The sequence below is a fragment of the Triticum aestivum genome, chromosome 7D, assembly GCF_018294505.1.
Source record: "Triticum aestivum cultivar Chinese Spring chromosome 7D, IWGSC CS RefSeq v2.1, whole genome shotgun sequence".
NCBI lineage: Eukaryota > Viridiplantae > Streptophyta > Magnoliopsida > Poales > Poaceae > Triticum > Triticum aestivum.
The window spans coordinates 610,411,636-610,483,541 of NC_057814.1; the positions used below are offsets into that span (position 1 = coordinate 610,411,636).

Here is a 71,906-nt window from a genome sequence, read left to right on the forward strand (position 1 = left end):
GAGCTTCATGATGAACTATAATATGCAAGGGATTTATAAGACAATTCCTGAGCTCTTCGCAATGCTAACGGCTGCGGAGGTAGAAATCAAGAAGGAGCATCAAGTGTTGATGGTCAACAAGACCACCAGCTTCAAGAAAAAGGGTAAAGGGAAGAAGGGGAACTTCAAGAAGAACAATAAGCAAGTTGCTGCTCAAGTGAAGAAGCCCAAGTCTGGACCTAAGCCTGAGACTGAGTGCTTCTACTGCAAAGGGACTGGTCACTGGAAGCGGAACTGCCCCAAGTATTTGGCGGAGAAGAAGGATGGCAAAGTGAAAGGTATATTTGATATACATGTTATTGATGTGTACCTTACTAATGCTCGCAGTAGTGCCTGGGTATTTGATACTGGTTCTGTTGCCAATATGTGCAACTCAAAATAGGGGCTACGGATTAAGCGAAGGTTGGCTAAGGACGAGGTGATGATGCGCGTGGAAAATGGTTCCAAAGTCGATCTGATCGCTGTCGGCACGCTACCTCTACATCTACCTTCGGGATTAGTTTTAGACCTAAATAACTGTTATTTGGTGCCAGCGTTGAGCATGAACATTATATCTGGATCTTGTTTGATGCGAGACAGTTACTCATTTAAATCAGAGAATAATGGTTGTTCTATTTATATGAGTAATATCTTTTATGGTCACGCACCCTTGATGAGTGGTCTATTTTTATGAAATCTTGATAGTAGTGATACACATGTTCATAGTATTGAAACCAAAAGATATAAATTTAATAATGATAGTGCAACTTAATTGTGGCACTGCCATTTAGGTCATATTGGTGTAAAGCGCATGAAGAAACTCCATGCCGATGGGCTTTTGGAATCACTTGATTATGAATCACTTGATGCTTGCGAACCATGCCTCATGGGCAAGATGACTAAGACTCCGTTCTCTGGAACAATGGAGCGAGCAACAGACTTGTTGGAAATAATACATACTGATGTATGCGGTCCAATGAATGTTGATGCTCGCGGCGGGTATCGTTATTTTCTTACCTTCACAGATGATTTGAGCAGATATGGGTATATCTACTTGATGAAACATAAGTTTGAAATATTTGAAAAGTTCAAAGAATTTCAGAGTGAAGTGGAAAATCATCGTAACAAGAAAATAGAGTTTCTACGATCTGATCGTGGAGGAGAATATTTGAGTTACGAGTTTGGTCTTCATTTGAAACAATGCGGAATAGTTTCGCAACTCACACCACCTGGAACACCACAGCGTAATGGTGTGTCCGAATGTCGTAATCGTACTTTACTAGATATGGTGCGATCTATGATGTCTCTCACTGATTTACCGCTATCGTTTTGGGGTTATGCTTTAGAGACAGCTGCATTCACGTTAAATAAAGCACCATCTAAATCCGTTGAGACGACACCTTATGAACTGTGGTTTGGCAAGAAACCCAAGTTGTCGTTTCTTAAAGTTTGGGGCTGCAATGCTTATGTGAAAAAGCTTCAACCTGATAAGCTTGAACCCAAATCGGAAAAATGTGTCTTCATAGGATACCCAAAGGAGACTGTTGGGTACACCTTCTATCACAGATCCGAAGGCAAGATATTCGTTGCTAAGAATGGATCCTTTCTAGAGAAGGAGTTTCTCTCGAAAGAAGTGAGTGGGAGGAAAGTAGAACTTGATGAGGTAACAGTACCTGCTCCCTTATTGGAAAGTAGTTCATCACAGAAATCAGTTCCAGTGATTCCTACACCAATAAGTGAGGAAGCTAATGATGATGATCATGAAACTTCTGATCAAGTTACTACTGAACCTCGTAGGTCAACCAGAGTAAGATCCAAACCAGAGTGGTACGGTAATCCTGTTCTGGAAGTCATGTTACTTGACCATGACGAACCTACGAACTATGAGGAAGCGATGATGAGCCCAGATTCCACAAAATGGCTTGAGGCAATGAAATCTTAGATGGGATCCATGTATGAGAACAAAGTATGGACTTTGGTTGACCTGCCCGATGATCTGCAAGCCATAGACAATAAATGGATCTTCAAGAAGAAGACTGACGCAGACGGTAATGTTACTGTCTACAAAGCTCGACTTGTTGCGAAAGGTTTTCGACAAGTTCAAGGAGTTGACTATGATGAGACCTTCTCACCCGTAGAGATGCTTAAGTCCGTCCGAATCATGTTAGCAATTGCCGCATTTTATGATTATGTAATTTGGCAAATGGATGTCAAAACTGCATTCCTTAATGCATATCTTAAAGAAGAGTTGTATATGATCCAACCAGAAGATTTTGTCGATCCAAAAGGTGCTAACAAAGTGTGCAAGCTCCAGCGATCCATTTATGGACTGGTGGAAGCCTCTCGGAGTTGGAATATACGCTTTGATAGTGTGATCAAAGCATATGGATTTATACAGACTTTTGGAGAAGCCTGTATTTACAAGAAAGTGAGTGGGAGCTCTGTAGCATTTCTGATATTATATGTGGATGACATATTGTTGATCGGAAATGATACTGAATTTCTGAATAGCATAAAAGGATACTTGAATAAGAATTTTTCAATGAAAGACCTCGGTGAAGCTGCTTATATATTGGGCATCAAGATCTATAGAGATAGATCAAGGCGCTAAATTGGACTTTCACAAAGCACATACCTTGACAAAGTTTTGAAGAAGTTCAAAATGGATCAAGCAAAGAAAGGGTTCTTGCCTGTGTTACAAGGTGTGAAGTTGATTTAGACTCAATGCCCGACCACTGCAGAAGATAGAGAGAAAATGAAAGTCATTCCCTAAGCTTCAGCCATAGGTTCTATCATGTATGCAATGTTGTGTACCAGACCTGATGTGTGCCTTGCTATTAGTTTAGCAGGAAGGTACCAAAGTAATCCAGGAGTGGATCACTGGACAGCGGTCAAGAATATCCTGAAATACCTGAAAAGGACTAAGGATATGTTTCTCGTTTATGGAGGTGACAAAGAGCTCGTCGTAAATGGTTACGTTGATGCAAGCTTTGAGACTGATCCGGATGACTCTAAGTCACAAACCGGATACGTATTTTTATTGAATGGTGGGGCTGTCAATTGGTGCAGTTCCAAGCAGAGCGTCGTGGCGGGATCTACGTGTGAAGCGGAGTACATAGCTGCTTCGGAAGCAGCGAATGAAGGAGTCTGGATGAAGGAGTTCATATCCGATCTAGGTGTCATACCTAGTGCATCGGATCCAATGAATCCAGATTTCACAAGAGAACCAAGCACATCAAGAGACGCTTCAATTCCATCCGCGATCAAGTCAAGGAGGGAGACATAGAGATTTGCAAGATACATACGGATCTGAATGTTGCAGACCCGTTGACTAAGCCTCTCTCACGAGCAAAACATGATCAGCACCAAGACTCCATGGGTGTTAGAATCATTACAATGTAATCTAGATTATTGACACTAGTGCAAGTGGTAGACTGAAGGAAATATGCCCTAGAGGCAATAATAAAGTTGTTATTTATATTTCCTTATATCATGATAAATGTTTATTATTCATGCTAGAATTGTATTAACCGGAAACTTAGTACATGTGTGAATACATAGACAAACAGAGTGCCACTAGTATGCCTCTACTTGACTAGCTTGTTAATCAAAGATGGTTAAGTTTCCTAGCCATGGACAAAGAGTTGTCATTTGATAAACGAGATCACATCATTAGAGAATGATGTGATTGACTTGACCCATCCGTTAGCTTAGCACGATGATCGTTTAGTTTGTTGCTATTGCTTTCTTCATAACTTATACATGTTACTATGACTATGAGATTATGCAACTCCCGAATACCGGAGGAACACTTAGTGTGCTATCAAACGTCACAACGTAACTGGGTGATTATAAAGATGCTCTACAGGTGTCTCCGATGGTGTTTGTTGAGTTGGCATAGATCAAGATTAGGATTTGTCACTCCAGGTATCGGAGAGGTATCTCTGGGCCCTCTCGGTAATGCACATCACTATAAGCCTTGCAAGCATTGTGACTAATGAGTTAGTTGCGGAATGATGCATTATGGAACGAGTAAAGAGACTTGCCAGTAATGAGATTGAACTAGGTATTGAGATACCGACGATCGAATCTCGGGCAAGTAACATACCGATGACAAAGGGAACAATGTATGTTGTTATGCGGTTTGACCGATAAAGATTTTCGTAGAATATGTAGGAACCAATATGAGCATCCAGGTTCCACTATTGGTTATTGATCGGAGATGAGTCTCGGTCATGTCTACATAGTTCTCGAACCCGTAGGGTCCGCACGCTTAACGTTCGGTGACGATCGGTATTATGAGTTTATGTGTTTTGATGTACCGAAGGTAGTTCGGAGTCCCGGATATGATCACGGACATGACGAGGAGTCTCAAAATGGTCGAGACATAAAGATCGATATATTGGAGGACTATGTTTGGACATCGGAATGGTTCCGGGTGAGTTCGGGCATTTACCGGAGTACCGGGGGGTTACCGGAACCCCCCGGGGAGTGTATGGGCCTTATTGGGCCTTAGTGGGAGAGAGGAGGAGGCGGCCTAGGAGGGGGGCGCGCCCCCCCAAGCCCAATTCGAATTGGGAGGGGGGGCAGCCCCCCTTTCCTTCCTCCCTCTCTCCTCCTTCCTTCCTCTCCAACTCCTACTTGGAAGGGGGGAATCCTACTCCCGGTGGGAGTAGGACTCCCCTAGGGCGCTCCATAGAGAGGGCCGGCCCTTCCCCTCCTCCACTCCTATATTTACGGGGGAGGGGGCACCCCAAAGACACACAAGTTGATCATTGTCTTAACCGTGTGCGGTGCCCCCCTCCACCATAATCCACCTCGGTCATATCGTCGTAGTGCTTAGGCGAAGCCCTGCGCCGGTAGCTTCATCATCACCGTCATCACGCCATCGTGCTGACGAAGCTCTCCCTCGACACTCAGCTGGATCGAGAGTTCGTGGGACGTCACCGAGCCGAACGTGTGCAGATCGCGGAGGTGCCGTACTTTCGGTACTAGGATCGGTTGGATCGTGAAGACGTTCGACTACATCAACCGCGTTGTCATAACGCTTCCGCTTACGGTCTACGAGGGTACGTGGACTACACTCTCCCCTCTCGTTGCTATGCATCACCATGATAGATCTTGCGTGTGCATAGGAAAATTTTGACTTTACTGTGTTCCCCAATAATAAGACCAAAACTATATTCCTTAGCAAGGAAAAGGAAAGAAAAATCCCATAACGATCAATAAACTACAGCAACAACCATATCTGTACCAATTATCTATTGACACCACCAGGACAACGGGAAAAGTTTTTGAATGACAATGGCTTCAGGAATGGAGTGATGCTCAAGCATCACCGTCACCGGATCCAACAACCAAAGGCCCGGTTCTAGGTTTTTGCCCCGAAGAACAAGTCCGAGCATATCCAAGCAATGCCTTCAACAAGGTAATGACGCAAAAACATCACCATTGCCAGGTCTAACAAACTCGGGTCATACCTAGGGTTTTCACCCCGGAGCTCGAGATCGGGCACTCGAGAAGCACCAAATCGAATTCAATCATGTGTTGTCGCTACCAATTTTCCGTGATCCCAACAACTACATGCGCTAGGCTAGAACTCCCACCGCCCTACTACAGAACCTTACCCTCTGCGTCAAGCCGCTGCCCATAGACTGCATCTCACAATCAAAGGAAAACTAGCTAGAGCGAGAGCCGTCAAAACCAACAGTGGAGCCTTTGGCTCCCTCCCACATATGTGCCGCCAGTAGTAGCCACTGGATGTGAAGAGATGACCCCAGCGAAGACTTCGATGTCCACCGCAATCCGCAGCTCGAGTGGCCTACCGTTGTCGCCAAGGTCAGATCTGAAGGAGAAATCCTTCCAAATCAAACGGTGACAAAACCGTTCACTGATTTGATCGGACGTGACCACAAGCCAGAAAGGAAGCGACCAACCCCAATCCTAACAAGTAGTTGCCACTAAGAGAGCCGCATGTGCCCGACGTGGTGGTCTGGAGGGAGCAGCAGAGGACCGGTGGCGGCGAGAAAAGGAAGGGCTGACGGGAGGTGGTGGCAGCGGCTTAGGGTTGCTCCTCGAGCCGCCAAGGGAGACGATGCGGTGACTGTTTTGCATGGCCTGCTTCGCTTGTTCTCTAGCTAGGAACACCCAAAAAAAGGTACTAGTAGTAATTGGCTTGGATTCCTGATTAATTGAATACATGGTAACCTTTACGAACTGAGCCGAGTTCTAATGCATCAAATGTATCCATTGCTTTGTAGCACTACTTTAGGGCCAGTTCTTTTGCTGGCTTCTAGAATAAGCTGCCCCCTACCCAGCTTATTCTAGAAGCCCAACCAAATTTATTTTTTGAGAAGCCTACTATTTAAGACTTAACTATTAGGCTTCTAAAAAATATTTTTTGTTGGGCTTCTAGAATAAGCTGGGTAGGGGCAGCTTATTCTAGAAGCTCAAAAAAGCCACTAAAAGAATTGGCCCTTAACAAGCTTACCGTACATATTATTTTGCCATGCCAATTTTTTGTTGTAATTTGTGTTAATTGAGCTGTGTTTTATTTTTGTCTTTTGAAACTTGAATGTGCACGGGTGAAGTTTGGCTTGAGAAAGTTGGGGGAGGTATTTCATGGTGTGAAGATACGTGGAATTGTGCCTTACCATTACTATGTTTCCCTAAAAAAAACTGCGATCATGCCACACTTGCAGTAAAAATTCCCCAAAAATCACAACCAATTCTAGAACATGGCCGTCCATCTTTGTCTGCAAAAAAAGCAGACTAGCTTGTCTTGCGCTGATTCACGTCACATGGGTTGCGCTAGCAAGAGTCCTTGGGATACAAAATACAACCATAATAATTGGATGGACATTTTAAGCTAAAGGCCTAGCCATGAGTATTTGCCCTTGTTTGCAAAAAAAAAAAAAGGTGAAAGTGATGGGTCTAATGCCTTACGTTGAAGTTTCCTAGTAACCATTTTAAGCGAAGGGTACAACGAATGAGTTCGCATCCATTTGCACAAATTAGGGGCCTCTTTAATACGTACGATAAGTGGAGGAAGAATGCATGAATAGAAAAGTTTACAATGGTTGCATTGCTTATAATTCAAAAGAATGTACCATAGGGAAAATGCAGAGATTTTTCTTTGGTTTTAAGAAAAACAAAGGAATTTTACGATCCACCCTAACCTCTCTTTTACAAGCGTAATATGCACAAAGACCAAGGCAAATGCCATAACTAACATAGTGTATTAAGTTAATCTGAATTTTTCATATGTTTTAACCTTAATTTGACTATGCCTTTTAGGATTCACGTGTTTTCCTATTCTTGCAAATCAAACACGGAATTCTGCAAATTCATGTGTTTTCACCGTCCTCTGTTTTGCACATGCAATCCTATCTCATTCTTATGTTTTCTTATTCTTGTATTTTTGCAATCTTGTGAATCGAAGAGGCATAGTGAAATGGACATGTTCGACTGGTCCATCATCACGCCTGAACTACACACGATGTTCCTGCTTCCTGATAATATATACCCACATCACCCGAAGCTCTGGTCATTTGTGTTCACTCTCATGCTTATTTCGCACTTTGGATGTTTTAATATGACTGTCATTTGGCTGGATATAACTACTAACAACATTATCCAGTATATGTGGTTGTTTGGTAAAAGTTTCCCAATTTAAAGGTAGGCTCTCGCGAATCGGCTCATCGATGCAAATAATGTGGTTCATGGCTCTAGTTTGAGGTTGCAATTCAAAACGTTTCTTAGAAAGGAAAAAGACAGATAATAGCGGACAAGTGCAATCTACAAAAAGACTTTCAACTTATAGTCCCATAGTACTCGTCATCTCCAATGTACATATTCCTTCAAATTTGGAAAATCGAATATATATATTCGCCGTTGGGAACATATAGCATGCCTAACTACTAAGAATTGCTTTGTGATTGTTAGAGTAGTCATTATGGTATACGACTTCTAGTCCAAGTCAGTTTTGTATCCCTACCCCAAGTCGGTTTGTACCCTTTTATATACTCTTGTATGCCGCACCAAATCATCAATAAGCAACAGTTTATTCAGCTTTCATGGTATCAGATACCGGTCCCAGGGTTTAGGGTATGGCTCTGCCAACGCCAACGCCGCCGCTGCCGCCCGGCTACTTCGAGCGCCGGGCCGCACTCATCGCCAAGGCTGCCAACGCCGCGGCCGCTTCTCTCTCGGCCCTCACCATAGCTCCACAAAACTACCCTGCACCCATCCTCGCCGCACCAATATCTCTTGCTGACACAATCTCCGACGTCAGCCCCTACATCCCCATAGTTCTTGATCTCGCCGCCCACAACTACTACCATTGGAGACATCTCTTCGATCTCCACCTCGGCCGCTGCAACCTGCGCTCGCATGTCGCCGCCAACTGTCTTCCCCGCCCCGACGATCCGCAATGGTTGAAAGACGATCTCGCGATCGTCCAGTGATTCTACACCCGCATCACCACCGAGATCTTCAACATGCTCGATCACGACGGCGCCACCGCTGCCAACATCTGGCACTCCCTCCGTCAGCTCTTCCAAAGCAACACCGACGCTCGGAAAAACTCTCTCCACACCGAGCTTCGCAATATGGTGCAAGGAGACGCCCCGGTGAACCTGTTCTGCCAGCGCGTTAAGACCATTGGTGATGAGCTCCGCGAACTCGGCGATACAGTTAGCGACTCACAGCTAATCAATATCGTCGTCGTCGGCCTCAGCGAAGACTTTGACAAGCAAGCCTCGTTCATACCGATGATACGGCCCCCTCCTACCTTCGCTGAAGTTCGTTCCTTGCTACAACTCGCCGCGGAAACACAAGCTCGCAAGGACTCTCGCCCCAAGGTCTTTCATGCTGCGGCTCGTCCTCCTCTGTCGTCTACACCAGCGCCGCCTTCCATGCCGGCTCCTGCCGCCGGGCCGTCCGCATCGTCATCTGTTCAACCGCCCCCAGGCTGGCGTCCTAGTCCGAACTACCGCGGCAAAAACCCTATCTACAGGCCGCCGTCGACTCGTTCGGTTCCGCCTACGACATCACCAGCACCGAGTCCTGCACCACCCACCAGTGCTCCATCTGCGGTTGCATGGCGGCCTCCTCATGATCCTTGGATGGGGCTTGTTCAAGCATGGCCATGCCCTGGTCCACTCCATCCACCCTCGGTGCTCCGCCGGCATACTCAGGTGCCTGGCAACCCGGCCTTCAGCCGCCTACTGGTGCTCCCGGGGTTCTCAACCCCCGACAGCCGGCCAATGCCTATCACGCCGCCCCGACGTATGCTCCTTATGGTCATTACACCACCGACGGCGGCGCCTACTACACACCTCAGCCGGCCCTGCTCCCGACGCCACCCCCACTACAGCCGGCCAATGCCTACTACACTCCCCAGCCGGCCCTACTGCCTTCACCATCGTATCCGCCGGCACTGCTTCCGATGCCACCCTCACCTGCGACGCCGAGCTGGGATCAAGCTGCCTTTCTCCAGGCCATGAATAACTTTGCTGCACAAGGAAACTCAGGTACGGATTGGATCTTTGATTCAGGGGCCTCTAGTCATATGTCTGCATCTAGTAATTGGTTATCTTCTTGCACTAAATCTCCTTTCCCTTCCATTATCCTTGGAGATGGATCATCTATTCCTATATATTGTGTTGGTCAGGCTCAACTTCCCTCTTCCACCAAACCTCTTTTACTTCGCGATGTTCTAGTTGCACCCGCCCTCATTAAAAATCTTATCTCTGTTCGCCAATTTACTTGCGACAATCTAGTTTCAGCTGAATTTGACCCTTTTGGTTTATCTGTGAAGGATTACCTGACCAAGGCCGAGATCGCTCGCTTCAATAGCTCCGGTGATCTTTATTCTCTTAATGGAGTTCCTGCCGCCACCCCTCCAACATCCATGCTGGCCTCCGTCGATCTCTGGCATCGTCGCCTGGGCCATCCCAACCCCGCCGTCTTAGCTTCTATGCTTAGTGAATTTACCATACCATGTAATAGGGACTCTCATAATTCTGTGTTTTGCGAGTCTTGTCAATTAGGCAAACATGTGCATCTTCCCTTTAGTTCCTCTAGTTCTTGTAGCACTTATCCCTTTGAATTAATACATTGTGATTTATGGACCTCTCCCATTGCAAGTGTTTCGGGTTTTAAATACTACCTTGTTATCCTAGATGATTTCACCCACTTTGTCTGGACTTTTCCTCTACGCAACAAATCCGAGGTCCATTCTCTTTTCCTTAATTTTCAACGCTATGTGTCTGTTCACTTCTTCCTCCCAATTCGCTTTATCCAATGTGACAATGGTCGCGAGTTTGATAACATTAAAAATCGTACTTACTTCTTACAACATGGCATCCTGCTTAGGTTCTCATGTCCCGACACCTCCCCTCAAAATGGTAAAGCAGAACGCTCTCTTCGCACCCTCAATGATATAGTTCGCACTCTCCTCATTCAATCATCTATGCCTCCCAAGTTTTGGGCTGAAGCCCTACACATGGCCACCTTCCTTCTAAATATTCGACCTTCTAAAACTAAACCCAACACTACTCCCTATTATTCCCTCTTTCTTTCCCACCCCGACTACTCCGCGGTTCGTGTTTTCGGCTGTCTTTGTTTTCCCAATGCCTACGCCACTTCTGCAAATAAATTGTCACCACGCTCTATCCCATGTGCTTTTCTCGGCTTCTCTGACAAGCACAAAGGCTATCGTTGTCTCGACCTTCACACCGGACACGTTCATGTCTCTCGTCATGTCACGTTTGCTGAGCACATTTTTCCTTTCTCACAACGCACTACTACACCATCCAACACCCCTAGCTCCGCAAACACCCCCTCTCCCCGTCCTTTCCAACTATATACTCCCCTACCTGCCGAACACAACTTATCACCACCACCATTAACACCCACCATAGCCAATCCCAACCATACACTCACCCCACCCGAGACGTCCCCAACACCCCTGACCCCTGCTCCCTCCCCAACACCCCTGGCCCCTACTCCCACTCCACCACCCAGCCCTACTCCTTCGTCCGACTCTTTCGCTGCGCCGGACTCACCAGTATCCACCTTACCCCCTCGTGCTATTCCTACAGCAGCCCCGATTAATGATCATCGCATGCGTACTAGGGCCAAATCAGGATTTCATCAACCCCAAGACCGCCTAAACCTTCATACCTCCGTATCTCTCACTTCTCTTCCAAAGAATTACAAAACTGCTCTACTTGATCCCAATTGGGCCGCTGCCATGCAAGAAGAATATAATGCTTTACTTCAAAACAACACCTGGCAACTTGTTCCTCGTCCTCCCAATACCAATATTGTTTCTGGCAAATGGATTTTTCGCCAAAAGTTCCACTCCGATGGGAGCCTCTCACGATATAAAGCCAGGTGGGTTTGTCGTGGCTTTTCTCAGCGACAAGGAATTGATTACGAAGAAACCTTCTCTCCTGTTGTTAAACCTAGCACCATTCGCACCGTTCTTAGTGTTGATGTCTCCTCTTCATGGCCCATTCACCAACTTGATGTTAAAAATGCTTTCCTCCATGGTTCCCTTCAAGAAACTATCTACTGCCAGCAACCTCTGGGTTTTGAAAATCCATCCTTTCCAACTCATGTATGTCTTCTTCAGAAATCTCTCTACGGTCTTAAACAGGCCCCACGAGCTTGGTTTCAACGCTTCTCCTCCTTCATTCAAACAATAGGCTTCACTCCATCTCTCTCCGACACCTCTCTTTTTGTGTATCATCAAACTTCTGACACTGCCTATTTACTTCTCTATGTAGATGATATCATTCTTACCGCCTCCTCTCAAAAGTTCTTAGATCATATTGTCTCTCTTCTTAGATCTGAATTTTCTATGACTGACCTAGGACTCCTTCATCATTTCTTAGGCAATGCTGTTGTTCGAGATTCCACCAGCCTTTTTCTTTCCCAACGCCAGTATATTCTTGATCTTCTTAATCGTGCTGGTATGCTTGACTGTCAATCATCTCGCACTCCTGTCGATACTAGTTTTAAACTTTCGGCTACCGGTGAACCCTTTTCCGATCCTACTCTCTATCGTAGCCTAACAGGTGCTCTCCAATATCTCACCATTACTCGTCCTAAAATCTCTTTTGCTGTTCAACAAGCATGTCTCTATATGCATGATCCCCGGGTTCCTCACTATAATCATGTTAAACGCATTCTTCGGTATTTAAAAGGAACTCTCAATCATGGTCTCCACCTCAATAATTCTTCTCCAAACTCGCTTACCGCATACTCTGATGCAGACTGGGCTGGTTGTCCTGACACTCGAAGGTCCACTTCCGGTTTTTGTGTTTTTCTTGGTAACAATTTGATTTCTTGGTCTTCGAAAAGACAGGTTACAGTCTCACGTTCGTCGGCCGAGGCTGAGTATCGCGCTGTGGCACATGCCATTGCAGATACAATCTGGATTCGGCAGTTACTCTCTGAGCTACATAGGCCTATTGAGCAGGCCACTATTGTCTACTGTGACAACATATCAGCAGTCTACATGACCAGCAATCCAGTTCAACACCGACGCACAAAGCATATTGAGATTGATATTCATTTTGTTCGTGAAAAGGTTGCTCTTGGTCAGGTTCGGGTGCTTCATGTTCCCTCTACGGCTCAGTTTGCTGACATTTTCACCAAGGCACTGCCTACTAAGCCGTTTCAAGATATCTGTTTCAGTCTCAACGTCGTCGAGCCTGCCGTTGATACTGCGGGGAGGTGTTAGAGTAGTCATTATGGTATACGACTTCTAGTCCAAGTCAGTTTTGTACCCCTACCCCAAGTCGGTTTGTACCCTCTTATATACTCTTGTATGCCGCACCAAATCATCAATAAGCAACAGTTTTATTCAACTTTCAGTGATCATGTCGTGTGATTCATATCTGCACCCATCTTTCTACTTCGTGCGGAAGCCTGACAAATGCTATGTTTTGTAACAGTTCTGCACTCTTGCAGTAAATCCTCTAGCTGCCCCGGCCGAAAGTTGAAACGTATTCTGGTAGACTGCCGCCCATTTTTGGCTGCAAATCAGTGGGCACGACTAAGCTAGTCCTGCGCTACTTCACATCACATGGGTTAGGTTCCTCGGGATAGCAAATAGAAACATAAGTAGATGGACATACAAATTTTAAGCTAAAGGCCCAGCTACGAGTCTGTGGTCTTTGTTCGGGTAAAGCGACCATTTTAAGCCAAAGGCACAGCCATGAGCCTGCACTACTCGTTTGCACAAACTAGGGAAAAAGGACGGTCCATCATCACTACACGCCTGGCCTGACCGGCGCAGTTGGTGGTGGAGAGTATAAGCAGCACCGATATGCCATGGCTGTGAGCCTGTGACCGGCCTGTACCCGCATCAATGGCGCGTAGCTAGAGTAGTGCTAGAATTGAACAGTGGACTGCGCCATGCCGGTTCACATTTGGGGAGGAGGAAACTTCGTGGAAGTTGCAACCTCAAGCTCACATCGATCGCATCATGTCATTTATCCATGCAGGTAATCAGGCTGCTAGAAAGAACGTTTAGTTTCCGTCAATTGTAGTAGCTCAAGCTTAGTTTGAGCTTACTGTGAGTTAATCGGGGGGTGGGCAGCTTCCCGGAAGTTTTTATTTAGAACGAAGACGCTAGAAGTGTCCGACTTTAAATTAATAAAGCCCACAACTTAAGCAACGTAACAAACAGAGTCTTAGAACATCGAACACGAGCACGGAGGCTCAGGCCACGCCGACGCGGAGTCTCGAGAGTTTAAAACAGGCCAAAAGAAGCACGCAGCGAGGCAAATACAAGGCCCGAAGCCAGAGCATAGAGCACGCAGGCTCGCTCGCGTGACAAAAGGGCCACTTCACGGCATAGAAGTGACAAACGGCTCCCTAGCCAAAACGTAGACCTGGCGAAGACGATCTTGAGCTTGCTTTAGTTTCTCAGCATCCTTGCGCCTCGCCAACGGACTCCACTGCTGCAGGAAAAGGTTGCATTTGTAGATTATGTTAGCAGGGTGTGATGGGAAGATTCCTTCGATCACTAGTTTGTTCCTAGTGAGCCAGATAGCCCAGGCCAAGGCTCCTATGCAACTCCAAAGCACACGTTTGTTGCCTCCCTGAACGGAGTCTATTATGGCCGCGAGGTCGGAGGCCGACCGAGGGTCCCAGGAAGTATTGGCCGCTGCACGAACGGCACTCCAAGCAAAACGTGCCAGCGGACAGCGGAAGAATACGTGGTTCACATCCTCCGTGACGTTAGATATCGCACACAGGCCGGTCGACCGGCCATTGCTTTTGGCGATGTTAGCCGAAATGGGCAGTCTATTGCGAAACAGTTGCTAGAAAAACACCTTAATCTTAAGTGGGAGGCGCGAGTTCCACAAGCCCTTCGGCACCTGAAAGGACGGGCCCTGACACAGCTTACGGTAAAGTGACTTGACCGAAAACTTGCCGGACGGGGTGAGGGCCCAGGTCACTGTGTCCGCGGACGAAGACAACGACACCGACTCGGTGAGAGCAAGCAACTTTGTTAGGTGTGCTTGTTCCGTCCCCGTTAACTCTCGACGGAAGTGGATCGCCGGGGGGAAGAGGCAAGTGCCGTGGCAACAGTTTGCTCCGGGTTGACAGCCAGAGCGTAAAGGTCCTGGAAATCTGACCAAAGGGGTTAGGATCCCACCCAATGGTCTAGCCAGAAACGGGCCGAACGGCCGTTGCCAATGGAGAACTTGGCTCCCAGTGCAAAGGCCGGTCGGACCGCTTGAAGATCGTTCCAGAAAGGAGATCCCCTCGCCACACCCTCAAAAAAATTCCGTTCGGGAAGTACTTGGCACGCAACAGGTCAACCCACATACCCGTCACCCCCGCGAAAGCTTCCATATCCATTTGCACATAAGTTCAATGTTTAAGATTCTGGTATTTGTGATCCCGAGACCTCCCAGGTCTTTGGGACGGCACACCGCAGCCCATTTAACCATGTGGTACTTGCGTTTGGGTCCCGATCCTTCCCAAAAGAAACGAGACCGAGGTGTGTCCATATTGGCATGAACCCCTTCTGCCAGGAGGAACAGCCCCATAGCAAATTGCGGCAGCAAGGAGAGGCTCAAGTTCGTGAGAACCAGCCTAGCTACAGAGGATAGGAACTTCTCCCTCCACGGACATACCCGCCCTCCCACCTTGGTCCAGAGCGGAGCCCACCCGTCGATCGTGATGTGTTTGGCGTCCAACGGGAGACCCAGGTAGGTAAACGGTAGTTTGCCTAGTTTGCAATTGAGAAGGTCCGCGATACGCCTACCTTCTTGCGCCTCCATGCCCATAGGCATCCCTTCACACTTGTGGAAGTTAATTTTAAGCCCCGACATGAGTTCGAAGCTAATTAACAAGGCTTTGACCGTAGCCACACTATGGAGATCTGGTTGGAACAACAATAGCGTATCATCCGCGTATTGCAAGTGTGATATCCCCCCGGGATGAGGTGTCCCAACACCCCTTTTATGTGCCCTGCCTCCGTGGCTTTCCGCAGCATAGCCGCCAACGCGTCGGCGACAAAATTGAACAAGAGCGGTGACATGGGATCGCATTGGCGCAAGCCTCGCTTGTTCCTGAAGAAGTGCCCTACTTCTCCATTCACCGAGACCGCAGTTTGGCCCCCCGAGACCAATTGCATGACTCGATGCACCCACACCAGCGAGAAGCCTCGACTGGTGAGAATCTGACGGAGGAAATCCCAATTGACGCGGTCGTAAGCCTTCTCGAAATCTAATTTGAGGAGAATCGCAGGCTCGTCCGTGCGCTTAAGCTCGTGAATGGTCTCTTGCAAAGCTAACGGCCCCTCCAAAATGTTTCTACCACGTATGAATGCACATTGGGAACGACTTATGGTGCGATGTGCGATCGGCGTGAGCCTTGTGGCGCAGCCTTTGGCACCGATTTTAAACGGTACGTTAATGAGCGCGATGGGTCTGTACTGGCGAATGTTGTCCGCCCCAGACACTTTCGGGATTAACGAGAGCACGCCGTAGTTTAGCCTCGCGATGTCCACGAAACCACGCATGAAGCCATTACACACATCCTATATGGGATCGCGCAGCATAGGCCAAAAGTGTTTAAACATCGCCACCGGCCACCCATCCGGCCCCGGAGCTGTGTCTGATTTCATGCTAAGGAGTGCATCGTCTATCTCCTTAGGGAGAAACGCGAGCCCCAACTCTTCGTTCTCGCTATCTAGGACCTTTTGAGACAGGAGCCAGATGTCCGCTCGCAGACGCGCGCGTTGAGCCTCGTCGGTCCCCATCAGACTAATATAAAAGTCGTAGATATGTTGGGTAATCTCCGATTGCTGTAGAAGTAGCCCCTGCTCCGTCTGCAACCTAAGAATTGAGCATTTCCTACGCCGGCCAATCGCGTACGCGTGGAAATACTTAGTGTTTGCATCGCCTTTGAGCGTCCACTTGAGGCCTCCCCTACGCCTCCAATATTCCTCCTCAAATTGCAACAGTGCTTCGACTTGCCCTTCTAAGGCATATCGATGCTTCCCGGAAGTTGCTAGCTTGGCAATGCGTATAAAAAGGCCACCGCCCGGCCGGCCACTCTCTCACGCCGTAGCTAGCATCCAGAACAGGTCGAGGAACGAGGTCCGTCGCGGCGCGCGTGTCTCCAAGCAGAGGCCGCCGGCCGGCTCTGCTCCGGTCGTCTCCAACTACGATCTTGGACGGACGGCGGCATACTAGTCCGACATCCGTCACGGGGACACAGCCGCCGGCACGGCGCACTGGAGGCCCTGCGCGCGCGCGGTTGGACACAGGTACGTTATTCATCCGGCCTGCGCGCGCGCGGTTGAACACAGGTACTAGCTGTAGATCAGAGAGGAACTTCTTCATTTACCTTTTGTACTAGTTGATCTGAATCTGATTGCTAGCTAGCTGGATAGGATTTTATGTAAGCTTAATTAGCTTGGCAGTTAATTTGGTGCATGCATACATGCACGCAGTGGCGGAGCGTGATGAGCAACTAAGAGGAGTCAATCTCTTTTCAATCCAAAATCAAAATATGCATGAAAATATGTGCGACTAAGATCTAATGCTCCATGGCAGTAGCATACACCCGAATGAGGGCCTGTTTGGTTTCAAATAAGTCACCAACTTATACGTCGAAAAGTGAAAAAAGTGACTTATTTTGTCAAACAGACCCAACTTATAAGTCACCCCAACTTATAAGTCATAAGTTGTTCCACCCCAACTTAAAACTTATAAGTCACCCCCTTTTGCGTGGATCTCACCACCTTTACATTAAAAAACAAGGTGAGAAGGTGTAGTCAGGTGACTTATAAGTCAGATGATAACCAAACAGGCGTGACTTATAAGTCAGGTGACTTATTGGAACCAAACAGGCCCTGAGAAAAGTGGAATAGTAGAATAGTTTGCATGCTGTCAAAAAAGTAGAATAGTTTGCATTGCAGCTACCATCCTGCTGCTAGGTGACATGATTGACTCTGCAGTGCATACACATGCATCTATTATTATTTTTGGTCGGTCATATAAAATAGAACAAATAGGTATAAACAATTAAATATACACATGAAAGGGCTGTTTGGTTGCCGGCCGCACCTTGCCACGCCAAAGGTGCGGCGCGCCACAGCTCCCTAGGCTGCTGTTTGGTTTCCTACGAAGGTTAGGCTCACCACAATCTACAGTGTATTTTGCGGCAGACTTCTTCACCAAATGTGTGGTGCTTGTTTTGTACGCCACACTCTGCAGCGCGCCACACAACTGTGGCTCAATAAGTTTGGCAATTTAAGTAACCAACCAAACAGGCCTGAAGTATATATATCTGGATTTATCGTGCATGCATGTACAATATATATTACTTGATGAAACATGTGTTTTTTTCATCAATCCATTTACAGTACGTGGTATTAAATGAACACATTAACTCTAGCCATTATTTCAGTTTCCTATATTGGACAAGTGAAGTGTGGTAGCTGCTCACTGACACAATGGAACAACTTGACATTTGGGCGTCCATCTTGGCCGATCCTCTTCCAAGCCAACGGGTACTCACTTTGTTGATCAGATCACATATCTATGTTAGAGACGATGACTAGTTGGATGAATAGTTGGATGCTTGGGTTTATTTCAATATAAAAGTGGAGCCAGCCTATATGTCTAAACTAAAAAATCTTAAGTTATTTGAAAGAAGAGTATAAGCACAACCAAAATGGTCAATAAAAAGTATTGAAGCATACTCCATGGTTTATGCAAGCTTTATTTTAACTGGATGTAATATATGTCAACAAGCATAGTTCATATACGATCCCCACTCTTTAGATCTTATCAAAATTGACTTGGATATAGAGTTCGGAGTAAATTGCAAAAAACCACCACATTCGTGGACCCTAAATCAGAAAACTGCCACGTTTCATTTTTTTTTTTTTGCAAAAACACACCGCCATTGTACTGACAAATTGCAAAAAACGTTGATCAGTCAATAAGCAGCGATGGGTCCCACTTGGCAGGCTGACATGGCACCAAGTTTTCACACCGTTTTACTAGCCCATTAAAAGGTTCCCAGGGCCCACCCGTCAGCTTCTTGGCTTCTTTCTCTTCTCCAGAGCCTCTTATCCACGGATGATGGCCTCGCCGGCGCCGCTCCCCCGCGCCTCACCTGCTGGCCAAGCCTTCCCTCCCTCCCCTTCCATTGCCGGCAACCACGGCAGTTCCCGTGCTTCCCGACGGAGGCAGGGCCGGACGGAGGCTCGGTGGTCACGGGCTCACGGCGGCTGGAGGTAGCGGCGGTGCTGTCGTAGGTCGGGTCGAGCTCCCCCACGCCGAGCTCGCCGGTGACCTGAGGCCAACACGAAGAGCTCCCCGACCTCCAGTGCTCCTTATTTCCCAACCCCGCGACCCGCCCCATACTCGATTATCCCCGTCGCTGTTGCAAACCTCGGCCCCGCCATCGACGAAGTTCATGGTTGTCGCGGCCAACGACCACCGCAAATCACTGAAACTTGCCGAATAGACTCGTCGTCGTCTGAATACTCTCTTCCCCAGAGGAATCGGCGTGAGGAGCCAGGAACGGAGGAACCGTCGGCGTCGCTTTCATCTTCTCTGCCTCCGGTGGAGCTCCGCGGCGCGCTGATCTCCTCTACAACTAACCCATGTGATCTCCCTCAACTACATCTACTTCGCAAGGACGTGCAGAAGGCACTGATGCCTCTTCCTCGAGCTCTCTGCATCCAAGGCCGCCCCCGCCCTTCACCTCTGCTATGTCATCCGCCGCCGACGTTGCGGCTAACTGCCATGCTCCGCTGCTGTCCCCGTGTCCTGGACCCACCTAGGCGTGCTAATCCATTGATTTCTGCCTGCACATTGGCAGCTCACAACCCCACAGTAAACACACCGCGCGGCGAAGCTTCAGATTTGCTCTAGATCCAGCTCGTCGCCGCCCTCGCAGTTCATGTCGATGGCCACCTCCGGCGCCCGTTGCTCCTTCCCATCGCGTGCATGGCCACCGCCACGGCGTCGGGCGGCTCGACGAGGAGCAGGTGGTGGCGGCGCGTCCAAAAGAAGAAGGTTGCGGTAGCCCAGCAGCAAGGGGCGGCGGCGCCGACGAGCGTGCGGGCGCGGGCGCGCTGTGGCCTCCGGGGCGCGACTGGTTCGATTTTGACTGGTCAAACCTGACCAGTTAGCGCCGTTATTCCCTGCGTGACGGGCGCCGTCTCCCCCTCCGCCAGGTGGCATCTGACAGTGGGACCTAGCGGTCAGTTTTGCATCAAACGACTCTAATCAACCTAGCAGCGTTTTTTGCAAACTGTCAGTACAATGGTGGTGGGTTTTTGCAAAAAAAGAAACGTGATGGTTTTTGCAATTTACTCTACACTTCGCAACAGGGCTCGTCGAAATCCCGACACAATAACAACATATATTTCATTGTTCTTGATGACAGCCGGAGATTAAAGTTAACTCAACATATGTGGATTACGGCACCATGGACTTTCAAGCACTCTTGGAAGGACCCCATGATTTGGACAGATGGCTGAAAGGTAAGATGTTTAATTCTTGTGGTCTATTCCAAACTTTGTTACACAAGCAAGCAATTTATCAATGGTTCAACTTTCAAACCAAATAATGTATGATTCCTTGCAGGTGCATTCATTCCTACTTATATAAAGGAGGCGAATTTAACTCATGAGGCAAGATTTTCGCACATCCAAAAGTACAAACTTGCAAAACAAATGAACGTGGCAAATGGCATTGAAAAACTGTTTCATCATTGTAGAATGAATGCAAATTTTATTCACCAACTAGGGACCATGGCATGACAATACAAACACCTATGGCTGAGAAAGAGGAGGCCACTGCCACCACGACTCTCAATGGCGGAGGAGGAGATGAGAGAGGGAGGAGGGGCCATGTACCCGCTGCCTTGTCACCGGAGAAGCAGAAGGCTTGCGGCCACCGCCACACCACCGGAGGAGGGGACCTGCGATCTACTAGGTGTGAATTATGAAGGCTACATTTGTTGCAATGTACCATTTGTCATTGTCTCAAGTAGTTAAACACATATGCTATGTGCTTCAGATTACATAGCAAAAAGTGGTTGGAGGCATGGAAGTCGTGTGAGAAGTGCACGTGAGAGAGGAACATGGTCGATAAACATAGAACCATGCTCCCGAGACTTGCGTTCTACAAGTGAAGGCCAAAAACATGGGAGCAGAAGAAACAATGACCATTGGACATCTGAAGAGGTGAAAGAACTAGTGGATGGCGTATCTGTATATGGGGTTGGACCATGGACTAAGTTGAAGAATGAAAGGTTTCCAATATCAATTCGAACAGCGGTGCATCTTAAGGTATAGTCAATTGGTGATTAATTGCACTAAAGCACAAGCATTACATGCTCTCTCTGCTCAGTGGTTTTTTGTATTTCACACTTTCTCTGTTCATCTTTTATTTATCTATATATATTTTATTGTAAAAGATGCTAATTTTTATGTTTTGTTTAATCTTTCAGGATAAGTGGAGAAACCTAGTGAAAGCCTTCACGGTCAGGCCCACATCTAAAAATAAGATTTTATATCATAACTTTATCAAACTCATCATGGAGCAGCACTGATTTTTTCATCTCTTGCATTTCTTGAATTCCAGGGAAATGTGAAAAGAAGGATCTCGCCTCGTCTAGATAAGGATTGCGTCGAAAAGATCAAGAGGCTAGCAGCTGATTACCCTCGAAAATGAAGTAGCACTCGTGAATGCTACGCGAAACATCATACAGTACTTTCGGTGTAGCAGTGACCCTGCAACAAGAGTTCTGTTATTTTTCCAGAACTGTGAAGCATAGGCTGTCATATTAAGTGTGTCGAGAGTAGAGAGTAGACTGAACCATCTGAATGGAACAGCCTCTATCTCCTGCCTGACTGCCCTGTGAAGTACTATTTTACTATATTAATGAAATGGGAATAGCGCTCGCTCCTCCGATCTGTTTGCCTTGCCGGTTTTGCTACAGTGCTGTAATTAGCTTGACCTTTGGTTTTGCTACAGACCTGTGAAGTACTCCCTCTGTAAACTAATATAAGAGCGTTTAGATCACTAAAGTAGTAATCTAAACGCTCTTATATTAGTTTACGGAATGGCACATTTTGCTGGAAGCTTATGGACCTGTGAAGCTTAAATGATATCGTCTAGCACTGCTTCAAGCACCAGGTTTCTTCACTACTCTGCTTGTACCTTGAGCGACCATCAGGTGCCGGAATGGCTGCTTGTACCTTGAGGCCAGCCAGCTAGGGTAGTGTCTTTCTTGCTGCTGTATGGTATGGTTTGTTGTGCATCCTGTCACTCACTCAGCCGGTCTGGTTGTTTGCACCGATAGTCTCTTGGGTTTCATCCATTCTGCAAAAACTGGAGCCTGGATACGTCCCTCTTGATCTTCTCTACAAAGGAATTCAGTATGTACCCTTGAAGATTTTAATAGACGTTCAGGTTGTTTTCGAGCTTAATTAGAAATGGATACCATAAAAGGTTTATAGTTCAGCACTTACTTTAAATTTTATTTATGGTGAAGAAACAACACAATTGTTCAGGTGTAAACCTTTTGCTCAATGCCTGAACCTGAAGAAATGCTACTATTGTTCATCAGAGTCAGAGACCATGCATTTTTGTTCAATTGCCTAATGTGTGTTTGAGTTACATTTCCACCACCTGATCAAACCGTAACAGCTATATATATACACGCGTAAAAAAAAGCACAGCTATATTATATATACACCATGGCTGGCTATACAAAGAAAGTCTGGATGTGATACTCAGCTATGGCTTTTGCCTGGAGAACATGATGAATGACCTCTGCACCTTGCTGCTGTAGTTGACCAGGCCACAGGATCTGCACAGGTCTTCCAGCTCTCCTTCAATGAAGAAGTTGTAGCTGCTGTTCACTGGCCCAACAATCTGCAGCGCATAGCAGAGAAGGTGCATCAGACTAGGTGCCATGCAGAAAAGAAGTAGTAGTGCTAGATGTTCGACGACTTCTTTTACCTGTCTCAGTGGCTTTAGTGCATCGATAGAGAATAGGCCGCTGTTCGTGGGGGTGGATAAGAAGGTTGTCGCTACGAATACACCGCCGGGCTTCAGCACACGGCTGATTTCAGCTATCTGGTTTTCAAACAGCAGTGGGAAATGTCATGGTGATGAATAAGTTCATATGACAAAAAGATAGGTACACAGGTCAGATGCCCTGTTCCTGCGCAAAGCTGTTCAAAGCAAACTAACTAAGCACTAAACTATCGTGGTTGACTTTATACACGCATTCAGCGGTCAATAATTAACAGAAATACAGAATATTATTTCTCATGTAATCCCGAAGTGGTTTAAGCTTTCTAGATTGGCTAATTGTTCAATGGACTCTGGTGAATAAAATAGCAATTCCGAAGACACCAGTTTTAATATGTTAAGTTATGAATCACGTACAATATTGAATCAAAAGTGCAAACGAGACAGGTACTATACCGCATTTGAAGGGGATGGCCAACAGTGGATAGCGGCTCCAGCATGAATGGCATCAATTGAACATGAAGCAAAAGGGAGCCTCGAAATATCAGCCCTTACAAGTGCGAGGTTCCTGCAGAACCAAAAGAAGAAAACAGAAAGTATTTGCTGTACTGTACTTAGAACAAAAAGAACATTCTGAGGTAGTAACAGATTGAAGTAAGGGAGCAGATTATCACATATCATTCAATTACATACTGAACACATAGATCCAAGTCTTTTTTGTTATTAAACTAAAATAATCACTAGTTTCCACACAAAAATTTGTGATGGCCCAAGTTGTCTACTTGATGGTTTGTTGGAGTTGGATGTTGCAAGACATATTTTCATGCCTCACAGGAAACGCTCAAAATAAGCACGAAGGAAAGCTCACGCGTTCATAGGGGTTTCTTCTTGTTTGATGTAGTCATAGCATTGGCGGAGCATATTCTCAGAAAAGTCCAAAGCAATCACAGATGAGTAGGCCCCAGAGCTTGCAAACTTCCTTGAAAACAAGCCACTGCCGCAGCTGACATCAACGAGTATACCACCAGCAACTGATTGGAACTGATAAAGCAAACGGTACATCAGAATTATACGCATAAAAACATGACTATTATGTAGACATGAAAGAGTGGTGATCATGTTTTGTTGCAACACCAAAACATGAAGCACCAAATCTTACCTGCGACGGATGTATGAATTTACAGGCCAGGTGTGTAAGAACTTAGTGAGCAGCAACAACTTAAGGTTATGCAATAGAAGAGTGAGGCGTCCTAGAAATCTACCTCTTCGTCGCGGCCAGGGAAGCCACTCCGATTGAAGTTCTGACGCCACCCCCTCTCGTAAAGAAACGAGACAAGTGGACTCCTGAATAGCTCAGTTCTAGCAGGCTTGAGTTCACTGTATTCTTTTATTCCTGAGGTGACAGTGAGATCCAAGAAGACATCTTTGCTGGTGAATGACTTGTTGCATTTTGAACACTTGAATCCGGACCTATAAATCGCTGGCCTGGGACACACGTAGAAGGGAAAACAAGATAAATCTTAATCCAGCCAACAGATATGCATGAGAGATGAAAGAACGTAACTCATGAACTTTAGACGTACAGGTTCATGCCTGGCGGCCCTTTTCTTATCAGCGGTTCATAGCAAACAGGGCATGCGAACACCTCGGTTTTTGAGGCATCATTCAGCTCGGTTTTGATCTCCTGAAACTGTAAGCATAGTGAGCGTCAGTTTCACACGGTATGAATAAAGTCCAACCTTGGCATAACATCAAGCGCTTACACTTAACACGACTGTAAACTATGCTAGGAGTATTAAGCAGGCTGCTTCTTTTCCGAAGCATACACGAACGATTGCTAGCAAGATTAGCTCTTGAGAGTTAAATAGTGGAAGCTAGATTCCAGTCATCCTATGCATGTAAGGCAACACAAATACAGATATCAGCAGCCATATAAATATAACCATTTAGCTCAGTCACTAATCCACCATGCGAGGTTCAATCTTTGCATCTGGTGGCCAAATATCAGCAGTGCAGGCCATGACTGAAAATATCTGCTAAACTTACGCGTAGCTCTCAACTGATTACTCTTCGAGCAAATATAAAGCCCGGTTCCTGCCAAAAGCCCCGACTAGGCATAACACCAAACATTTGGTGTGCGACAATCGTTCCCCCCTTTTTCTAGCACACACACAACGTGTTCCCTTGCCTTCCCTTAGACGAGAATCAGCAAGAGGCGTAGGTACGTACCGGGTCGAGGGCGATGGCCGCCGCGGCGGCGACGGCCACCCGGCGAGCCGGCAGCGGCAGGCCTGGGCTGCGACAAAGGCGGCAGGGTACGCGCGGGGATGGAGGGACGGGGAGGAGGAGGAAGCCGCCGCGGCTCTCACTGCGAGCTCCATGGGAGCTGCAAAGCAATTGCAGCCTGGAGTGTGGAGACGCGCCGGGGAAGAGAAGGAAAGAAATGCTGTTGGGCAAGCTCGGGCAGAGGAGAGGAGCAGGGGTGTGGTGGTGGTGGTGGGCTCAGGCGTGGCGCCAGCTGCGTCCGTTCGGGCCTTCGGCCGGCCGTTGCATCCCGATATTAGGGGCAGCACTCTTGCGCCGGTCGATCGGCTGGATTCCAGATCGGTCACCTCCTGAGCCCTTGGATTCGCACAACTAGAGTCGTTGGATCAAGTTAACCCCTTCACACGCACGACTCGTGCTCTCTGCTGCACGCGCACTCCACACTGGGAAAAGAAAAGGGGGACGCCGGCCCGCATCCCAACCGAGTGTTGGTCTTCGACCTCAGCAACGCCGGCTGCCACGGGAGGCGGCACGCAGAACCCGCTCGCCGCTCGCATCACCACTAGATCCTCCTCGCAGCACTCGTTGTCGCCCCTTGTAGCACCCGTTGTCCCCGCTTCCGGCGATCGAGCACGAGGTCGTCGCCATTGCAATGCAGCCCACCGCAGCATTCCTTCTCCGATGGTCGTAGCATCTGTCGTGGCCAGTCCCAACATCCTCGATCGACACCGGGACGATGAGCGTGTACTCATTCGACTGCACTTGACGTAGTTGTCAACAAGCGGGTAGCTTCAGACTTCATGGGAGTATCAGAAGTACAACTCAGCAAAAAAAAAAAAAAACGTTCCCTAGTAGCCACCAAATTGCAAAACCCGGAATTTCTTTCCAGTTTGCACTGCCCCCCTCCACCCACCCTTGCAACCGCGCAGCGGACGCACTGCCAACCACGCTACCAAACAAACATTCAAAGAGAAAAAGGGGAGGAGATGTAAATTTCCTTCACAGTTCATCTAGCAGAAGACAACCCCATTGTTCAAATGCTTCTTCTTCTTGTACATTTACTTCAGTTACAATGGCGAACAACCGGGACATTGACTTGTAAACTGACAAAAAAAATCATTTACGCACGTATGGTAGCTGCTACTGGTAGGATGGTACCTCCTGAATTGCTTACAAAATCAGAGAGACAGAACCTACACAAGTAAAAAACGACGGTTGCTAGCTACTATGATTCAGTTCAGGCGATGGCGACCGTGGTGAGACGCCGGGCAGCCGGTGTCGGCAAGGGCGGAAGTCGCGAGTTGAAGTTCCTGTACCGGAAGGCGTCGTCGTCGCTGCCGCCCTCGTCGAAGTTGAGCGCATAGCTGAGCGGGTCGTACCTGAACTCCCCCATGGCTGCCACGCATCGCCTCCTCCTGGCCCTGCCGCCACCGGTGTGCGGCCTCCCCGCGCCGGTGACCGGTGAAGAAGGCGAGCCGAAGCAGCCGCATACGGTGGTCCGCAGCTTGTGGCGCAGCTCGGGAGGCGAGTAGGGCGACGAGGACTCCACCGCGTCCATGGGGACTCCCTGCTCTTGTACTTGTGGAGTTGGAGATGATGTGGTTGGTCGAGTTGTGAGGTGTGTGATTCACATTTGACAGTGTGCTCTGCTGCTGGTGTAGCAGAGCACACTGTCAAATGTCAATCAGAGACTAAACCAGCGAATACCAAGCCTTGTCTCATTTTCATGAGTCACGCTGGCAGGAGGTGAGAACAGAAGAAAAGTAGAAACAGCCAGGGAAAAAGAAGAAGAAAATGGAAACCTTTCACTGTCATTGCGAACAAAGCTTCTTAAACTGTAAGTAGCCATGCTGGCACCCTGATCTCGCAAATGCTGACCACACAGGGTAAGCCTGGACAGAAGGGAAGTCATAAGTAAAAATTATGTATGTGTATCGATATAGCAATCATTCACTCAAAAATTAAAGTTAAACAACATGGTACAATTTCAGGACATTTTTGGGACGTCAGATAAACCCGTTCCCATTAATTTATCAATAAGAGTAGCCTCCAGCAACATTCTAAAGTCATGCAAAAGGAGAAAGCTCAAAAGCCTGCTCCCTCTCTCCACTATTCTGCAATTGGGAACAAAAACAAGTCCGTAGCCAAAAAGTAGGGAACACGAAAACTGATTAGGAAGATAAAAGATTCCTTTTCAAAACAAGCAGTGTTTCTTATTTCCAAAATTGACCACCATATTAGGTTGCCGCCATAAAAAAAAATAGGTGATCAACTTTCTCCTTCGTAGTACAAAAACAACACCTTGTATGCGCAACTTGTGTATATAGATACCACATAACGAATTCACACCAATATAAATTTCTGGGAGAATCTCATGTGGCCATCCCGTAAAATAAACACCCCCTTGAGCAGTACTAAGCATAGCTTATGCCAAGAATCATTCAAGTTGACCAAACATACTTGACTATGACTGAATCCAAGACTTTAAATTCTAATTATGTACTTCTAATGAGAAGTCCAAGAAATCTGCTTCGACAATACCAGGCACAGACAATTACATTATAACTGGAAATTATACTAAATAATGAAAAGCACAAAGACTCATCTTCCATCCAGGGGTCAACAAACTATATAATCTAAGCAATTGTGCACCGTAAAAACATGAATGGTAAAACAAGGAAGGATAAGGTCTGGCAGTACACTTGAAGTAATTACCTGTCCAGAGGCCATCGGAAATTATCAGTTGAAGCATTTCCGAAGTAAGAAATGGGAGTACCAGCCTCCAAGATCTGCCGAAATAAATTGACCACAACCAGTATGAACATCACCTGCACAAAATTTCGGATTGAGATGATATCAGGATAATGTAATTGTTTGGTGTAAGAAGGAACTGTCCATGAACGGGAAAGACATATAGGGGAACCTAGCCGAGCACCATACTAATGGATGTTGTGTTGCCGGAGTGGAAAGAATTAGTGAAGAGTGGTAGGGGCATAAATACACGTACCTGTAACGAGTCAACGTAAGGATGGGCACATCACCTGCCATGAATGCCTGCAGAGAAACTGAAGGATGGTGGATTCTTCAAATCCCAGCGGGGCAGTTGTGCTCAGCCAAACAGCCATGGTGTCGGCCTACATCTCCCGCGCAGGCTCTCCTTGCCCTAAACCGTGGGACCGATCGATACATCACCTCCTCTCTCTAGCAGAGACCGTCCGCGTCAGCTCGCTCCCCACCCCCGTCTCTCTCTCTCTCTCCCTCTCCCTCCTCCTCTCCCTCCCTCCCTCCTTTCTCCCTCTCTCTCTCTCTCTCTCTCTCTCTCAGCCTAGTTACCATAGGGCTTCAATTTTTCCTCTGGAAAAGCAGCCCTCTAGGACTTTTTGGCCCAGGAATCAGAATGTATGGTGAAAGCCGGAGTAGACAACAGACTAACGTTCAAGGTTGCCCAAGTGACGAAAATGGATGTCCAGAAACGCGCAGGGCGTTAGACGGTTGGAAAGCTGCTCAGTTTTACTGTCCTAAAATGTGGCTAAATTTCCATATATCAGAAACATAGCTCGTCACGACATAGTTCATTGACCGCGAACGAAGGCCTAGATTTTGTTTGTTATTGTGTGAATCACTGAATCGAAAATGACCTGAGCGGGTTGTGATAACTCGGGTTGCCAATTTCGCTGCTTGTTTAACAGAAGAAAATCGCATCTTCTAACATTTTCCTAGAGTGTTTACAAAAGCAACTGTTGAAAAAGCACAGTTCAACAACCACAAACCAGAGAATTTCTTGAACGGACTAAGCAAATCTATACCAATATAAGAAAACATGAGTTAGGATGAGGTTCGTTTGATCTAAGCTCACCAAAAAATATATTTAAATTTTATAACCATCAATCCCATGGTTGTGGGCAAATATTATACATTTGTTTGGCTAAGCTCTGTTAGGATGGTTGTCACCAAGAAAACACCAATATGCATGGCTTTAAAGTATATGTTTGGCTAAGAAGAACTGGCGAGTATACAACTGCATCTGACCATCGGAGTGCTACACTGATAAATAGAAAGGCTAACTTCTGTCCCAATGCTCTTTTTTGCGACGAAAATCTCATAGCAGCGCTTTTTAAACTATATGATTTCATCGGCATGGACAGGATGAACCCGCATCAGAAAATCCCGGTGCATCTTTTTCATCCTCGTTCACCTCTTTGGTTCTCCCTTCACCACCGTTTCCTTCTATTCTCTTGAGCTCATCTCCCACCTACATGCTAAGAGTCACCACCACGATGTAGGCTTCTAGGATCTCCTTCCTACTCCTAATAGTCGCCACCAGGATGTAGCGTCAGAATTCAAGTGCATGGATCCCTAACTCCGGCAAAGGAACATTCATATAAAAGTTTGAATCATCATTTTTGTCAAGGGATGTAATATATTTTTGTGTTGTTATTATTTTGCTAGACACAACCTCAGCCTAAGGTTGACAAAGGGATAGAAATAGAAATATGTTCTCTCCAAAGGACAATATAGGGATCTCACAATTTCAATAGATGTTCCAACATCTTCTGCGCGCCAGAATTCTCCGCATCCTTTACCCTTGACATCTTATCACTTAAAGTCACCCAAATACCACCTTGGGTTTCTACCTGAACGGAGTAAACAAATGTCCTATCATGCGCCAGGCCTTCTTCCTTCTCTAACCTGAAAAAAAGAAAACAATGAAGCAACTGTGTAGGGCTGATCTAGGCAAAATGTCAAGTTAGATAATGCAACGAGTGGTAAGCATTCAAATCCCCAATGTGTCACTAAACTTTGCTGGTCATCTCAACTAAAACCATCAGTTAAATTAAAATAATTCTCAATCCACCACCCAAACATAATGGCATTACAATCCAAAGCTATACTTTTACTTCCATGTTGCACCTAGTGGTTTCTGATGAATTGAATTCTCACGATGAAAGATTGACTGAACCAATATTCATACCTTCTCTCCAGGGACATAAAGATCATCAAACCATGATATGCATCAAAAGACAAAATATGTTTGGATAGAAGTAGTACATGGATGATGACCACTGGTGTGACAGGGGCTGCAACTCAGCCCAGATCTTAGTGAACATGCAAGAAACCGGCGCGCCAGATGCACCCTATGGGCCATAGGACGAGGCTGCAGACCGACCCTCCTGGTCAGATCTAGCAGAGGGCGGCAACTCTATGCGTGGGCAAGCACCTCCCAGCCCAAAGAACCGACTGACCAAGGTCAGAGGCCATGACCGCATCGCCGCCACGCGGCGACGATGGAGGACAATAGCTCCACTGCAGAGGCCAACAAACGAGGCCATCGACTGGCCTTCTTGGACAGATCCAGCGATGCACATCACCTCCATGCCTCGGCGGGCATCTCACGTCCCAACGCAACAACAGGCCGAGGCAGCGGCCAAGAACGTGTCGCTCGTGCGCGCAACACCACGGGAGTTGCACGCCACCATGCCCGAGTGGAACCCCACAGTTCTCCGAGCCGCGTAGCTGACAACGCCATGCGCGGAGGTACAGAGAGGAGGAGCAAGGGTAGAGGGAGGGAGGAGCGCCCCGCCGCCGTCGTGAGCCAGCCTGTGGCCGGTGACGGCGGTGCGGGGAGGACACGAAGAGAGTAGCGGTGGCGATGAGAAAACCTAACCCACAACCCACCCAAGAGGGCGATGCGAGGTCCTCGCAAGGAGTTTTTTCACGTCGTCGTTTACTGCCCATTTTCTGAAAAAAGAGGGATAATAATACTACTATTGAGCAAGAACAATGAAGGATCAGGCTGCCAACATGTATGGAAGTTAGGATTTTCTTGATTTGTTCAATATATTTCTCTACACGAACACGGTAAGGTCAAGACTGAAGGTGAGGAAGGATGGTGACGGGTGCATGGAAAGGAAGATGTGTGAGTGGGTGATTTCTGTGTGTGGGTGGGGACAGCATGAAGTAGGCTAGGCGCGCAAAAACAGATATGGGAGCGAGATAGGAGATGAATGTTACAGGAAGTAAGAGAGGAGAAATGTGGGCATGGGCTACTAGGAAGGAACACAAAAGCGATGGAGGGAGTGGGACAATGCCCGGAGTAACAGCGGTGGGCAGGAAAAAGAATGGGATAAAGCAAGGATACATGCCCATCAAATTTTCTATTTTTCTGATTGGTTAAGATAGTAGCTGACTGCAAGGTGGCTCAATGCATACATACAAATAATCATGTCAAGTAGCTGCCGACTTAGTCAAAATAACTTTGTTTCGAAACTAACAAAGTGCACATTTTTTACAATTCAAGGTAATGTTTTAGACGGTTTTGGAGTTCTAGGTTGAAAAGACATACTCAAACCATAGTTTAAGGTTGAAAAGTATCACTTTTTTCATTTCAGAAATGTCTTAGCACTAACTAAGATGCTAAAATGTACAATGAATGCTGAACTGATTTTATGAGTTCCCAAGGACGGTATATATAGTACAACCATGATTCAGACAAAATAAAGAAATCATTCTGGTTTGAGTATTAAATCAACATGAAAGCTTCCCCAACAGCATTAGCATATAGTTTTTTTAGTTTATGGAGTATGGCATTACTCTTTGCAATCTGAAGCTTGAATTCCCAGCAAACCAGGACTTAAGAGAAACAAAACAAGTTTAATCTAAATAGTTACTTTTGTTTTCCACTTTTATGCTTTTTAAACATACCTTATTCAGAAATTTCCTTTTTTTTGGTAATAGAGAAGATATGACTAAACAAATTTTGAATTAAGAACTATCTAATCAAGTTTTTTTTTGGGGGGGGGGGGGGGGGGTGTTCTATAGTGTTTGGCAATCAAACCAAACTAGTGGTTTCCATACTGCATCTGAGTGATGGTCTCGACAAGTCTGTTCCAGACCTACCGAGGTCAAAGTACTAGGTTGTTTAACAGAAATGACCAAAAGTTACTACCCTAAGATAAATGGGAACAAAGGTGAAACTACAATAAAGAAACAAAATAAAATGTGCAGCGGTGAAACAGTTCTAAAGATGCCCAGAACAAATATATGATAAACAAACAGTTGTACTGTAGGTGTGGGAAAGAGGTGCCTCATCTGAGGAGCATTGCAGGAAAAGTTCAACTAATGAACAGGATATATAAAACTAAAAACTGACAGAGTAGTAAAGAATCTTACTTAAAGATGGGTTTTGGCCAATGCTTCCTGCTGCACTGCTCAATAAGCTTCTGCTTGCATTCCCTAAGCTCTCCAACCTCAACCCCCAATCCATGGCCAACTCCGGTTGTCAACACTTGCTGATTGCCTCCACCAAGAAGCTTGCTTAATGCATCCCTGGTGGCATTGAGCTTAGCGATTACCATCTGCTCTGAGGAACCCATCCCAACAAGTGCCCCACCAACAAATACATTTACAACCACTGTTCCACCCTTCTGCCAAGTCTTGAATTTTACATCTTTCCCATGTTTCTGGCACAGTTCATGCAACGTAGACACAGGTTGCTCGTCTATTGTTTCTGCCGTGACAATGGGCTCAAAGAGGAACCTTGTTACCTACATAATAAACAGTGATATCATTATCACCACCCATTATTCTAGTGAACTACTCTCTTCGTAAATAAATATGTCGTTAGAGAGCAGAGATCCATTTTTTTTTTAACTTTCACAAATATTATTGGTAAAGCTATCTTGGATTGGTCATACCAAAATGAAATCATTCGATTCTTCATGGAAAGTTACATAGATTTTTATCAGCGTATTATGACTAGAATTATTAGTTAAGTTATTTTCTGGAAACCTCAGATCAACATATTAATGAATGGGAAATAACATGAAAAATGGATTACAAACCTTCCAGAGCTTCTCAAGATTAAAGTTGCAATCCACATAGACAGCAGCGGCAATGGCCTCAACTATATCAGCAAGCACCTTGGGAGCCTTAAATACAGTGCCACCATAGGGCGTAGTGCCAAGGTCATCCTCTAATTCTTGTTTCACTGACTGGATAAACTGTCCTACCTGCATAAAGGTATACCCAGTAAGATAACAATGGTAGCCAAAAACAGTTCATATAATATCCACATCTCCAAGAGATAACATCAATCACTTAACAATTGAAATGTATTATGCCTTACGAACCCGAACGGAGCGGCGGGAGTACTTACCAATTCCAGTTTCAGCATTCCTAAATACAGAAATAAACTTATTCTTGCATCACTAAATCAAAACTAAGATGTGGCGAGAGCTGCTGTAGATACAGTAGATGTTTAGCTCTATGTTTTGCCCTCAAATTAAGCCCATCGAACCGCTCGAGCGGACAGCCAAACGTGGATGCTTTTAATATATAACATCTATATGTAAAAACAGAGTCCAACAAATCTATGACTTCTAACTCAGGGGAGGAGGATCCGAGGATGCATACCAAGAGATCGAGGCGAGGACAGTTGCGTCGGAGCAGCGGGTAGAGGTCGTGGCGCACGGCGACGCGGGCCAGCTTCTCGGTGGAGATGTTGGCGGCCCGTAGCGTGGAGAGCACGCCGGGGCCGACTGTGGGGTTGGTGAGGTAGAGGAAGTTGGAGAAGGCGAGGCCGAGCGCCGCGTCCCCGACGAACTCGAGCCTCTGGTACGAGGCCGCGGCGAAGGACTGGTGGGTGAGCGCCTCCTCGAGCAGGGAGCGCTTGTTGAACTGGTACTGGAGAAGCCGCTCCACGCGGGCCGCCGCCTCCTCCCTGTCCGCCACGAAGCCCGGCGGCGGCAGCGTGACGGGGGCCGACGGCGCAGGCGGCGAGGCGCGGCGCTTGCGGGAGCCGGGCTTCATCATCTCTCCCTGGTGTGCCGGTGCGCGTGACCGTCTGGCTAGATCGGAAGGCGGGGAGATGAAATTTTGGAGAGGAGGCGCCGCCAAAAAGAAAAAAACAGAGGAGCTCACCTTGCTAGACGAGCTCGTGGTGGCGTCGGCAGCTGCTACGAACTGAGAGGAGGGCGGGGGGGGACGGGGATCCGGCCGGAGTTTTGGCGGCGTCCGCCGGAGTAGAGTGCCGGCCGGGCCTGTTGCTGCTGCTGGAGACCGGGGCGGGGGCGGGTCACGCCAACGGGAGGAGGAGGGACCCTACCCGCCCGCCATGACGCCGGAGGGAGCCGCGCCGAGGAGCTGCTCACAAGGGAGCGGCGGCGGCTGCGAGCGGGACTGGGCTGCGAGGGTTTCGCGTGAGCGAGGGGGAGGAAAGGGGATCCAGGCCTGCGAGCGGGACTGGGCTCTTCGCCTGATTCTTTTTTTGCGCGTGGGGGTTGCGGACTTGCGGGCCTGCCAGTGGCATTTTTGTTGTAATATGCTCAAATAATAGTGTCATTTCCCTATACCCCTTCGGGTTTAAGAGCATCTCCACCCCCGCCTTCTTTTTCGCGGGCGCAAAACAAATCGGCCAGTCGCGCCCGGAACCCAAATTTCGCCGGTTTGAGCCGAAATTGGCGCCGGAGGACCCAGGACGAACCTAGCGCGCTGGGGGAGACCGGTGGCGCCGCGGAAAAGAAAAATGGCGCGAAAGCAACCCACACCAGATTCCCCCCTCCCCTTTGGGCCCGCCGAGTCAGCGACTGTGCTTTGTCGTCCTCATCGCCTCGCCTCGGCTCCCGCGCGATTCAATGCTGTCGCCGGTCAACCTTCCATCAAGACTGGTGGCACAGTAATGGCGAGCCACCGTCTCGTGTCCCCGCCCTTTCCTGCCACGCGTCTACACCGCTCCCGCCCTCTCGCCGTTATAAAAGCCAACCTTCGTCGTCGCTCGCCGCACACTCGCCATCTCTTCGCCTACACCGCTCCAGCGCCGACCATCTCTTCTCCTCACCTTTCTCGCCCAAAATTTCGAGGAAAGCGCCATGGCGGAGAGGTTTCCTGGAGATGGAGCACCAGCGCCGTGCTCCGGAAGAAATCGTCGAGTGGCGCCGCGGCCGCGACCAGGGCGGCGTTTTCGTGCTCGACGACAGCGACAAGGAGGTCACTGCGCCGAGCAAGCCGTTCCGCGCCAACGATCCAGGGCAGGGTTGTAGCCACGCCGCCCCGAAGGACGAGCCGCCAAGCGACGGCGACGATGACGACGCTGGCGACGACTACACCGTCTTCTACAACCTCCTCGGCATGAATTAGGCGTAGTTTTTTAATGTTTTTATCAATGTTTTTTTAATTCACCAAAATATCAATGAAATCGCCTATATTTCATCCAAATTGACATAATTTCGTCAAGTTTGGGCGTTTTAAAAAAAATTGCCTTCTGTCGTTGCGTGCGCGACTAGGAATCGGTGCCCCCCCCCCCTCCGGCAAAAATTCCGTCGGCTACGCCCCAAGAGGCACTATTTTCCCCCAAAAACGCCCTTGGGGGCCGAACGGCTGGAGATGCTCTAAGTGAGAAGCTGCCGGAAGCACCCCTCCCACCCCCCCCCCCCCCCCCCCCCGCTTTTTTCCATTGTGAAGGGAGTGAGGGTGGTTCGACAATAAGGGTCTTTTCTCAGCCCGATCAGCATATCGAATTTGCTGTGAGATGCAGCGGTCGGAGCAACCATCCGCTTGGTGAGAGCTCGGTGGATGGGATGCATGGAAGAACGAAGAATGTGGACCAATCTCTGAAAGTTGCGATGCCCGGGGAAAGTTCACCATTTCTTGTGAAGACTAGCCCACAATAGTCACCCGGTGCTAAGAAATGTGGAGCGAGTTGGCGTGGAGTTGGACACGAGTTGTGTTGTGTGCCATAGGCTTCCAGAGGACGGGGGCAGAAATGCTACACTTCCGCCCTGATTCTTACTGAATATAGTTACGGGCTGAGCTGTGAAACATTGATTGGCAATCAGGAGGTGGTGGGACCCGCACTGAAAATCAGGGGTGGGAAGAGATTGATGGAGAAGAGTCGTAGGTGATTTCCGTGTCATCTTGCCCGTAAGTGTACGTGGACGGCGCCTTTGATCCGTCTACTCAGCGGGCCGGGTGGGGTTTTATAGCGCGCGATCATGAGGGAGATGCCGTGTTCGCTGGTGCAAATAGGCGAGGCCCTTCATGCAGAGTCGTGTGCCATGATCAATGCAATCCAGTTGGCAGTTGGCAGAGACACATGGAATTGGGAGGGTTGTCTTTGAAACCGACTCGTTGGGGCTGGCTCTACCTCTGAATTCCTCTGTGCTCGATCGCTCACCGCTCGGCACTGTTTTTCGTGAGACAAAGTATATACTTCAGTTGGGTTTTAGTCTTTGGAGTATTGTCCACTGTCCTCGTACTTAATTGTAATGTTCCGGCACACGAGCTGGCTGCGGTAGGTAGGAGTGGAGCTTAGGGAGAACAACATGTTTTTTTTTCGAAAAGGGGACTCCCCGGCCTCTGCATCAGAACGATGCATATGGCTACATTAATAAATAAGTAAAAAGGTTCAACAAGATCTTAAAGTCTGGAAACAAAACAAAATAAAGGCGAACTCACAAAGAGCCTCAACGCCGCAAAAAAAGGCCATAGAGCCACAACCGGCTGGCAAAACAAAGATAGGTAAACTAATCGCCTATCCTATTACATGGCCGCCATCCAAACCGGTTGAAGATATCCCGTGCTACCATCTCCCACCGGACAGATCCAGTAACCAAACGCTCCCTGGCCTCCATCGGAGTGAGTAAGGACCACATACGGAGCAGCGCCGTAGCTCGGAATAAAACCTGCAAAAGATGAATAGTTGTTGTTCTGTTAAAAGTCAAATCATTTCTGCAGTTCCAAATTGCCCATAACAACGCACATACTCCTACATGAATATGTCTAGCTGTGTCGGGCTCAATCCCGTCAAGCCACGTTCCAAATAACGTACCCGCCAAATTCGGAGGAGTGATGTTAAAGGCAATTTGCACGGTGCGTCACAAAACTCTTGCCAGCGGGCACTCAAAGAAGAGGTGCTTAATGGTCTCGTCCCGATCACAGAAACTACACCTAGTAGATCATGTCCAATTGCGCTTAACCAAGTTGTCCTTTGTTAAAATGACTTGTTTATGTACAAACCACATAAACACTTTGATCTTCAAAGGAACTTTTACTTTCCAAACATATTTGGAACTAGGAATGACACTGGAGTTAATGACGTCGATGTACATCGACTTGACCGTAAATTCTCCAGACCTAGTAATTTTTCAACACAACTGATCGGGCTGATGAGCTAACTGAACCTCCATCAGTCTACTCACCAAATGGAGCCAAGCTTCCCATCAATCACCAACAAGCACCCTCCGAAACTGGATATTAAGGGGAATGGACTGCATAATCGTTGCAACTAACGCTTCACGTCGTTGAACAATACGGTACAGGGACGGGTACTGGAGGGCCAGTGGCGTATCACCAAGCCAAGTATCCTCCCAGAAACGGGTATTGTTGCCATCACCGACTATAAACTTTGTTCTATTAAAGAAGGTTGTCTTAACTCTCATAAGACCCTTCCAAAATGGCGAATCAGTTGGCCTCGCTGTCACCTGAGACAAAGTTTTGGACTGCAGATACTTGTTATGGAGAATCTGCGCCCAAGTTGCGTCAGTCTCAACAGATAACTTATACAGCCACTTACTGAGAAGGCATCTGTTCTTGACCTCAAGATTCTCAATACCCAGACCCCCTTGATCCTTTGGTCTACAGATTACATCCCACTTGGCTAGTCGGTACTTTCTCTTTAGTTCATCACTCTGCCAAAAAAATCTTGATCGGTAGAAGTCCAGCCTTTTCCTAACCCCAACTGGAACTTCAAAGAAAGATAGTAGGAACATCGGCATACCCGTGAGCACCGAATTGATAAGGATCAACCGGCCTCCATAAGACATAAGTTTGCCCTTCCAGCAACTAAGTTTCTTCTCGAACCGATCCTCGATGCATTTCCACTCTTTGTTTGAGAGCTTGCGATGGTGAATGGGTATACCAAGGTAAGTAAAAGGTAAGGCCCCTAATTCACATCCAAACAATTGCCTATAAGCCTCTTGTTCCTCCTTGGCTCTACCAAAGCAGAACAGCTCGCTTTTATGAAAGTTAATCTTTAATCCTGACAATTGTTCGAATAAGCATAGCAGCAGCTTCATATTTCTCGCCTTTGCCAAGTCATGCTCCATGAAGATAATTGTATCATCAGCGTACTGTAAAATGGATATACCCCCATCGACTAGGTGGGGCACCAAGCCACCCACCTGGCCGGCCTCCTTTGCCCTACCTATGAGAATTGCCAACATGTCAACCACAATATTGAACAAAATAGGGGACATTGGATCACCTTGCCTCAGACCTTTGTGTGTCTGGAAATAATGACCTATATCGTCATTCACTTTAATTCCAACACTCCCTTTTTGCGTGAAGGATTCTACCTGGCGCCGCCAAGCTTCATCAAAACCCTTCATGCGTAAAGCCTGTTGCAGGAAGGGCCATTTGACCTTGTCGTACGCTTTCTCGAAATCCACTTTGAAAACAACCCCATCCAACTTTTTCGTGTGGATCTCATGGAGCGTATTGTTGGGGAACGTAGTAATTTCAAAAAAATTCCTACGCACACGCAAGATCATGGTGATGCATAGCAACGAGAGGGGAGAGTGTTGTCCCTCGTAGACCGACAGCGGAAGCGTTATCACAACGCGGTTGATGTAGTCGTACGTCTTCACGATCCGACCGATCAAGTACCGAACGTACGGCACCTCCGAGTTCTACACACGTTCAGCTCGATGACGTCCCTCGAACTCCGATCCAACCGAGTGTTGAGGGAGAGTTTCGTCAGCACGACGGCATGGTGACGATGATGATGTTCCACCGACGCAGGGCTTTGCCTAAGCTCCGCAACGGTATTATCGAGGTGTAATATGGTGGAGGGGGGCACCGCACACGGCTAAGAGATCTCAAGGATCAATTGTTGTGTCTCTGGGATGCCCCCTGCCCCCGTATATAAAGGAGCAAGGGGGAGGCAGCCGGCCAAGGGGAGAGGCGCGCCATAGGGGGGAGTCCTACTCCCGGTAGGAGAAGGGAAGGGGGAAGGAGAAAGAAGGAAGGGTGCGCCCCCCTTCCCTAGTCCAATTCGGACCAGACCAAGGGAAGGGGTGCGGCCACCCTTGAGGCCTTTCTCTCCTTTCCCGTATGGCCCATTAAGGCCCAATACGAATTCCCGTAACTCTCCGGTACTCCGAAAAATACCCGAATCACTCGGAACCTTTCCGAAGTCCGAATATAGTCGTCCAATATATCGATCTTTACGTCTCGGCCATTTCGAGACTCCTCGTCATGTCCCCGATCTCATCCGGGACTCCGAACTCCTTCGGTACATCAAAACTCAATAAAACTGTCATCGTAACGTTAAGCGTGCGGACCCTACGGGTTCGAGAACTATGTAGACATGACCGAGACACGTCTCCGGTCAATAACCAATAGCGGGACCTGGATGCCCATATTGGCTCCCACATATTCTACGAAGATCTTTATCGGTCAGACCGCATAACAACATACGTTGTTCCCTTTGTCACCGGTATGTTACTTGCCCGAGATTTGATCGTCGGTACCTCGATACCTAGTTCAATCTCGTTACGGGCAAGTCTCTTTACTCGTTCCGTAACACATCATCCCGCAACTAACTCATTAGTCACACTGCTTGCAAGGCTTATAGTGATGTGCATTACCGAGTGGGCCCAGAGATACCTCTCCGACAATTGGAGTGAAAAATCCTAATCTCGAAATACGCCAACCCAACAAGTACCTTTGGAGACACCTGTAGAGCATCTTTATAATCACCCATTTACGTTGTGACGTTTGGTAGCACACAAAGTGTTCCTCCGGTAAACGGGAGTTGCATAATCTCATAGTCATAGGAACATGTATAAGTCATGAAGAAAGCAATAGCAACATACTAAACGATCGAGTGCTAAGCTAACGGAATGGGTCAAGTCAATCACGTCATTCTCCTAATGAGGTGATCTCGTTAATCAAATGACAACTTATGTCTATGGCTAGGAAACATAACCATCTTTGATTAACGAGCTAGTCAAGTAGAGGCATACTAGTGACACTCTGTTTGTCTATATATTCACACATGTATTATGTTTCCGGTTAATACAATTCTAGCATGAATAATAAACATTTATCATGATACAAGGAAATAAATAATACTTTATTATTGCCTCTAGGGCATATTTCCTTCAGTCTCCCACTTGCACTAGAGTCAATAATCTAGATTACACAGTAATGATTCTTACACCCATGGAGCCTTGGTGCTGATCATGTTTTGCTCGTGGAAGAGGCTTAGTCAACGGGTCCGCAACATTCAGATCCGTATGTATCTTGCAAATTTCTATGTCCCCACCTGGACTAAATCCCGGATGGAATTGAAGCGTCTTTTGATGTGCTTGGTTCTCTTGTGAAATCTGGATTCCTTTGCCAAGGCAATTGCACCAGTATTGTCACAAAAGATTTTCATAGGACCCGATGCACTAGGTATGACACCTAGATCGGATATGAACTCCTTCATCCAGACTCCTTCATTTGCTGCTTCCGAAGTAGCTATGTACTCCGCTTCACATGTAGATCCCGCCACGACGCTTTGTTTAGAACTGCACCAACTGACAGCTCCACCGTTCAATGTAAATACGTATCCGGTTTGCGATTTAGAATCATCCGGATCAGTGTCAAAGCTTGCATCAACGTAACCATTTACGATGAGCTCTTTGTCACCTCCATATACGAGAAACATATCCTTAGTCCTTTTCAGGTATTTCAGGATGTTCTTGACCGTTGTCCAGTGATCCACTCCTGGATTACTTTGGTACCTTCCTGCTAGACTTATAGCAAGGCATACATCAGGTCTGGTACACAGCATTGCATACATGATAGAGCCTATGACTGAAGCATAGGGGACATCTTTCATCTTCTCTCTATCTTCTGCAGTGGTCGGGCATTGAGTCTTACTCAACTTCACACCTTGCAACACAGGCAAGAATCCTTTCTTTGCTTGATCCATTTTGAACTTATTCAAAACTTTGTCAAGGTATGTGCTTTGTGAAAGTCCAATTAAGCGTCTTGATCTATCTCTATAGATCTTGATGCCCAATATATACGCAGCTTCACCGAGGTCTTTCATTGAAAAACTCTTATTCAAGTATCCCTTTATGCTATCCAGAAATTCTATATCATTTCCAATCAGTAATATGTCATCCACATATAATATCAGAAATGCTACAGAGCTCCCACTCACTTTCTTGTAAATACAGGCTTCTCCAAAAGTCTGTATAAAACCAAATGCTTTGATCACACTATCAAAGCGTTTATTCCAACTCCGAGAGGCTTGCACCAGTCCATAAATGGATCGCTGGAGCCTGCACACTTTGTTAGCTCCCTTTGGATCGACAAAACCTTCTGGTTGCATCATATACAACTCTTCTTCCAGAAATCCATTCAGGAATGCAGTTTTGACATCCATTTGCCAAATTTCATAATCATAAAATGCGGCAATTGCTAACATGATTCGGACAGACTTAAGCATCGCTACGGGTGAGAAGGTCTCATCGTAGTCAATCCCTTGAACTTGTCGAAAACCTTTCGCAACAAGTCGAGCTTTATAGACAGTAACATTACCATCAGCGTCAGTCTTCTTCTTGAAGATCCATTTATTTTCAATGGCTTGCCGATCATTGGGCAAGTCAACCAAAGTCCATACTTTGTTCTCATACATGGATCCCATCTCAGATTTCATGGCCTCAAGCCATTTTGCGGAATCTGGGCTCACCATCGCTTCTTCATAGTTCGTAGGTTCGTCATGGTCTAGTAACATAACTTCCAGAACAGGATTACCGTACCACTCTGGTGCGGATCTTACTCTGTTTGATCTACGAGGTTCAGTAATAACTTGATCTGAAGTTTCATGATCATCATCATTAACTTCCTCACTAATTGGTGTAGGTGTCTCAGAAACTGGTTTCTGTGATGAACTACTTTCCAATAAGGGAGCAGGTATAGTTACCTCATCAAGTTCTACTTTCCTCCCACTCACTTTTTTCGAGAGAAACTCCTTCTCTAGAAAATTTCCGAATTTAGCAACAAAAGTTTTGCCTTCGGAGCTGTGATAGAAGGTATACCCAACAGTCTCCTTTGGGTATCCTATGAAGACACATTTCTCCGATTTGGGTTCGAGCTTATCAGGTTGAAGTTTCTTCACATAAGCATCGCAGCCCCAAACTTTAAGAAACGACAACTTTGGTTTCTTGCCAAACCACAGTTCATAAGGCGTCGTCTCAACGGATTTTGATGGTGCCCTATTTAACGTGAATGCAGCCGTCTCTAAAGCATAACCCCAAAACGATAGCGGTAAATCAGTAAGAGACATCATAGATCGCGCCATATCTAGTAAAGTGTGATTACGACGTTCAGACACACCATTACGCTGTGGTGTTCCGGGTGGCGTGAGTTGCGAAACTATTCCGCATTGTTTCAAATGTAGACCAAACTCGTAACTCAAATATTCTCCTCCACGATCTGATCGTAGAAACTTTATTGTCTTGTTACGATGATTTTCAACTTCACTCTGAAATTCTTTGAACTTTTCAAATGTTTCAGACTTATGTTTCATTAAGTAGATATACCCATATCTGCTTAAATCATCTGTGAAGGTGAGAAAATAACGATATGCCAGCACTTCTTATAAAACTCGGCAGGAAAAACCATCGGGTCCCGGCGCCTTGTTATTTTTCATTTGCGAAATGGCCTCAAAAACCTCTTTCTCAAAAAAAGGAGCTGCAAGAATATCATTCTCCACCTCAGTGAGTTGAGGAACATCCTCAACCCGGGACTCATCCAGAGACACATAGTTATCCTCTGGAGGACCAAATAACTGCTTGTAATACTCTGTAATATACAACTTTAGGTTTTCCTGTCCTAAGATTGCTCCTTCATCTTGCTCAAGCTGAAAGATCCTCTTCTTTCTATGTTTACCATTAGCAATCATATGAAAGAATTGGGTGTTCGCATCCCCCTGGACTACTCGCCGGACCTTGGCCCGCGACGCCCACTTCAATTCCTCTTCTCGAAGAAGTTCTTTCAGCCTCATCTCCACGTCAAGCTTGGCATGAAGCTCCGCGGCCGGCAGCACCGTGGTTTCTGCTTTTACATCTAGGGACTGAATAAGGGAAAGGAGCCTTTCCTTTTCGACCTTATAAATCCCGCTAAGATGCTTAGCCCACCCACGTAGAAAACTTCGCAAATGTCTAATCTTATTCTGCCAGCGCTGAAGCGCAGTCTTCCCTCCTGCATCCTTAGCCCATTCTCTGGCTATGAGATCAAAGAAACCTTCTCGCTCAAACCAAGCCAGCTCAAAGGAGAAAGAGTTTTTGTTACCCAGATGGGTGGCCATGGAGAACAAAATGTATGGTTGTCTAATCTCTCTATCAATGTAACCACTGCTGTGGCCGTCGATTTGGTCGATCCATCGTAATCTATGAAATGCCAGGTGTTCCAAGTCAAAAAAAGGGAGTAAGGGTGGAAATAATAAGTTGAGCTGATTTTTACAAAACGAGTTCTTTTACACTTTTTGCTTATTTTGACAATAAGCTACTAGAAGCTATAAAAGAACTGGCCTAAGAAACGAAAAGGAATCTGAGAAGAACACGGACGCGGTAGCACTTGAAGGAGCGCCTCCACCAGCAGAAAGAAAACGGAAATGTAACTGGCGACCGTTCGCTAGGAGGCTAGTCCCGGTGAACGCACTCTCTCCCGTCGGATTGGTGTGCATGAATTTTTTCGCAGGATCGAAGCCACATCAGATCTTTTTTAAACTCATTCGCTACAAGATGAAAGACAGCGAACACATTGCCATTGGAAACACTACAGCCCCCGCAGTGGCTAGTGACGCGTCCCTGGAGACTTGGTATTGCACTCTAGCCTCTCCCTTTTTCATCAGATGGCAATTTAAAGAGGGCAAAAAAAGATGCCCATCTTACGCACACAAAGAAAAATGACCATCCTTTTTTAAATAAAACAACAACGTAGATATGGAATTGAAATTTCATACATATGCCACGGGAAATAAAAGAGTGAAGTGCATTGTATGTCCCTAAACTATTTTAGGACTATCATGTAGGTCCTCAAACTATGAAAATGGGCATTCAGGTTCTTAAAGTGCAGTAAGTGTGTTATTTAGGATCAAAATATGTCCGACCACGCCTGACCGGCCAGCTGGCGCAATTGACCCATGACACGTCGGACATGGGGCCCTGCAAGGTAACAGCCGGTGATGAAAATATGCACAAAAAAATCAAATAAATTCCAGGGAATGATAAATGCACTTCACTCCAAATAGATTCAAATTCATGGTTTCAAAAAATGTTTGCGAATATGGAAAAAATGTTCATGACTTTAAGAAATGTTCACGAACGATAAATTTGAAAATGTATTCGTGAACCACAAACATTTGTGGTTCATGAAGAAGTTGTGAACATATTTGAAACCATGAACATTTATATTAATGATTTATTTGTAAATTCATAAACATATTTTAGAGTTCATAAATATTTTCTTAACCCCAAACGTTTTTTAAAAAAATTGTGAATATTTTTAAAATTCACAACTTTCTAAAAATAGCTAATGTTTGAAAAAAAGATCATTTATGAATTTGTTGAAAAACAAATTCAAATACGTCGTTCGTGATTTTTTTCCATATTCAAGAAAAAATTTGGGGTTCGCGAACATATTTTCAAATTTATCATTCACAAACAATATTGGTGGTTTTTGAACATATTTTCTTTTCTTTCAAAATTTATCATTCACAGATATTTTTCTAAAGCCGCGAATAGTTTTTTCCATATTCATCGTACGCGAACTTTTTTTCAAATTCATCACTCGTGAACATTTTTTTTAAGTCACGAACATTTTTCCATATTCGCCAACAATATTCGTGGTCCATGAACATATTTTAAAATTTATCTTTCGTGAATACTCTTTTGAAGTTGCGAACATTTATTCCATATTCGCGAACATTTTCTGTTGTTTGCGAACATATTTCCAAATTGATCGTTCGTGAAGATATCTTTTTTCTTTTCAAATTTATCGTTCGCAATCATTTTTTTAATATCACGAACATTTTCTCCAAATTCATCGTTCGCAAACTTTTATTCCAAATTCATCATTCATGAACTTTTATTTAGATTCATCGTTCGCGGACATTTTTCTAAAGTCGCGAACATTTTTCAATACTTGCGAGCGTTTTTTTATTTAATGAACATTTTTTTCCATATTCGCGAACATTTTTTGAAATAATGATTTTAGTTTATTTGCGTATTTCCATCACTGGCCGTTACCTTGAGGGGCTGTCTGACGTGTCACGGGTCAGCGACACCAGCTGGCCGGTTAGGCAGGGGTGGACAATTTTTGGACTTGAATGACACACTTACGGCACTTCGAGGATTTAGATGACGATTTCATATTTTGAGGACTTACATGACACCCATCAAATACTTCAGGGACCTACAATGTACTTCACTCGAAACTAAAACAACCATCTAATTTGACCACGACCCCTGCCACATCCAGGGCCATGTCTAACTCATCTTAACCAGGTTGCTCACACATCCTTAAAGACAAGGGGCGGCGGGGGAAGGGGTGAATCCCATCGCCGTACTCTTTGTACATGTGACCAAGGTTTCCACACACCGAGCACCAGTTTGGGAGTCGTTCATATTTCACGCGAAAGATCTAGCTCTTATTATCCGGGATAAGTGAAACAACATAATTTAAATGCTTATTAACATTGATCTTAACTTCAGCTCTGGAAAAAATTCCTCAAAATCCTGCGACTTCGGCTCAGCATAGATAAATTCGCTAACCTTCCCTGCTAGTGATTTCAGTAACAACACATACTCATCTGGTAGGGCGTGGATTTAGGCCCATATCTTTAGAGAATCGAGCTTGAACGGCGAGGGTTTTATAAACCCTTCGTATGGCGCCAACACCACGAAATTACCACGAAAATTCCAAGGCCCTTCTTCCATAACCCATTTCGAATCGTCAAGGCAATAGGACTCCAATGTGTAAACGTTGTCGTTCAGGGTGCGAACGGTCACCTCCTTGGCAAAACTCCACACCACTCTCATGTTCTTGTAAAAACAGTACTCGGGCAATGGCTATCCATATGGACTCGGGCAATGGCTATCCATCATGTCAAATTAGCCGCCAGTGCTTCATCCTGTTGCACAAGAACATCATGGAGGTCGTCGTCTTTGAGCCCAAGTTGCCATCACCGCTGAGGAGAAAAGCTAACCCTAGCATGAGGGGAAAAGGAGGTCTTGGTGATGTCTAATATGTTTTTTTTAGACAATGGCGGTGTCCAATTGGTGATCCGCATTGGAGTTGCCCTAAGACTTGGTTTGGTGCGTGTGATGTTATTTCATGTAAACGGAATTTCAATGGTGTGGCCCATGAGTTGGCCCAAATAAGTGTGTGTGTATGTGCGCGGGTAGGGTCTCGCTGTTATTGGGAGTATAATGTTCCAACATATGTTGATAGGGAGATTCAAAAGAGAAAATGTTGATAGCCTTATAATAGCCGATTTGCCAACTATTATGCCGTAATAAAGCCCCCCTCATGCTGAGTTAACAGCAACTTCAGGTGACAGGCCCGTGGCTTGGCCCGGCTAGAAGTACGTGATGACTGCTTTTTGCCTCAGCAGACCCTGGACCAGCAAGCTGGTGTATATGCTTGCGTCGTCGGCAATACGTACTACCAGGCTATTTAGACCGCGACGTATGCTTCGTAGCGAGCGGTGTGGTACTAATGTTTCTTTCGGCATAGTGTGGTACACCGCTCGGCCTAACCGAGCGGTGTCACGGCCCAGCTAGCCACCTCGATCGTCTTCCGTCCAGCTAAACTGTGCCTCTTGTCCATACGGGGGTCATCAGCACCATGCAAATGGTCACCCATGCTTCATCTGCCGACGACTGAGCCCCATGCCGACCTCATGCATCTCTAATTAGTTTCAAAGCTACGTACTATTGTATTATACACATGCAAATTTTTATACTAGCATGTTGTAACAAGATGCAATCAATCGTCTAAAAAATGTTTCATGATGCAATTAACAATCGCAATCCTGACGCCTCTGGTTGGCTACAAAACTGAGATAGCCAAGTCTGCATTTGCCATTGGATCCATTAAGTAATCTCGTTTCCATGGACTCTCGCCGGTTCTCCTCACCTGCTCCGGCCCCAATGACCACGACAACACGAGCAAAATCACCACACGAGCCATTCGCATTATATACGCCACATGTAGACGCATGTCCAGTCCAGTCCAGGTCACTACGGCTTTCCATCGACACAATATCAAGAGGAGCTCTAGGTCCGGCCATGTCAGCGACAGTGGTGGAGAGGTGGGTGGGGCTCGGATCAGCGGTGGCGACCGTCATCTTCCTCTGGTCCGTGGTGCAGAACTACGTGCCCCCGACCGACCTTCTGCCTCTACCTCACCACCTGGGCCACCAAGCTCGCAGCCTCCCTACCTCCAGATCACCATTTCCGAGTACGGTGCCGAGCGCTTCCAGCGCAGCGACTTCTTCCTCGCCATCGAGGCCTACCTCAGCAACGCCTGCACCCGCCACGCGCGCAAGCTCAAGGCCGAGCTCGGCAAGGACAGCAAGAACCTTTGGGTCTCCGTGGACAACCACGAGGAGGTCACTGACGACTTCAACGGGATCACCATCTGGTGGTACGCCTCCAAGAGGCAGTCCAAGGCCAACGTCATCAACTATACCCCGGCGGGGACGAGAGGCACTTCTACCGGGTCGTCTTCCATCGGCAGCATCGCGACCTTGTCGTTGACTCCTACCTTCCTTTCATCCTCGACGAGGGTCGCGCTGTCACTGTCAAGAACCGCCAACGCCGCCTCTTCACCAACAATGCTAGCGGCAGCTGGAACCCCTACTGGGGCAAAAGCGTCTGGAGCCACGTCCCCTTTGAGCACCCTGCCACCTTTGACTCGCCATGCACCCCGATGAGAAGGAAGCCGTCATCGACGACCTCATGGCATTCCAGGAGAGCAAGGAATACTATGCCAAGGTCGGCAAGGCATGGAAGCGCGGGTACCTCCTTTACGGACCGCCCGGCACCGGCAAGTCCACCATGATCGCCGCCATGGCCAACTTCCTCGACTACGACATCTATGACCTTGAGCTCACGGCAGTCAAGAACAACACCGAGTTGCGGAAGCTCTTCATCGAAACAACGGGCAAGTCCATCATCGTCATAGAGGACATCGACTGCTCCGTCGACTTCACAGGAAAACGCCGCAAGGACAAGAAGGCCTCAAGCGACAAGGACTCCGGCAACAATGACAAGCCCAAGTTACCGATAGAGCCGGAGAAGGACGATGCCACCAAGGTGACGCTCTCGGGCCTGCTTAACTTCATCAACGGGCTGTGGTATGCTTGTGGAGGTGAGCGGATCATCATCTTCACCACCAACCACAAGGAGAAGCTGGACCAGGCGCTGATTCGGCGGGGCAGGATGGACAAGCACATCAAGATGTCCTAATGCTGGTATGAGGGCTTCAAAGTGCTCGCCAAGAACTACCTAGATGTCATTGAGCACGAGCTGTTTGGGGGAAGTTCAGCGCCTGCTTGAGGAGACTGACATGTCGCCCGCTGACGTTGCAGAGAACCTGATGCCCATGTCGAAGAAGAAAAAGAGGGACCCCGACGTGTGCTTGATAGGCCTCATCAAGGCGCTCAAGCAGGCCAAGGAGGAAGCGGTGGCGGCCAAGGTGAAGGAGGTAGAGGATGCTCAAGCGAAGAAAGTCAAGGAGAAAGAGGAGACACAGGTGAAGAAAGCCAAGGAGGAAGACAAAGCACCCGAGGCAGCCAATGGGGATATTAAGCAAGGTGACAAGTGAAGTGACATCATGCCAAGAAGCCAAGTAAAATGAGTGAGCTTGTTCACTAGTGCTCCCTTACAAAGCAAAAATGCAGTGTTTAATGCACCTCTCAACTGAAACAATATTTATTTCTTCTCTCACTTGTAATGTTGCTGCATATAAAGCGTGCAACAGTACAAAATGCTTCTGTAATAACAAACACATGCTTTACCTACACCAAAAGGCTAAGAGCATCTCCAGCCGTTCGGCCCCCCAGGGCGCCGAAAAAGAGCGGCCTGGGGGCGAGCTGGCGCTAGATCGGTCCCTGGGGTTCGTTTCTCCCCAGCCACGCCCCCAGGTGCCGCCCCCCAAGGCGCCCCATATTCGAACTCCATTGTTTCCGCTCAAAGAAACAACAAACCGGTGACCATCGCAATAGTTCGGCGATTCGGTGCCACAGTTCGGCGATCAAATAAAAGGACACGCAGTAGTTCGGCGTACAGAAAAGGAAGGATGCGGAAGGAGTACATCAAACGTCGAGCTCAACCTCCGGCGGCGGCGTCGTCGGCGTACGCGGGCTGGAAGGAGTCGGCGCGGCTTCCGGGCTGGTCGGCGCGGCGGAGGCATCGTCGGTGGGGCTGGGCGTCGCGGAGGCATCGTCATCAGCCACCGGGCTGGGCGGCGGCGGCGGCGGCGGTATATGATTCAGGATGCGGCCGCGCTCCGCCAAGAACCACGCCTTGAGCTTCTCGTCGCTGCTCTGGAGCATGTCAGCGCCGCCCATCAAGAAGGCGAGGTCGTTGTTCCTCTTCTTCGCGTCTTGAGCTTTGAGTTTCGCGGCGGCGTTGGTCCAGAGCAAGTCGGGTTTGACGGCGCTGTTCGTCATCAAAACAGCCCACCTCGCCTCAGTTTTCTCTTCTCGCTGGGCGGCCCTGGTCTTGGCGTCGGCGAGGCAGTGTTCGATGGACTCTTGCACGCGCGCGGCAGCCGACTCGGCGTATTTCGCCTTCTTGGCACATTTGTTGCCGTCCGGGCGCCCGTCGGCCGCACCCGCGGTCGGCGCGTCCGGCTTGTACGTCTCTTTGGCTTTAGCGAGGGTGCGTCGGACGGCCGCCCATTTCTCGCACTTGTCGATCCGCTTGAAGACGTGGAGGTACTTGAACTCTACGTCGCTGTTGTCATCGTGGAACATGGCGAGCATGCGTAGCAGCTGCGCCGAAGGAAAGAACATCGGACTCTACACTAAAGCATATCATCGACTAGATTCCACACAACATATCATTGGACTCTACACTAAGCATATCATCGGATTCACTAAGCATATAATCGGATAATTTGCATTTGTAAGTATAACAATAAAGCATATATATATATATATATATATATATATATATATATATATATATATCATCAAATTACTACAGTTAGTATAACATACCATATCATGCCGATCAACCATGGTACTTGTCAGGCGGGTCACGAATGGCACCCCGACAAAGTTATCACGTGGCGGAATTATGTCCCATAGGTTGCACACCTCCTCCTCGCTCAGCCTCATTCTTTGAGCTACAATGGCTTCATGAAGTAGGTCCTCATCATCTTCATCGAGTGGGTCCTCATCATCTTCATCCTTGTTGATATAAATGACAGCCAGCTTGGGTCTTTCTGCTCTAAAGGAGAAGCTGATCAACTCACCACCAGTAACACCCATGCGGGCAAGGAACGGACCCATCCATCTCCTCCAATCTGCAACATATTGCGTCGTTTCTCGACCTCCATAGTGTAGGCCCCCCTGAGGGAGTCCTGGACTAAGGGGTCCTCGGGCGTCTGGCCTATTATCCATGGGCCGGACTGATGGGCTGTGAAGACATGAAGGCCGAAGACTGTACCCGTGTCCGGATTGGACTCTACTTGGCGTGGAAGGCAAGCTTGGCGACCGATGATGAAGATTCCTTCTTATGTAACCGACTCCATGTAAACCCTAGATCCCCCCGGTGTCTATATAAGCCGGAGGGGTTAGTCCGGAAAGGATACACACATTACCATAGTCATATAGGCTAGACTTCTAGGGTTTAGCCATTACGATCTCATGGTAGATCAACTCTTGTAATACTCATATTCATCAAGATCAATCAAGTAGGAAGTAGGGTATTACCTCCATAGAGAGGGCCCGAACCTGGGTAAACATCGTGTCCCCCGTCTCTTGTTACCATCGATCCTAGACGCATAGTTCGGGACCCCCTACCCGAGATCCGCCGGTTTTGACACCGACATTGGTGCTTTCATTGAGAGTTCCACTATGCAGTCGATGAAAGGCTTGATGGCTCTCCTTGTCCTTAAAGATAACATCACCGCCGGGGTAGCTCTGGCCCCGGGCCAAACCCTCCGGGTGGGCGACTTTACTATGATCGCCCGTTCGGCCGTTGAGCCGACGATGACCTCTCGGGCCATCGAAAACCCCCTCCGCATCAATTCCGAGCACTCCAAGCAGATGGATCCGGCTGAGTTTTCGTCCTTAAACGAGCTCCTAGATCGCATCGACGCTTTGGGAATCGCCACAGATTACGATCGGATCGGGCCTAAAACCGATCAGGGAGAAATCGAAACTCTATCGATCACCCACTAGCTTGCGGTAGTCGTGGAGCAGGACGGCGAGTCTTCTTCTATACCGAAGACGGACTATGTTCGGATCGCCGTTCATGAAGAGCCGGATACTCACCCGCGAAAGGATGTGACCCGCCCTCCGAACATAGCATCGGACGGCGGTCCCAAACAATCAGAAGATATTCCGGAACCCAGACTGTCAAGCCCAGAAGGTCGTCAGACTCCGGATAATCGGTCAGGTCGGGGTTCGGATTTAATTCCACCCACCCACCTGGACATAGACGCTCTCATGAGCATAAAACAACAGTCTCAGGAAACGGTCCACCACTTCTGGGCCAGATTCCTCCTTGTCAAGGACAAGGTAAAAGATTGCCGTGACGAGGACGCAATATCAGCATTCTGCAAAAATTGTGCAGACAAAGGAATCCTCAACGCCATCAATCGCCGCCGCATACTGAAATTCGCTGACTTAGCAACCATCGTACAAAAGTATAGCGCGATGGAGAGCGCCTGGGAAACTCGGGCAGTTCGCTGGGAACCGTCAGTCCCAACCCAACTCCCCCTACAGGCGAAAAGGGCGCACCCTCGTGGCATGCCCAGTCCAACAGTCAAGACACACAAAGCCGCTATACGGCATGGCACCGTTCTGGAGGGATGGCTCGATGCCCCATGCAAAATACATACAACAACGGATACCGTGGCAACCCACAGCCTTAGAGCATGTTGGATACTACGACAGGTAGCCAAGAGCGGCGAGGACATCCTTATCAAGGACGCCCCGGAACAGCATACCCCAGAAGACAACGACTCAAGAGTATTGACGGTCTTTGAGACATTCGCTTCAAACAACAAGCGCAAAAGGGCACTTCGCGAGCTCGACGAAGTTTGCCAAATTGCTGTAATAAACCCATGGAACGACACGGCGATAACATTCAACGCCGGTGATGAACCGAAGTACAGAACAGTACGAGCACCAGCCGCGTTAGTCCTCAGTCCCGTCGTGGATGGGTTTCGACTCACCAAGGTCCTCATGGACGGCGGCAGCGGACTAAATCTCATTTATGGGGATACATTCCATAAAATGGAAATAGACAGGAGCCGCATCAAGCAAAGTAACACAACCTTCCGGGGAATTATTCCTAGTCGGGAGGCGCAGTGCGCGGGCAAAATCACACTTGACGTGGTATTTGGCACGCCGGAGAACTATCGGTCCGAAGAAATAACTTTCCAAGTGGCCCCTTTCAGTAGCGGATATCACGCCCTGTTGGGGCGGGATGCTTTTACATGCTTCCAAGCTATACCTCATTACGGGTATATGAAGCTCAAAATGCCCGGACCAAACGGTATAATCACTCTCGTAAGTGATCCGGACATAGCACTCCGCGCTGAAAACAAAACCACATCCCTGGCCCTGGAGGCGCTATCCGAAGCCCTCGTGGCCGAAGAATTAACCGCACTACGCTCCACGGTGGACAGGGACGATGTGATCCTCGACAAACGCCCCAAATCCACCTCATTCAAACCAGCAGAAGAAATAGTCAGATTCCAGGTCCACCCAACGGACCCCAAGAAGATAGCATCTATCGGAGCTCAACTAAACCCAACAGTTGACGCCGCACTACGAGAATTCCTGCGCGAAAACTGGGACATATTTGCGTGGCACCCTTCGGATATGCCAGGGATCCCACGCAAGTTGGCCGAACATAGCCTCAATATATTAAAGGGATTTAAACCAGTCAAGCAAACACTACGGCGCTTTCCGAACCCAAGCGACAAGCCATGGGGGAGGAGCTGGCCAAGCTTATCGAGGCCGGATTCATTAGAGAAATCAAACATCCGGACTGGCTGGCAAACCTGGTGATGGTACCAAAGAAGGATAAATCCTGGCGCCTGTGTGACGATTTCAAGGATCTCAACAAGGCTTGCCCTAAGGATCCCTTTCCCCTTCCCTGCATTGATCAAATCATTGACGCCACCGCAGGACATGACTCATTGTGCTTCCTCGATGCATATTCCGGATACCATCAAATCAAAATGAAGGAATCCGATCAAGCTGCAACAGCATTTATTACCCCATACGGGTCATTCTGCTTCAACACTATGCCCTTCGGGCTCAAGAACGCCGGCGCGACATACCAACGCATGATTCAAACATGCCTGGAGAAACAGATCGGCAAAACGGTAGAAGCTTACGTCGATGACGTCGTCATCAAAACTAGGCATGTCGAAACACTAATAGACGACTTACGTCTTACGTTTGACAACCTCCGGGCATATGACATTAAGCTCAACCCGGAAAAGTGTGTCTTCGGCGTCCCCGCTGGAAAACTGTTGGGCTTCATCGTCTCCAATAGAGGAATCGAAGCAAATCCGGCTAAAATCCGAGCTCTGTCACAGTTGGCTACACCAACAAACCTCAAACAGGTCCAAAAACTGGCCGGATGCGTGGCAGCACTAAGCCGCTTTATCTCCAGACTAGGAGAAAAGGCACTCCCACTCTATCGCCTCTTACGGCGCACTGATAACTTTGAATGGACAGACGCGGCGACTGCCGGACTGGAGGAAATAAAGACCCTCCTAGCAAGCAATCCAATCCTGGCCGCACCAAACGCGGGTGAACCCATGTTGCTATACATATCGGCAACGCATGAGCGCCGTGCTCGTCGTCGAACGAGAACAGGACGGACACAAATTCCCACTTCAAAAACCAGTATACTATGTATCTACTGTCCTCACACCATGAAAATCCCGGTACCCCCACTACCAAAAGATAGGGTACGCGATCTTCATGGCATCCCGCAAGCTACGACACTACTTTCAGGAGTGTTCAATCACGGTGGCTTCTGAGGTCCCACTCAATGACATAATAAACAACCGCGATGCCACGGGACGTATCGCCAAATGGGCCATAGAGCTACTTCCATTCGACATAACATACAAGCCACGTCGAGCCATCAAATCTCAAGTACTGGCCGACTTCGTCGCCGAATGGACATAGGCCGAACTTCCTAAAGAGTATGGCGCATACTCCAATTGGGTCATGTATTTTGACGGTTCCAAAATGTTGGCAGGACTAGGAGCGGGAGTCGTATTAACATCCCCCATTGAACACGTCGTCTAGTATGTACTTCAGATATTATACACAGACTCCAACAACGCAGCCGAATATGAGGCCCTACTGCATGGTCTTCGGATGGCCATATCCATGGGCATAAAACGCCTGGAGGTGCGCGGGGACTCGAACCTCGGGATATCTCAGATAAACGGCGACTTTGACGCCAAAGATCCAAAGATGGCAGCTTATCGCAATGTCGTATTAAAAATATCGGCTCGGTTCGGGGGCTTGAATTTCATCATGTTTCCCGAGAAAGCAATCAAGCAGCGGACGTCCTGGCTCGCATCGGCTCTAAGCGCAACCCCGTCCCACCTAAGATCTTCCTGGAATGGCTTTTCAAGCCATCCGTGGTGTGGCAAGGGGAGGGCGGCGACAATAATTCAGATCCGAACACAACCTCAAACCCCGAACATACAGACAGTGCCGGGGGCTCAGCCACCGAAATAACACCATCGGCCCATCTCATCATGGCAGTCATTGCCCCATGGACCGAACCCTTCTTGGCCTACATTAATAGGAAGGAGCTTCCCAACGACTAGAATGAGGCTCGCCGCATTGTCAGGTGTTCGAAGGCCTACAAGGTTCACGACGGAGAGCTCTACAAGAAAAGAACTACCGGAGTACTTCAAAGATGTATCTCCGAAGAAGAGGGGCGACAGCTTTTAGCGGAAATTCACGCTGGCCTCGGCGGACACCACGCCGCAGCTCGGGCCCTCGTTAGCAAGGCCTTCTGTACTAGGTTTTATTAGCCGACAGCCCGAGCGGACGCGCAGGACCTTGTCCAACGTTGCATCGGATGCCAGCTCTTCGCCAACCAAAGCCACATGCCCCCAACTTCCTTGCAAACTATCCCCATTACTTGGCCTTTTGCGGTCTGGGGCCTCAATATGGTTGGACCCATTAAAGGGGGAAGCCATAAGAAAAATATCTGCTGGTTATGGTGGACAAATTCACTAAGTGGATAGAAGCTAAACCGGTCAAAACGGCTGAGTCCGGCCTGGTGATTGACTTCATATCCGGTGTTGTGCACCGTTATGGTGTCCCACATAGCATCATCACCGACAATGGCTCTAATTTCACAGCCGACGAGGTAAAAACCTGGTGTACTAATCTGGGTATTAAACTCGATTACGCCTCCGTCTACCACCCACAAACCAACGGTCAAGTCGAACGAGCCAACGGTCTTATTATGAGCGGCATCAAGCCCAGACTAGTGCGGTCTTTGAAAGAATCAGACAAGCACTGGGTTGAGGAACTCGACTTCGTACTCTGGGGGCTGCAGACCACGCCCAACCGTACTACCGGATACACACCTTTCTTCATGGTGTATGGCACAGAGGCCGTATTGCCTTACGATATTATTCACGACTCACCTCGAGTGCATATGTACGAAGAGAGAGAAGTCGAGCTTGATCGGCAGGACAGCCTAGATGCCCTGGAGGAGGAACGCGATGTCGCAAAAGCCCGTTCAACATTCTACCAACAGCAGGCTCGAAGATACCAAAGCAGAGAAGTACGGGCCAAGACTTACAATGTTGGCGAACTCATTCTACGCCTGCTGGAGAAGAAAAATGACAAACTCAAGACCAAATGGGAGGGTCCCTTCATAATTGACGAAGTTCTCACCGGAGGAGCGTACCGTCTTCGTGATGCATCAGATAATCGCCTCGAGCCGAACCCCTGGAATGCGGCCAGACTCCAAAGATTCTATGCCTAGCGTCGAACTCCTTGTTCGTCTCCTTCTCCCCTGTAGTTTCCATTATTTTTTCTCTCTTTTCCGATTACTTTTTCATTCTTCACTTTAAAAGTTTTGGTACGGCTAGACCGCACACCGCTAACACATACATATTTAAAATATGTATGTCCATTATACCTGGGGGCTTGTTGGATAGAAGCTTTTTATCATTATTCTTGGAGCATCAAGCTCTTCACATATGAGTTCTTCCATATGTACCTTTTCTTCGCCACTATATGCATCGATATGACTTAAGTTTTGGCCAAGCTGGGTTGCCTGGCTCCTGTGCTTATGCCCTACGTTCTCGTTAGTTCGGCTAGGGCATAAAGGGAGCACCTCTGCGATTGTTACTGTTGGGTCATCCGGATGTGTACCTCAGACTGGGTGAAGCCGAAAGCTAGCGTTCTTAAGGGAATATTCGGTCGGTGAATTAAAGATGTTTTTGCAATTACTCCATTGGTAACCCCCAGAAGTTACATACACTGTGATTTTTCCATCACAATTCGGACATGTACATTAATACATGCACACCCAGGGAAAGGAACCCTTAACGGAACTATTCTCTCTGGAAGATGTTTCTTACGATCTCAATGTAATATAACATAACTAGCAGAATACAACTTGTCTGTTCAAGCAACTATGACCCCTACGCCTAGTTTTCCAGGCATACCTCGGCCTATTCGGTCGTGAGGGTATTCGGAAGCACTCTGCACCCTTGGGTCCGGAGGTTGAAGCGAAAAGGTCTGCCATGACAAATGCTATACAATTCAGCTAGAATTACATAGGGTAAGGAATGTACATAGTCACTTGGACTCAAACACTTCACCCTCTATACCGTCCAACAGTCGGTCCAACTTATAATCCTGTTGGGAATATTTGGCGGCCACCTCTACTTGGTCATATAATAAACTAACGGGAATTTGCTCCCCATTTGACCCTAGCGGTCCAACTCGGGCCATGTGATTCAGATCCAGCTTGGTATATCGCGTTTTCATCATGGCACAGGCCTCTTGTGCACCCTCTCGGCGGGTTGATATCTTCCATAGTCGGATACGCCGCCGCGCTCCCTTGAACAGCTCTACAAGCTCCTCCATACTTCCTGGAGGGGAGGTGGACGACCATAAGGCCTTGGCCACGCTCCGCATGGCTAGCCGAGCATGCTCGTGCACTTGTGACTGCCTTTGCAGCAGATCACTTCATGATCCGGACACCTCCTCTTCAGGATGGCCCGTCAGTATACCTGCAAACATGACTATATCAGTCCCATTTATCTCTGAGCTACTTCAAAAATAGTCGAACACATACTGAAGATACCGCCCCACAGCTTTTTGTTTTCCTTCATGGAATCATCTAGCTGGGCTCGAACATCTTTCAACTCTTCACCCAATGCGGTGTTGGAATCCTGTAGCTTGTTTTTCTCATCTCTGACGCGGGTCAGCACACGCTCGCCTGCGGCGTGTTGCCTTTTCGCCTCTTTTTCTCCCTCTTGGGCGACCTTCAACTTCTCTTCAAGTTGATCAGACGACCCTATAATGCGAAATCAGCAGCAGCATTAGCGCAGCATGTACACAATTATTGTTCCTCGGTGGAGGGGAACATTACCAGAAGACGACTTCTTCACGTTTCCCAGTTCGGCGGTAGCAGCTTTTAGCTCCGCCCGACACTGCTCCATCTCTTGGGCTAGCAGGCCATTCTTCTCTGCGAGGACCTGGTTGTTCAACGATCCTTAAATCAGTTATGCCAACTGCTTTCAGTCTCGGGGGCTACGGGCATATGGTTATCCTTTTTTGACAAAGAAAACTTACGTGCACATCTGTCAGATATTGCCTTGTGGCTTTTCTAAGCCCGTCTCGAGCAGCCTGGATGTATGCGTCGCCCGAGCTAAAGGCATTGAATGCCTCGTCCGAGAACTTGGGGTCTTGTAAAACAGCCATGCAGCGCCGATGATTCATGGCGCTCTCTACCTTCGAGTTGGTGACGGACATATTGTCCGAACACTCGGCCGACGGGCAGTCCGGCGTTGTTCCTACATCGGCCCCCGTCTCCCCGGTTGGATCTAAATCCTGGTTGTTGGGAGCGCGGCCGGCCGGGCCCCCGGATATAGTTCGGCGAACCTTTTTCCTGTATCCAAACAAACTCACAAGTCACAGTCGGGTATCGTCGCTGAAAAACATATTTTTCCGTACCTCCTCAATGAAGGCCCGGCTGGGTTTTCACGGGCCTTCCTCTTCGAAGGCTTGCCCGGCGCAGGAACCGATCTCTTTGGAATCGCCGAACGCCTCCCCTGTGGAGCACGATACAGTGTGGTGGGTGAGGCAGGATAAAAGCACCATTTTAGAGAAGGCGTTTCTGGATCACTCACATGTGAAGCAGGGAGAAGGCCAGGGTAGTCGGCGGTGATGGCCACTTCTGTGCCGTCATAGCTCGCCTGGTAAAATACCCCCTCTGCGAGTATCACGAATATGTCCGGATCCTCTTCAAATCCGGGGTCACGCTCCCGGTTGTGGTTCTCCGGATGTGGGGCGGGACTATAAAGTCCTTCGGTGACCTTCCGCCAGTGCTGTCATAACAGACGGATTTGAAATTTATCAAAAATAATCTGGAAGCGAAATGAGTGAAACAGAGGGGTTGAGGCTTACCCAACTGGGAGGATTATACATAGAATACCCATCTCTGCGCTTAATGGGAAGAAATTCCTCTTCTTCTCCTTTAAACAGCTCGGCCAATATCTTGGCCAGAGCGGCGGAGGTGTCCGGCCCTTTTCGGCCACAGCGGGAGGCGTCATCCTCTCCGTTATAGTGCCACATTGGCAGCCCTCTGTATTGAAGCGGCTGAACCCCTCGCACTATGGAAATCGCCATAACTTCGACTATTGTAAGTCCGGACTGAGCGAGCGTCTTTATCTTGTTCGGGAGCTGACGAACTTCAGCGCTGTCATCCTCTTCAAGACTCCGGGGACGCCAACTGTGGCGTTTCTTCAGCGGAACACTTGCGAATTCAGGAAGACCCTTTCGAACCGGGTTAGGGAGTGCGACGTCCTCAATATAGAACCATTCGGAAGGCCATTCTTCAGATGCCTTCCTGGGTGTGTCGGACGGATATCCGGTATCGGTGATACGCCACACTTCGGCTCCGCCCACTTCAAATATTGACCCCTCATGATTGCGCGGGACAAGACAGAACAATTTCCTCCACAGCTCAAAATGGGCTTCAATGCCCAGGAAGAATTCGCATAAAGCGACATAACCTGCAATGTGCAGAATGGAGGCAGGGGTGAAGTTGTGCAGCTGGAGGCCATAGTATTCCAGAAGCCCTCGGAGGAACGGATGGATGGGAAATCCAACACCTCTTAGCAGGTAGGGGATGAAACATACTCGCTCTCCCCCGGATGGATTGGGGAAGTCCTCTGCCTGAGTCTCACCGTTGAAGAAGTCTAGCCCCGCTCGGACAGGGACTAGATCTGCAGGAGGAAGAAATCCCTGCGTTTGCAGCTTCGTCAATCGGTTGTGGGACACCGAACACCTCTCCCACTCGCCTCTCTCTAGGCCAGAACGGGTGGAGGAGCGGGGGACGATAGCCATCTGGAATGGTTTCTCTTAAACAGTCTCCGGGAATTTTCTCTGCATGGTGCCCAATGGATCTAGGATCCAACCTCTTTAATAGGCGCTCTTCCGTGCATGGATGGGGTGTTATCTGCAAAAATTACCTGACCTTCCACCTTCGCTCGACGCGTGGAAGACGAAGTTATTTAAGGCGCAGAAGCCGAGGGGAGCGACATTGGGTCAATGGCCGAATACTTTACTTGAAGATCATTAAAGGAGGAACCCGCCTTGCAATGCCGAAGACAATTTGTGTGCCGAACACCTCGCTATTGAAGACTGGTTCGGGGGCTACTAAGGGAGTCCTGGACTAAGGGGTCCTCGGGCGTCCGGCCTATTATCCATGGGCCGGATTAATGGGCTGTGAAGACATGAAGGCCGAATACTGTACCCGTGTCCGGATTGGACTCTACTTGGCGTGGAAGGCAAGCTTGGCGACCGATGATGAAGATTCCTTCTTATGTAACCGACTCCATGTAAACCCTAGATCCCCCCGGTGTCTATATAAGCCGGAGGGGTTAGTCCGGAAAGGATACACACATTACCATAGTCATATAGGCTAGACTTCTAGGGTTTAGCCATTATGATCTCGTGGTAGATCAACTCTTGTAATACTCATATTCATCAAGATCAATCAAGCAGGAAGTAGCACTACTAGAAAAAGCCCTATTAGTGGCGCACCTGTTTTCGTTAGTAATGGCGCACTATAGGTGCGCCACTATTAACACGCCACTAGTAACAGATAGTAATGGCGCACCTCTGGTGCGTCATTAGTAATCCAGATAGTAATGGCGCACCTCTGGTGCGCCACTACTAACCCTTAGGTGCTCCACTGGTATTCCCTCTAAGTGCGCCACTAATAGCCTTATAGGTGCGCCACTAGTAATAAAGGAAGGTGCGCCACTAATAAGGGCTGAAATGCGCCACTAGTAATGTATTTGGAAAACAAAAAAAATCCAAATTTACAGAAAACAACCTATAAGGAAAAATAATTTAAAAACAAAAAATGAAATAGAATCATAATTTTTATTATAGTAAGAATATTACAATGTCTTTACAAGTATCAAATAAAAGAAAAATTACAAGGAAATAAAAGAAAATTCTAAAACTAATCTTCGAGTAATCTTTTCTTCTTTTTCTTTACTTTATCCCTGCAAAGAATGATAGAAATATGTGAGAATGAACATTGCAGAGAAGTGAAATTGAGCAATTATTTGCATCCGACATCGAAGATCTAAGATACCTTGAATCATAGACATGGGTCATTTCATGAAGCCAAGAGTCTATGCCATTCAGGATGCATAGTTCCCTGTCAGAAGAACTTATTTATTCAGTAAACACAGTCCTAAGCTTTTTACATGAGACAAAACATAAGGTACATGCACTACACCACGGTCAAGTATTGGTGACACATCAATCTGTCGGCATATGGTGTCTTTGCCGACACATAATTTGTAGCTAACACATATGCTGACAGAAGACTGAACAGTCGGAGGACTTGCTGTGGGGAAAGGCATTGCCGACAGAAGTTCATTTGCCGACACATTTTGAGTCGGCATACACCCTACCTACGCCCCTGTGCACATACACCTACCTACCCCGACACATGATTTGTGGGCATACACCCTAGCTACGGCGACAGACGGGGTGTGAACATAGACCCCACTTTTGGCAACACATAAGTTGTCCTGCTAGGTATATACCTTTGCCGACACTTGTTCTGTTTGGACAGGTCTATACCTTTGCCAACACTTATGTTGTCTAGATAGGTACATACCTTGGACGACACATACTCTGTCTAGCTAGGTACGTACAAATTGCCTACACTTATTCTGTCTAGCTAGGTAGTAACCATGGCTGACAATTACTCTGCAAGAATCTGTTTACCAGCAGATAAATTGTTGGAAATGTAGTGTACAGCCAAACCAATGATTTGATACATATACTATATACAATGTCAAATGCGATCAACAAACAACATCAAGATGAACACATATTGGACAACAATGATGATAGGTTCACAAACATACATAAATATATATTCACACAGGTTCACAAGCATAGTTTGACCATCCAGAACACACAAGTCAAAGGGCCACTATTTGCTAGTCTGAACTAATTCAAACAATGGTCCAGAACACATAAATCACATACATGAGCACAAAGTTTCTACTCCAAAACACTTGAAGCACCAAATGGTCCAGAACACACATAAGATTCAAGAAATGATTGAAGTTGGTTGGTCCAAAATACTGCAAACAGCCATATGTGTTCCATGACACTCCAAGTCCTCCTCACATCCAATGCTAGGTGTGGCTAAGTACCTGAAAATATTCCATATGAATTTGTCACGAAAGTGCAATCATTCCAAAAGTTGTTCAAAGCTCATATGAAGATTGTTAGGATAGAGCGGCACATGCTAGCTTATACTTGATTGTTCATGTGAGAGTAACATTGTTATATGGCCATGAATACACACAAATATATTTGTTCCTATGCGGTGAAGTGTAGTGTTGCGGGCTTCCTTCTCCACAGGAATCAATCACCACAGGAAACAATGTTCTGCTATTTTTGTCAACATCATTTGATCAACACACTTGAGTTCCTTTTGGTTTCATGTCCCAGAATTATTAGCAAGAGCATTCCCAGAAAATCTACTTGTGCATATATGCTACAGAAATGCTTATGACGAGTAAAACACATTCTCAAAAATAAGCTTGGTATGGCAACAAACAAACTAAACTAATACAAGGGGAAAGGATGCAGAATTAGGATGTGGCTATTTTCAAGTTTGTAACATATTTGACCAAGATCAGGACATGGATTATCAATATGCTTCCGCAGAATCGTTTCTTAATTGAGCCGCACGACACCATCAGAATTACAATATTCTATTCTGGAGCTCAAAAGTTCAGACTGGTGGCAAGTTAATAAGCTAACATGGCAGCTCTGTGAGTCTGCAACAGGTTATAAAGGATAAGATGATGCCTACAAACTTGGCAATAAATGCCATAAGATAGGATTCCTGATCAGCAATATTATTTGTTAACAACTCATAGTAGTAGTTGTAGCTTGTTATATTTAAGAACAGGCAGTAGTAGTTTATAAAGAAATGGGCTTGTCAGATACTAAGAGTTGTAGGTTGTAATAATATTTAAGAACTGGCAGTAGTAGATTGTACTAAACTTTTATATGCTATAGAGGAAACATGGCTGGGCCTTATGTAGTTATGTTGCACTTCTTTGTACATTGTCTTGACACATTCAGTTTACTTGTAATGTATAAATTAGATGAAGAGATACTACAATATCACGATCCATTGAGGATGAAGCTGAGGTTACCATCTATGATCTATTTAAAGAGGAAATAAAAATCTAAAGCTTCAACAAGTAGAGGCAACTGCTGTTAGTACCTGCAACTCCTGGCACATTAGTTGTCTTCTTGGCATCTTTGATCTGCAACAAGACAACAACAATCATTACTCTTTGGTCTGATTCCCAAAACAACTGAAAAATAGGCATTCAAAAATAGGCCTACATGTAATTATTACTAGTACGAATGCCGTGCTACAATCTTCAACTTCAGTATCAAATATACTGTCATCAGAGACGCCCGAGTAGTTCCGCTGCACTGAGAGCGCTCTGCTGATGTTGCACAGCACGGCCTGCTCGTGCTACTGCTCTTGCATGCTCGGGCTGTCGGGCGTCCGGAAAGAAGAAAAATTGTAGAGCTGCGACAGCAGCAGCTTCAGGTGCTGATGTGCTCTTGAGGAATCCTTCCATGTTGGTAAATTCAGTCTCCGGTCTCTTAGCATAGATAAGATAAATAGCAATTTCTTAGTCTGTGTTGCTACTCATTAATTCTTTTAGACCACCGATGTGGTTAGTAAAAAGATCAAAAAGTTCAGCATAACTCAGACCGATGTGGATAGTTCACACGGGTTAATTTGTTCTTTCATGCGCACATATTAATCAAATAAATTCTTCCAATCTAGTTAATTGTGCTGCTGGATTTTGGTGGCCATTCTGGATGTATAAATTTGTTGTGCGGATCTCTAAACTAATATGGATCTGTTTACGAACTATAACTTAGCACTATATCAAGTTCTTGCTATCAGTTTGATTTTGGTGGTCCAAGTGGATATATACACGAGTCATACAGCCACAGTCTGCACTATTTGGTTAATGAGAACGGAAGGAGCACAACACTGACCCCATCGCTTATCTCAGCCAGCTTCAGGTCCACCATGGCCACCTACACCGAGCGCCATATCACGTCCCCGAGCTTCGTTGTCGACTCATCTACACCAACCCAATCACCACAAACAGAGATATCAGAATAGTTCATGACATAATTATACCGCTTATGAGTTGGGGAAAAAGGAAACTTTGATGTACCTAGGCTTAGACAACCACGTTTTGTCCATGATGCACCATTAATATCAAATTTTCCAAGTATCTGAATTTGGCTAGTGCGACAGTGTTAGTTTTGCATCGGTGAAGCAACAATCATTATTCATTATTCAGGCAAATAGCAGTACAAAACAATCAAGCAACAGAAACACATTCTTGTCCGGTTGTCTACTGTCACAAGCAACGACATATGAATTAAGTGCAGCAGTACAGCAAAGGAAAACTTAGGAGGAGTTGACGCTTACCTCAAGGCACGGGGACGGCTGGATTCGGGAGGGGCACAGCTCGAAGGAGATGGAGCCCCGGCAGCAGGTCCGGTAGCAGCGTAATGAGCCTGGAGATGGATCCCTGGCATCAGCATGTCCGGCAGCAGCGGGAGGCCAGCAATGGAGCCCCGATAGCAGCAGATCCGGCAGCAGCGGGAGCACGACGATGGAGCCCCGGAGGTAGCAGGGATGGAGATTCGCGAGGACGACGGCTGGATGTCAGGAGGACACGAGGACGGCCGTCGGATTGTGGAGTGCGAGGACCGCGGCTCGATCTCGGGGAGAGGGGGCAGAGTGCGAGGATGGGTGGATGTGGGGTGGAGCTTGGGGGAGGGGGGTGCGACCTCCGGGACGACGGCTTGACGACGGGGTCGAGCGCGAGGCCGGCGGCGATGGCGGCCGGACTTTGGATCGAGCGCGAGGCCGGCGGCGATGGCGTCCGGACTTTGGATCGAGCGCGAGGCCGGCGGCGATGGCGTCCGGACTTTGGATCGAGCGCGAGGCCGGCGGCGATGGCGTCCGGACTTTGGATCGAGCGCGAGGCCGGCGGCGATGGCGTCCGGACCGTGGATCGAGCGCGAGGTGGGCGGCGACAGGGCACGGGTTAGGGTTGTGGAGTTGTTCGATTTGGGGATTGTTTGCTCGGGGGTGGAGGTTATTTTGCACAAAAACCCGAAAAATTTCCACCCGCGCCGAAATCCCACGCCAAGTTTCCAACGATTGACACGTGTCCACCTACCTCGACACTTTGTTCGTGTCCATACACCCTATGTACGCTGACACATGTTAGGTCGCTAAGTACCTACCTACGGCGACTGAAAAAATGTCAAAACCCAAACATCTGCCGACACATAACATGTTATTAAGCAATTACTGAAAGATATATTGTGGTTGTGTGGTTGCCGACACTTAGTGTGTCCACAATAATGTGCCTATGCCAACATATGATCCGAAGATAAAACTTAAAAGCTACGCCGACAGTTATTTTGTGGAGATTACTGAACCTTTGCCCACAGAAGTGTGTCATGTAAGCTCTACCGTGGTGTTGTGATGCTTGACGTAAGCTACGGCCACGCTAATCCTGCTAACAACACACATGCAACTAGCTAATCAAGATTACTACTAACATAATTCACCGAAAAGAGTAACAGGTGATGCATCAAAAGGAATCTGGCCAGATCTGATCACATTAGACGAGCCTAGGTGTGTGGATCCAAAACAAGTGTGCAGATCTTTGATAAATGAAAGTTAAGGTTAATAATCTAAACTTTAATATTCTGAACTTTGTTACAGTTTAGCCCAAGGAGGCATGCTCTATTCCTAAGAAATTAACTCTTTCGTGACATAAACGTTGTGATTGATGTGACGATGAAGGAGTTTAAGTTCTGTACCTCATGCATTGCGCCACCGTATAGTGCGGCTCGCTGTGCCGTAGGGTCCTCATCTCGACAATGTGTGCGTTTTGAAATGAGAATGTGATCTATTCTAGAACCATAACTGAATTCTTCAACTCCAACGGTTTGATTAAAGCAAGTATAAGCTCCCTCCCTGCACAAAACAAATGAAGGAAGCATACGATACATCGTTAGAATGTGATTATCATGAAGTACACTATAGTTGTAATAATCCTATATAACTATAAAGTCAATCCCCACTGAACATTTTTCCTGCCCTCACAGCCTACCACATCAGCAAATTACTAACTTCTTTTAGTTGTTCAAAGATGGAAACCAGCACTGATACGTGCAAAGTTCTGAGGACATTGTTTAACCAATAGTAAAATATGTATTTACATTGTTGGTTATGAGGACATGGAGTAATAAGCTATAACAAAGTTGCAAAATTATGAGAAGAATAAGAGTAGCAAGTAAAAAACAGGAGCCGCGATACCTTTCAGGGTATTTTGATATGAAAGAATCCAATAAGGGACCTCCATGTTCTCTCAACATGTATCTCAGCCACTCACGAAACCTTGAATCAGAAGTAAAATTCAGTAAAACACCTACACATGTTCTACTGCAACTAGGACATCCTAAGCACTACATAGATTCCTATATACCTAAGCAACTACTGAATCGATCTAAACATCTCAAAATTCAGAGCTTGAACCCTAGGCTAGTGACAGTTCAGTACAGAATGCAGAAGCAGAGCAGAGAGAGAAGAAGGAGGATTACCTGGAGATCTCGATGCAGAAGGAGCGTCGATGCAGTGAAGAGTCGAGGCAGTGAAGGCGTAGCACCATAGTACCATCCATGGCGGAACCCTCTGCTGCACCAGCAGACGACACCAGCCACGGTGGGCACCACAGCGCCGAACGGCGGCACCAGAGACGCCAGCACCACCAGTGTATACAAAAAAAAGTTAGGGCTTGAGCAGCATGTCGGAGAGGTAACTGAAGATAAAATGGAGCTTATGAAAACAATATTCAGAGAGTAGGAGAATAGATCCTAAATTAAAAGGATCCACTAACCACATAATATTTTTCGCAGATTAGCATGTAATTTTGTTTGGCAGAACACATAATGCACATCTGAATCAATCGAGACGGTCAGATCAAAGATTAATTATGATTGTGAAATTCCAAACAATATTCAGTCAATCACAGGCATCATTTAGCAAACAACTACGTAATGAAGCTTAGCAGAAAATAAGAAATGGGAACCAATTATTATGCTCCCTTGAGGCAGTCGATATACAATATATCAGTAGAAGTGTAGAACTACAAGCTTCGGGTTCAATATTATGCAAGGAAGTGCTTTAAAGTGTTACAGAAGAAAAATAATTGCTTTAGCATTAGCTTTATGGAAGCAAACAAATATCATCCCCGGTAGTAATTTCTTTAGCTAGCCAATCACAATCTCATCAGAAAATCGATAAGGAAAGTGCATGCACTGGGACTGTTGCATCTATAGAGCTGCTTTCCATCGATGCACAGCAAAACGTGACAAGAAACTGCATTTCTTCTCCCCTAAAAAAATCCTGCAGCTACAAATCAATGCAGCAGATCGACGAATTCGTCTCACCTGCGTCGTGCTACCACTGCATCCCGCGGGGGGAGAAGAGGATTGGGGGCTGCCTGTTGGGGTACGACTCATACCTTGACCAGAAGCTACGGTGGTCGACATCACGGCGCCGGCGACGCCGCTGGACGCCTCCACCAGCACGGACACGGCATCCAGATGCGAGGTCCCGGCTGGCCTAGGGTTTCGTGGTGGCGCGCTTGAGGCTCGATTGGAGGCGTGTCCGCGAGGGAATTTGCAGGGGCGGCGTCGGAGCTTCCCCAGGCGATGGCGAGGTTCGGGAGGGCTGGTAGGCGGCGGGGCGGTGGTGGGGCGAGGCTGGGTCTCGCGCGAGCTCAGGGACAAAGGGGGATTCGGGAGAGGACTAGGAGGCGGATGGGGTAGGAGAGGTCTAGGGCCGGCAGCAGAAGGAGGGCTGCGGTGGCCGGCCGGCGGCGCAGGTGAGGGGACGTGGTGGCCGGCGGCTGTTGGTGGAGGTGAGGAATCGTGAGATGGAGCTCGAGCTATGCGGTGGATAGGTGAGAGGGGAAAAGAAAAGAAAAAGGCGGGCCGGTCGGTGCAGCACATAGCAATGGCGCACCAGGGGCTGGTGCGCCATTGCAAGCCAAAAATATCCACCTCCCCTGGCTTACCAATGGCGCACCTTTGCCAGGTGCGCCACTGGTAAGTCGGGGGAAGGGGGTGGACCCGGGGAAAAAATAGCAATGGCGCATTGGACTAAAGGTGCGCCACTACTAAAAAAATAACAATGGCGCACCTGCTTCTGGTGCGCCACTGCTATATAGCAGTGGCGCACCACCACCATGGTGCGTCACTAATAAAGATATTGGCTATAGCCATTTTTCTAGTAGTGTAGGGTATTACCTCCATAGAGAGGGCCCGAACCTGGGTAAACATCGTGTTGTTGGGGAACGTAGTAATTTCAAAAAAATTCCTACGCACACGCAAGATCATGGTGATGCATAGCAACGAGAGGGGAGAGTGTTGTCCACGTACCCTCGTAGACCGACAGTGGAAGCGTTATCACAACGCGGTTGATATAGTCGTACGTCTTCACGATCCGACCGATCAAGTACCGAACGCACGGCACCTCCGAGTTCTACACACGTTCAGCTCGATGACGTCCCTCGAACTCTGATCCAGCCGAGTGTTGAGGGAGAGTTTCGTCAGCACGACGGCGTGGTGACGATGATGATGTTCTACCGACGCAGGGCTTCGCCTAAGCTCCGCAATAATATTATCGAGGTGTAATTTGGTCGAGGGGGGGCACCGCACACGGCTAAAAGATCTCAAGGATCAATTGTTGTGTCTCTGGGGTGCCCCCCTGCCCCCGTATATAAAGGAGCAAGGGAGGAGGAGGCCGGCCCTAGGAGGGGGCGCACCAAGTGTGGAGTCCTACTAGGACTCCCTAGTCCTAGTAGGATTCCACCTCCCATATGGAATAGGAAAAGAGGAAGGGAAAAAGAGAAGGAAGGAAGGGGGCGCCCCCTTCCCTAGTCCAATTCGGACCAGACCAAGGGGAGGGGTGCGGCCACCCTTGAGGCCCTTTTTCTTCTTTCCCGTATGGCCCAATAAGGCCCAATGCGTATTCCCGTAACTCTCCGGTACTCCGAAAAATGCCCGAATCACTCGGAACCTTTCCGAAGTCCGAATATAGTCGTCCAATATATCGATCTTTACGTCTCGACCATTTCGAGACTCCTCGTCATGTCCCCGATCTCATCCGGGACTCCGAACTCCTTCGGTACATCAACATACATAAACTCATAATAAAACTGTCATCGTAACTTTAAGCGTGCGGACCCTACGGGTTCGAGAACTATGTAGACATGACCGAGACACGTCTTCGGTCAATAACCAATAGCGGGACCTGGATGCCCATATTGGCTCCCACATATTCTACGAAGATCTTTATCGGTCAGACCGCATAACAACATACGTTGTTCCCTTTGTCATCAGTATATTACTTGCCCGAGATTCGATCGTCGGTATCTCGATACCTAGTTCAATCTCGTTACCGGCAAGTCTCTTTACTCGTTCCGTAACACATCATCCCGCAACTAACTTATTAGTCACAATGCTTGCAAGGCTTATAGTGATGTGCATTACCGAGTGGGCCCAGAGATATCTCTCCGACAATCGGAGTGACAAATCCTAATCTCGAAATACGCCAACCCAACAAGTACCTTTGGAGACACCTGTAGAGCACCTTTATAATCACCCATTTACGTTGTGACATTTGGTAGCACACAAAGTGTTCCTCCGGTAAACGGGAGTTGCATAATCTCATAGTCAGAGGAACATGTATAAGTCATGAAGAAAGCAATAGCAACATACTAAACGATCGGGTGCTAAGCTAACGGAATGGGTCAAGTCAATCACGTCATTCTCCTAATGAGGTGATCTCGTTAATCAAATGACAACTTATGTCTATGGCTAGGAAACATAACCATCTTTGATTAACGAGCTAATCAAGTAGAGGCATACTAGTGACACTCTGTTTGTCTATGTATTCACACATGTATTATGTTTCCGGTTAATACAATTCTGGCATGAATAATAAACATTTATCATGATATAAGGAAATGAATAATAACTTTATTATTGCCTCTAGGGCATATTTCCTTCAGTCTCCCACTTGCACTAGAGTCAATAATCTAGTTCACATCGCCATGTGATTTAACATGAATAGTTCACATCACCATGTGATTAACACCCATGGTTCACATCGTCATGTGACCATCACCCAAAGGGTTTACTAGAGTCAGTAATTTAGTTCACATCGCTATGTGATTAACACCCAAAGAGTACTAAGGTGTGATCATGTTTTGCTTGTGAGATAATTTTAGTCAACGGGTCTGTCACCTTCAGATCCGTAAGTATTTTGCAAATTTCTATGTCTACAATGCTCTGCATGGAGCTACTCTAGCTAATTGCTCCCACTTTCAATATGTATCTAGAGCGAGACTTAGAGTCATCTAGATTAGTGTCAAAACTTGCATCGACGTAACCTTTTACGACGAGCCTTTTGTCACTTCCATAATCGAGAAACATATCCTTATTCCAGTAAGGATAATTTTGACCGCTGTCCAGTGATCTACTCCTAGATCACTATTGTACTCCCTTGCCAAAATCAGTGTAGGGTATACAATAGATCTGGTACACAGCATGGCATACTTTATAGAACCTATGGCCAAGGCATAGGGAATGACTTTCATTCTCTTTCTATCTTTTGCTGTGGTCGGGCTTTGAGTCTTTACTCAATTTCACACCTTGTAACACAGGCAAGAACTCTTTTCTTTGACTGTTCTATTTTGAACTACTTCAAAATCTTGTTAAGGTATGTACTCATTGAAAAACTTATCAAGCGTCTTCATCTATCTCTATAGATCTTGATGCTCAATATGTAAGCAGCTTCACCGAGGTCTATGTTTGAAAAACTCCTTTCAAACACTCCTTTATGCTTTGTAGAATAATTCTACATTATTTCCGATCAACAATATGTCATTCACATATACTTATCAGAAATGCTGTAGTGCTCCCACTCACTTTCTTGTAAATACAGGCTTCACCGCAAGTCTGTATACAACTATATGCTTTGATCAACTTATCAAAGCGTATATTCCAACTCCGAGATGCTTGCACCAGTCCATTGATGGATCGCTGGAGCTTGCATATTTTGTTAGCACCTTTAGGATTGACAAAACCTTCTGGTTGTATCATATACAACTCTTCTTTAATAAATCCATCAAGGAATGCAGTTTTGTTTATCCCTTTGCCAGATTTCATAAAATGCGGCAATTGCTAACATGATTCGGACAGACTTAAGCATAGATACGAGTGAGAAACTCTCATCGTAGTCAACATCTTGAACTTGTCGAAAACCTTTTTGCGACAATTCTAGCTTTGTAGATAGTGATACTACTATCAGCGTCCGTCTTCCTCTTGACAATCCATTTATTCTCAATTGCTTGCCGATCATTGGGCAAGTCAACCAAAGTCCACACTTTGTTCTCATACATGGATCTCATCTCAGATTTCATGGCCTCAAGCCATTTTGCGGAATCTGGGCTCACCATCGCTTCTTCATAGTTCGTAGGTTCGTCATGGTCTAGTAACATAACCTCCAGAACAGGATTACCGTACCACTCTGGTGCGGATCTTACTCTGGTTTACCTACGAGGTTTGGTAGTAACTTGATCTGAAGTTACATGATCATCATCATTAACTTCCTCACTAATTGGTGTAGAAGTCACAGGAACAGATTTCTGTGATCCAATAAGGGAGCAGGTACAGCTACCTCATCAAGTTCTACTTTCCTCCCACTCACATCTTTCGAGAGAAACTCCTTCTCTAGAAAGGATCCATACTTAGCAACGAATGTCTTGCCTTCGGATCTGTGATAGAAGGTGTACCCAACTGTCTCCTTTGGGTATCCTATGAAGACACATTTCTCCGATTTGGGTTTGAGCTTATCAGGA

General features: G+C 47.2%; 2 protein-coding genes, 2 long non-coding RNA genes and 2 pseudogenes across 7 annotated transcripts; 2 read left to right on the forward strand and 4 right to left on the reverse strand.

Moving 5' to 3' along the window:
• Positions 1–18,466: 18,466 nt before the first annotated feature.
• On the forward strand, positions 18,467–21,428 carry LOC123169829 (uncharacterized). The gene is made up of 3 exons (XR_006484961.1): positions 18,467–20,869; positions 21,031–21,063; positions 21,165–21,428. It is a non-coding gene; the product is annotated as an uncharacterized lncRNA (long non-coding RNA).
• A 731-nt stretch (positions 21,429–22,159) lies between these two features.
• LOC123169826 (uncharacterized methyltransferase At2g41040, chloroplastic-like) lies at positions 22,160–25,133 on the reverse strand (annotated as a pseudogene).
• Positions 25,134–25,856: 723 nt separating this feature from the next.
• On the reverse strand, positions 25,857–27,999 carry LOC123169828 (uncharacterized). Its single transcript, XM_044587698.1, has 2 exons — positions 27,543–27,999; positions 25,857–26,719 (listed from the first exon to the last, which is right to left on the reverse strand). Exon 2 carries the CDS (start codon positions 26,383–26,385, stop codon positions 26,065–26,067), a length of 321 nt encoding a protein of 106 aa, XP_044443633.1. The 5' UTR covers positions 26,386–26,719; positions 27,543–27,999; the 3' UTR covers positions 25,857–26,064.
• A 219-nt stretch (positions 28,000–28,218) lies between these two features.
• Positions 28,219–34,077, reverse strand: LOC123169825 (ribonuclease 3-like protein 2). Of its 3 annotated transcripts, none has more exons than XM_044587695.1 (6): positions 33,747–34,077; positions 33,240–33,669; positions 32,669–32,836; positions 31,998–32,371; positions 29,355–29,516; positions 28,219–29,183 (listed from the first exon to the last, which is right to left on the reverse strand). In XM_044587695.1, exons 2-6 carry the CDS (start codon positions 33,636–33,638, stop codon positions 29,168–29,170), a joined length of 1,119 nt encoding a protein of 372 aa, XP_044443630.1. In that variant the 5' UTR covers positions 33,639–33,669; positions 33,747–34,077; the 3' UTR covers positions 28,219–29,167. The 3 variants fall into 3 exon arrangements, with proteins under 3 accessions (XP_044443630.1, XP_044443631.1, XP_044443632.1); XM_044587696.1 differs by having other exon boundaries at positions 33,240–33,673; XM_044587697.1 differs by lacking the exon at positions 28,219–29,183 and having other exon boundaries at positions 29,310–29,516.
• A 13,093-nt stretch (positions 34,078–47,170) lies between these two features.
• Positions 47,171–48,713, forward strand: LOC123171413 (AAA-ATPase At3g28580-like; annotated as a pseudogene).
• Positions 48,714–61,737: 13,024 nt separating this feature from the next.
• Positions 61,738–65,034, reverse strand: LOC123165144 (uncharacterized). 2 transcript variants are annotated; one of them, XR_006482801.1, is made up of 5 exons: positions 64,385–65,034; positions 64,125–64,185; positions 63,265–64,028; positions 63,140–63,182; positions 61,738–62,051 (listed from the first exon to the last, which is right to left on the reverse strand). It is a non-coding gene; the product is annotated as an uncharacterized lncRNA (long non-coding RNA). The 2 variants fall into 2 exon arrangements; XR_006482800.1 differs by having other exon boundaries at positions 64,125–64,195.
• Positions 65,035–71,906: the final 6,872 nt, after the last annotated feature.

What these genes read in the sequence shown, in the direction of transcription:
- LOC123169828 (XM_044587698.1), bottom strand. Translation starts at nt 26,385, where the DNA reads ATGGACGCGGTGGAGTCCTCGTCGCCCTACTCGCCTCCCGAGCTGCGC.
- LOC123169825 (XM_044587695.1), bottom strand. Translation starts at nt 33,638, where the DNA reads ATGATGAAGCCCGGCTCCCGCAAGCGCCGCGCCTCGCCGCCTGCGCCG. An exon ending in GTCCTCGCCTCGATCTCTTG is followed by an intron (nt 32,837 to 33,239) that starts GTATGCATCCTC and finishes ACCTTTATGCAG; the next exon opens with GTAGGACAGTTTATCCAGTC. An exon ending in TGGCCAAAACCCATCTTTAA is followed by an intron (nt 29,517 to 31,997) that starts GTAAGATTCTTT and finishes TCTTTTTTTCAG; the next exon opens with GTTAGAGAAGGAAGAAGGCC.